General features: G+C 37.0%; 1 protein-coding gene and 1 non-coding gene across 2 annotated transcripts; both read left to right on the top strand.

Annotated features, from left to right (window-relative positions):
- Positions 1-16625: 16625 nt before the first annotated feature.
- On the top strand, positions 16626-16732 carry LOC127077736 (small nucleolar RNA R71). Its single transcript, XR_007787513.1, has one exon. It is a non-coding gene; the product is annotated as a small nucleolar RNA R71 (small nucleolar RNA).
- Positions 16733-71040: 54308 nt separating this feature from the next.
- Positions 71041-71790, top strand: LOC127073243 (ABA-responsive protein ABR18-like). The gene has a single exon (XM_051014386.1). It carries the CDS (start codon positions 71111-71113, stop codon positions 71585-71587), a length of 477 nt encoding a protein of 158 aa, XP_050870343.1. The 5' UTR covers positions 71041-71110; the 3' UTR covers positions 71588-71790.
- The last annotated feature ends 299 nt before the right edge of the window (positions 71791-72089 follow it).

Raw genomic sequence — 72089 nt, forward strand, 5'->3', positions numbered from 1 at the left:
CAATTCAACGGTCTATCACTACCCATTACATGCTAACCCATAATCCCCATTAAACGACGATAAACCCCCCTTACCTGATTAATCCGGCAAATCTTTGAGCTCCAAGCTCTTCTCTTCTCCAACCTTTGCTCTCTGGTTCTTCCTCTTGCTCTGCCTCTTTCAGCCGCTTCTCTGAGTTTCACGTGAAAACCTTATTTTCCAAATGAACTCTTTTTACTTATTCCAGCTTATATATTTTCAAATAATTATTATTCCAATAATAATAATAACTCAATAATTCCAAAATAATAATAATAATAATCCAATTATCTAATTAAATTAATAAATATATTATTAACTTAATTTAAATAATTACCATATTATTATCGGGGTGTTACAACTCTCCCCCACTAAAAGAGTTTTCGTCCTCGAAAACATACCTCAAGCGAACAACTCTGGGTAAGACTCCTTCATCTTACTTTCCAGTTCCCAAGTCACATTGCCACCTGCTGGTCCTCCCCAAGCTACCTTCACCAAGGCAATCTCTTTACCCCGCAATTGCTTCAACTCTCGATCCTCTATCCTCATAGGTGATGTTTCAACAGTCAGGTTATCTCTCACTTGTACATCATCTACTTGGACTACATGCGACGGATCATGAATGTACCTCCTCAACTGAGACACATGAAAAACCTCATGCAAATTCGCAAGCGACGACGGTAAAGCGATACGATAGGCTACCTCCTCTATCCTCTCCAAAATCTGATAAGGACCAATAAATCGAGGTGTCAACTTCTTCGACTTCAAAGCTCGACCAACCCCAGTTATCGGAGTAACACGAAGAAACACATGATCTCCCTCTTGGAACTCAAGTGACTTCCTCCTCTTGTCATGATAACTCTTCTGACGACTCTGAGCAATTCTCATCTTCTCCTGAATCATCTTAATCTTTTCCGTAGTTTGTTGAACAATCTCCGGTCCAACCACAACACTCTCACCGGACTCATACCAACATAAAGGTGTCCGACATCTCCTACCATACAAAGCTTCAAACGGTGCCATACCAATACTCGAATGAAAACTATTGTTGTAGGTAAACTCAATCAAAGGCAAATAACAATCCCAAGCACCTCCCTTTTCCAAAACACAAGCCCTCAAAAGATCCTCTAGTGACTGAATCGTCCTCTCAGTCTGACCATCGGTCTGCGGATGATATGCAAAACTCAATCTCAGCTTAGTTCCCAAAGCCTTCTGCAAACCTTCCCAGAACTTCGATGTAAATCTAGGATCTCTGTCTGAAACAATACTCGACGGAATACCATGCAAACTTACAATCTTCTCAATATACAACTCGGCTAGCCTCTCTAACGAATAATCCATTCTGATCGGAATGAAATGAGCCGATTTCGTCAATCTATCTACAATCACCCAAATAGCTTCACAATTCTTACTTGTCCTCGGTAAACCCGAAACAAAATCCATACTGATACTATCCCACTTCCACTCTGGAATAGCCAACGGTTGCATTAGCCCAGACGGCTTCTGATGCTCACTCTTTGACTTCTGACAAGTCAAACAGGAATAAACAAAACTCGCAATTTCTTTCTTCATTCCCGGCCACCAAAATAACTTTTTCAAATCATGATACATCTTCGTAGCTCCAGGATGAATACTCAGGCCACTACGATGTCCTTCTTCAAGAATACTCTTCTTAAGTTCGATCACATCCGGAATACACACCCGATTACCAAATTTCAAAACATCATTCTCATCAACTCTGAATTCGCCACCTTGACCTTGATTCACTAAAGTCAACTTGTCAACCAAAAGCACATCGGATTTCTGACCCTCTCTGATCTCATCCAGAATACCACTTGTTAACTTCAACATTCCCAATTTAACACTATTGTGAGTACTCTCACACACCAAACTCAAGTCTCTAAACTGCTCAATTAAATCCCATTCTCTAACCATTAACATAGACATATGCAATGATTTCCGACTCAATGCATCAGCCACTACGTTTGCTTTACCCGGATGGTAATTCAAACCAAAGTCATAATCCTTCAGAAATTCTAACCATCTCCTCTGTCTCATATTCAGCTCTTTCTGATCAAACAAATACTTTAAACTTTTATGGTCACTGAAAACCTCAAATCTTGACCCATACAAGTAATGCCTCCATAATTTCAGAACAAATACCACAGCTGCCAACTCTAAATCATGTGTCGGATAGTTCCTCTCATGAACCCTCAGTTGTCTCGAAGCATAAGCTATAACCTGCTTATTCTGCATCAACACACCACCCAAACCCAACAATGAAGCATCACAGTAAACCTCAAATGGTTCCGACGGACTTGGTAATATCAGAATAGGAGCAGTAGTCAACCTTCTCTTTAACTCTTGGAAACCTTCTTCACATTTTGAGTCCCAAACAAATGCTTGCCCCTTTCTAGTCAACATCGTCAACGGTAACGCCAACTTCGAAAATCCCTCAATGAACTTCCTATAATAACCAGCCAATCCAAGGAAACTTCGAATCTCAGCAACAGACTTCGGAGCTTCCCACTTAGACACCGCTTCTATCTTAGAAGGATCAACAGCAACACCACCTCTTGAAATTACATGACCAAGAAAACTAACCTCTTCTAACCAAAATGCACATTTAGAGAGTTTAGCAAATAACTTCTTTTCTCGTAGAACTCCTAAAACCACTCTCAAATGCTCAGCATGCTCTTCTTCAGATTTCGAATACACCAAAATGTCATCAATAAACACCACAACAAACTTATCTAGGTACGGATGGAAAATCCTATTCATATACTCCATAAATACTCCAGGCGCATTAGTCACACCAAAAGGCATTACAGAATACTCATAATGTCCATACCTCGTTCTGAAAGCAGTCTTCTGAATATCCTCAGTTTTCACACGTATCTGATGATACCCAGATCTCAAATCTATCTTGCTGAACACACTCGCACCAACCAATTGATCCATCAAATCATCAATCCTCGGCAAAGGATACCGATTCTTGATCGTCACTTTATTCAGTTGCCTGTAGTCCACACACAACCTCATAGTACCTTCTTTCTTCTTAACCAATAACACTGGTGCACCCCACGGTGACACACTCGGACGAATAAATTTCTTATCCAACAGATCTTCCAACTGGCTCTTCAATTCAGTTAACTCAACAGCAGACATACGGTACGGAGCCATCGATATCGGTCTAGTACCAGGTACCAAATCAATCGAGAACTCAACTTCACGCTCTGGCGGTAATTCATTCACTTCTTCTGGAAACACATCAGGAAAATCACACACCACAGCTAGATCGCCAATCACCAGTCTATCTTTAGCCTCCAAAGTCGCTAACAGCATAAACAGCTCTGCCCCATCTACTACTGCCTCATTCACCTGCCTCGCTGATAGAAACAAACTTTTTCCTTCCTCAACCTCAGGAAATATCACAGTCTTATCAAAACAATTAATAGAAACTCGGTTAAACACCAACCAGTTCATACCCAAGATAACATCAATCTGCACTAACGGAAGACACACAAGGTCTATCCCAAAGTCTCTACCAAAAATACTCAAAGGACAACTCAAACAAACTGAAGTAGTAGTCACTGAACCCTTTGCAGGAGTATCAATCACCATACTACCATACATCTCAGATATCTCTAACTTAAGTTTCACAGCACAATCCAACGATATAAAGGAATGAGTAGCACCGGTGTCAATAATAGCTACAAGAGGAAAGCCATTAATATAACACGTACCTCGGATCAAACGATCATCTGCAGAAGTCTCAGAACCCGATAAAGCAAAGACCTTGCCTCCTGACTGATTCTCCTTCTTTGGCTTAGGACACTGTGGACTGATATGACCCACCTCTCCACAGTTGAAACAAGTTACAGCCTTCAACCGGCACTCTGCAGCCAAATGACCACCTTTGCCACACTTGAAACACTTCATCTCAGCACTGGTACACTCATGGACGCGATGTCCAGCCCGACCACATCTGTAACACTTAGCAGGAGCACTAGAGTCTCCCCCACTAGGCCTCTTTATCCCACTCTGCCTCTGAAAACCTTTGCCAGCTGCATACGGTTTTCCACGATCATTCTGATTCTTGCCTTTCCTATCAACCCTTTGCTGATAGCTCTCTGCTCTGGCTTTGGAATCCTGTTCAAAAATCCTGCAACAGTCAACCAAATCAGAAAACACTCTGATCGGCTGATATCCAATAGCCTGCTTGATCTCGGGACGTAACCCGTTCTCAAACTTCACACATTTCGAAAATTCTCCAGCAGCCTCATTATAGGGAGTGTAATATTTCGACAGCTCTGTGAACTTAGCAGCATACTCAGTAACAGACCGATTGCCCTGCTTCAATTCCAAAAACTCTATCTCTTTCTTTCCTCTGACATCCTCTGGAAAGTACTTCCTCAGGAATCTCTCTCTGAACACAGCCCAAGTGATTTCAGCATTCCCAGCAGTTTCCAACTCAGTGCGGGTAGCAACCCACCAATCATCAGCTTTTTCTGACAGCATATGCGTACCGAACCTGACCTTCTGGTTATCAGCACACTCAGTCACTCGGAAGATTCTCTCGATCTCCTTCAACCACTTCTGAGCGCCATCTGGATCGTATGCTCCCTTGAACATCGGAGGATTGTTCTTCTGGAACTCACTCAGTTGACGAGCAGCTCCTATTCCCACAACATTCGGGTTCCCTCCAAGTACTCCAGCTAGCATACCCAGAGCCTCAGCAATCGCAGCATCATCTCTACCTCTTCCAGCCATCTCTATTCTGAAAACCCAACAAGCTAAAACAATAAGTACTGATAGGGTTACACAACACCTATCCCGTACAGGGAAAACAGAATAATTACGACTCGACTCGACCGACTATGCTCTGATACCACTAATGTAACACCCTTCTAAAATACCCCAAATATTTAACTAAAACAACATATAAAACTCAGAGTAATTATGCAGTTAAGGGTGTCACACACAAACACCGCACACCATTCAACAATATAACGGTCATGCTCTTTTATTAATTCAAAACATAAGCATTTGCATAAATCGCAGCGGATAGAAATCTCATCAATCATGTAAAACATTACATGTAAAATGGTTCATAACCAACAATAAAACATTTAAAACAAGTTAAAACATCTCATCCCGATGTTACATCTATCAGAGCACGACCCACTAAGGAGACTACACTAGACTCCAAGCATTAGCTTCTACTCAACTCATTGCTCGTTACCTGAAAAATAGTTGTAAGGGTGAGTTCCTCAATCGATATAATAAGCATTATAAATTATCATGTCATGTTAAGTAAATAACACATTTCATCACCCAAATCAGATTACACATTTAGTAACAGCAATATCGACTCAATCATACTCAACATCAACACAACACACAACACACAACACACGTATAATACTGGAATACATCCACTCATATTATACGCCATACATCAATTATGCAATGAGACTCCACACATGCGGTACCGACTATTCTTGAACATATAGTTCAAGCTCACCGATCAAATCCAGATACGGCTACTAAGCTCACTAGTCCCACTCATTTGAGACCTAGTGACTCACTCACTAATTCCTCACCATGGGAATTAGCTACAGCCCCAAAGGCTATGCTATGCACACTAATCATCTAGCATGCAAACATCAACAACAAATCCACAATGATTCACTCACTAATTCCTCACCATGGGAATTAGCTACAGCCCCAAGGCTATGCTATGCACACTAATCATCTAGCAATGCAACATCAACAACAATCCACCATGGACACATGCTCACACTCTAAGCCATACAACAGCCCATTCACAAATACATGCATAATATATACATTCACAACCTTATGCATATCATCATACATCATCAACACATTTGTCCAAAACATCATATCATCTCAACTACTTGAACACAGTATTAGCACACTCTACTAATACCTATACTGCTCAAAACAGCGGGAAATAATCCCTACCATATCACACACTGATATAGGCAACCACCCATTAGGCACACAACATTTAAATAACAATTTTTCCATACTGCAACAGTGTTAACCGGTTAACTCCCTGGGTTAACCGGTTAACGCAGGCAAAACACGCTTACTGCCCAAAACTTATCAGTGTTAACCGGTTAACGCCCTGGGTTAACCGGTTAACGCAGGCAAAACAACACTAATTCTCAATTCGTAACAGTGTTAACCGGTTAACACCCTGGGTTAACCGGTTAACGCAGACAAAACAGCAGTTCCTGCGCTAACACAAAGCAGAATGCAGAGTTCTCCGCATTTTCCGCCGTTGGAGGACTTCCGGACCTCCGATTCCAATTCCGTAAAAAGCTATACGTTAGGGAAATTACAACACACTCAATTATAGGTTCAATTTCAGTTTTTACACAACATATCCATCACAGTTTTCAGCATTCAACAACTCCCAATTAGGGTCAATTCAACGGTCTATCACTACCCATTACATGCTAACCCATAATCCCCATTAAACGACGATAAACCCCCCTTACCTGATTAATCCGGCAAATCTTTGAGCTCCAAGCTCTTCTCTTCTCCAACCTTTGCTCTCTGGTTCTTCCTCTTGCTCTGCCTCTTTCAGCCGCTTCTCTGAGTTTCACGTGAAAACCTTATTTTCCAAATGAACTCTTTTTACTTATTCCAGCTTATATATTTTCAAATAATTATTATTCCAATAATAATAATAACTCAATAATTCCAAAATAATAATAATAATAATCCAATTATCTAATTAAATTAATAAATATATTATTAACTTAATTTAAATAATTACCATATTATTATCGGGGTGTTACATCCGTCACACCTTGTGTTACGGTCGTAACACTAAGTAGAGGGGTGTGACGCTCGTCACATGCCTGTGGCGGTCGTCACAGCCATTTTCCTTGTAGTTGGCGTGGGCTGGGCTTTAGTGAGATGCTTTCCTACAAAGTCTTTTTTTTTGCACCCCTCTTCTTTCTTTTTCACCCATGCTTTAAATAATGACACCTGAAATAAATAAAAAGAAAATACTGAGTAATATCGAATAATATAAAATAAATCGAATCAAATAACAATATAATTTAATTAAATCAAGTCCAAAAATGTGATATTATTTCATGTTATCAAACTCCCTCACACTTAGACTTTTGCTTGTCCTCAAGCAAGATACAATGTGGAAATCGATTTAAAATATTAGCCAGATGAAATTTCCAAACACACATCAATTCGTAATAGGTTGAAAGTAAATCTTATTTAGAAATAACCTGAGCTTAATCTTGACATCAAAAGTTACTGTAACAACACTAGATAACCACACCTTATGCAAACCAGTTCGAGTCATGTTATTATAGCTAGCCTAGTTCTTTTACTCTTATTTCACCCGTTTTCATTCTAGCGAAATCACATTAAGCCCTTTATCTTTTCGCGCACATAGTGGAGTAACCGGTTAGCGATTCTGATCCCCTTTTTAGCTGGAAGTTTTGGTACATAAGTTGGATAACTTCGTTATTTAGTCCATTGCAAATTGCGGGGGATCGGACCGTAGTCCGCCCTACCAAGTTCAGCACCATAAACCGCTGAACCAACTCATAATGGATCGTTCATACTATGTTTTTGTAGGGTCCGCAACCTTTGGATTAAATGATCGGGTAAGGATCACCTAACTTAATTAGTGCATTTCCTGATTTTTAATATGTTGTTTTGGGAATCATTCACTTATATTCATCGGCTCTCCACGTAGTTTGCTATTAAGATGGTGCCGACTTCTCGTATAAACTACTCGGGGTTACTATAAAACTAAAAGTTCGAGGAATTGGTATAATAGGTACTTAGCCTGATCTAATATGTTGAGGTTTTTAGAGCGTTGGGGCGGTAATAATTTTGTCTTGATTTCACTCAAGTTTTATAAAATAAGCAACCTTTATACTTATCGAGTGTGTTGAATTTTGTTATGGCTTAAGAAAATTGAGGGGAGTAGATAATAAAAAAATTTCACACTAGGGACTCGACTTAAAATAAATATATATATATATATATATATATATATATATATATATATATATATATATATATATATATATATATATATATATATATATATATATATTTGTATATGAATGAAAGGGAAATAACATACTTAAAAGGGAAATGTTGAAAGAGAAATAATCATAACTGAAACAAAGTTTTCCCCCCTACACTTAAATGAAACATTGTCCCCAATGTTTTAAAAAAAACGAAAGAAAAGGAAAAAAAAATTGGAAACCAAACTCAATTCTGCCTGCGTCCTCTTGTTCTCGGACCCGGTGATCGTTGACGTACTTCCAAGTCATCAAACCTATTAAGCAAGTCGGGGAACCGCTGGTCGGTTATTGCATTCCTCTCTTCTTGTTGTTGTTGCATCTGGCGCATCAGTTGCATTACTTCGTTATTCTGCGCATACATGGCATCAAGCCGTTGGGCTTGATGTTCAATAGCGTCCATGATGTCATCATTTGTTGCGGCCCTTCTTCTTCGACGACGTCGGGAGGATGGACCAGCCACATTATCGGAGGGATTATGTGGGACCGAATGTTGTTCAGGACCTTGATCACCTTGCTCCATTTCATCAAACTCGTCTGGGGGCGGGTTTGCTTGTGTAGGCTCGGTAGCTTCGGGAGCATTCAGATCGTAGATGAATCGGTTGGGGTTGGTGACATCGGTGAGGGCAATGTTGGGCAAAACAACGCTTGGGACCTCTTGGTTATTCACCATAAGATAATACTTCCCACCTACCCTATTTTTGATTAAGCGGCTGGAGCGACAATAACTTATATCCATAAACAGGGGTGGCAAAGATTGCAAATTCTGAAGTCGGTCCCCTAGATTTAGACCGAGTGCGATGGTGGTTATTAATCCTCCAATCACAAAAGGTTGGCGGCCTCGAGCACAAAGGGTACGAATATGGTGAAGTAAGAAAGTCGTGGCGTTTACCTTTGTGTCGGCTGAAAAGATGCAGTGGAGGAAGAATAATTCTTTTGCGTTGACTTTGCTGTTGTTGGGTCTTCCAAAAATTGTGTTTTGCAAAATACGGATAAAATACCGGATAGTGGGGTTGTGTATGTGTGAAGCAAGTAGCGCATCCCAATTAGTGGTTTCCACACCGGATATTTTTCCAAAAAGGTCGAATGCGTTCGTGTTCCATTCTGAGTTTGGAGGGATTCTTGGGTGGACTTGGTCTCCTACAGGAAAGCGTAGCATGACACTCAACTGTTCCTGAGATAGTGAGTACTCGGTGTTGAACATGCGGAAATTTGCGGTACCGGTTAAGTATTCGTCCTCACCGGCTGAAGTGGTGTAGGAATAAGAACTTAAAAACTCTAAGGTGAGTGATGGGTAAGTAGGGTGATTTTGTGTGCAAAGAAAGGTTAAATCAGAAAGCCTAAGTAGCCATTGCACACCTTGAAGTAATCCTAATTCTTGTAAGCAATTTAAATCTGGATACCTGGTAGATATGACACCGCGTTGTTGGAACCGAACGAACTGCTCCCGTTGATAGTTATCATCTTCAGCTCGGAAAATAATATTTCCGAATTGTGCTTCTTGATGTTGGTTCTCCGCCATATTGATAGGTAGGTAGAAAGAAGGAAAAAAGGATGAAATATATTTGTATATAATGGTTTGTTGGAATGATGTGGTGTAGGAAGAAATGGATTGTAGGTATTTATAGGAAAAGTTTTGGAATTGGGAGGAGGAGTGGGTGAGAGAAAAATAAATGTGGATGAATGTGAGTGGAATGGAGTAAAGAGGTGAGATGAATGGGGAGATGGAGTAACGGTCATGACCTTAACGGTCAACAACGTTTACGAGGAAACACACTGTCACGCTCGTGACAGAGTGTGTTACGGGCGTCATGGGTTGCGTGGCGACCGTGACAGCTTGTGTGGCGCTCGTCACGCTGATGGGCATGCAACGGTCACTACGCTCGTGACAGCATGCTGGTGCTTCATTAATTCTTTTTATTATTTATTTAATTTTTTAGTTTTGTTTATTATATTTGCTATTGTTTTATTTTTGATTTGCCATGAATGCTACTCTACTACACCATAATGTATATATTTTTTTTCTAATAAGCCATGTAAGTAGTAACATACAATATATATTATCATTGGGAATTTTAGATAGTGCATAAATCAAAATAAAATAAAATTTAATTTAACCAATAATGCCAATAGCTTCATAAAAATAAACATAATGTAATATTTAAAAATAAAATAAAACATGCGAAAAGTAAATACTAAGATAAAAATAATGTCAAACGAAACTATAAATTTCCTAAAACTAAAACTAGTTAACTGCAATTCTTCTAGCCACTTGTAGAATCTCTCGCCGGAGGAGCAAAGGAATTGACACGGTGTAGCAACTAGTGAAATTGATTTGTCATTCTACTCATGTATGCCATAAATTCATGTGCCATATTAGTTAACTCTTCTCTAATGGCATCTTGTTCTGACATCAAGGCTTGAATAGCGGTATTATAATCAATTCCGGGCATATGCTGTCTAAGATCAGGTATTGCCGATTCTGCGGACGGGATAGGATGAGGTGGAGAGGCAACATCATGGTAACCAGTTGGTGTCTGTGGATCAGACTCAGCATAAGGAATCTGGTTGCCAAAAATCTCATAATCTTGGATGGTTTCAACAGATCTAACAGGAGAAGGTATTCCATCCAGGTTGTAAAGCCAATTATTTCGGTTATGGACACTAGTCATCGGGCTAGGCATGGTGAATAGGTAAAAAGCTTGGTTATTAATTAATAGTTCAAACTCTTCAGGTCCAAGGTTTCCGATAAACATATTGTTGAAGAGGAAAAGTATATTCATAGGCTCAATGCCACAAAAAGGGTTCAAATCAAGCATGGGTTGGCGTAATCCAATAGCATTAGCAATCATAGTTATCAATCCTCCTATGTGAATCGGTGCACGGTCATCTTGAATAAGGAGGTCAAAACTCGCCAACATATAAGTGGCACCATTCACTGGACGATTCTGGGAAGCACAAAATATTATGAAGAGTTCATCACGTGATACTGTGGTAATGTTTGATCTTTTCCCAAAAAGAGTGTGTGCTAGGATCTTGTGGAAATAACGAAAAGCCGGGTTATGTATGTTTCCAGAAAGAAACTCATGTTCCTCAGGGTCGTTATTTCCCGTCAAACTTCCCCAAAAATGCTCAAGCTCTCTATATTCCAAAAGGTCTTCTTGGCTCATGGTGAATGTGTCAAAAGAAGTAGGGAACCCTAAGAGGTTAGTAAATTCTTGAATGTTATACTGATACTCCATATTGAACATCCTGAACTGAATGAAACCTCAGTTTATTCATTTTCCATGGTTTGGTAAATAAATCAGGGAGCTAAGGAATTCTAGAGTTAGCCTCCGGTAAGTAACAAATTGTCTCCGAATAGGAGTGGTTTCCCACCCTATTTGACTCAGCAGATATAGGACACTATCTCTTAGCCCAAGAACGGTCATTGCACAATCATCAGCATAAAAACTTGGGTGCATCTCTCTCTCAGCTAGTTCTTCAAATTTTTGTCTCTGAGCTCTCCCTCGGAATTTGATACCCATGCGATCAATATGTCCCATCAGGTTAGTGTTAACTAAAGAAAAGAAAAACAAGAATTTAGTCAGGATTTGGCCAGATGCCGAAAGAAGAAAAGAAGAAAAATTTAATTAAAATAAAGAATATGAAGAATGAAAACTGAATAAACTTCAAAAAGAATAATCAAAGAAAAAAATAAAAATTTGTGGGTTGTCTCCTACGAAGCGCTTTGTTTAATGTCGCAAGCTCGACACAAAACTATTAAATGTTAGTCTAGTAATTTTGGAGACAATACGTCTAAGTGCAGGACTTGCGAGTCTTCATTATTTTCATCATAGTGATAATGTTTTAGACGCTGCCCATTTACGATAAATGATTCAATAGATTTTCCTTTAATTTCTACAGCCCCACTAGGAAAAGCATTAGTGACTTGGAAAGGGCCTGACCATCTAGATCGTAGCTTTCCTGGAAATAACTTAAGTCTAGAGTTAAACAATAGGACTACATCGCCTTGTTTGAAAGTTTTCCTTGATATACGTTTATCATGCCATTTTTTCGTTCGTTCCTTGTAGATTCTGGCATTTTCGTATGCGTCTTGTCTAAGTTCCTCTAATTTGTTTATATCAAGAATTCGCTTTTCACCGGCGGCCTTATAGTTCAAATTTAAATTTTTAATAGCCCAATAGGCCTTATGTTCTAACTCCACCGGGAGGTGGCAAGATTTACCATAAATAAGCTTAAATGGGGTTGTTCCTATGAGAGTTTTGTAAGCGGTTCGATATGTCCATAAAGCTTCGGGTAATTTTGATGACCAGTCTTTCCTCGATGTAGCGACTGTTTTTTCCAATATCTGTTTAATTTCTCTGTTAGACACTTCCACTTGTCCACTGGTTTGAGGATGGTAAGGTGTTGCTACTCAATGTTTTACACCATACTTAAACAATAATTTTTCGAGTATCTTAGATATGAAATGAGATCCACCGTCACTGACTACTATTCTTGGGACACCAAATCTTGGAAAGATTATATTCTTAAAGAGTCTAATTACTACTCGTGTGTCGTTTGTTGGAGAAGCTATAGCCTCAATCCATTTTGATACGTAATCAACCGCTACGAGCATGTACTTGTTACCGAAAGAAGGTGGAAAAGGTCCCATGAAATCTATCCCCCACCCATCGAAAATTTCTACTTCCAAAATGCCTTTTTGTGGCATCTCGTCACGTCTAGATATGTTTCCTGTGCGTTGACACCTATCGCATATCTTGACAGCGGCATGCACATCCTTCCATATGTTTGGCCAATAAAGACCGAATTGTAGGATTTTGAAGCAGGTTTTGGATGTACTTGCGTGTCCACCGTAAGGAGCGGAATGACAATGTTGGATTATACTTTCTACCTCTTCTTCAGGTATGCAGCGAAGGAAAATACCATCGGGGCCTCTTTTGAAAAGTAAAGGGTCGTCCCAGTAATAATGTTTTATGTCATGGAAGAATCGTTTCTTTTGTTGGTATGATAAATCAAGTGGAACCACTCCGGCGGCTAAATAATTGACAAAATCGGTGTACCATGGTGTAACGCATACCTCCAAGGTGGTCTCTACCTGTTCATCAGCTCTATTTTCTTCCAAATTAGCTATAAGTTTATCGTACGAGAAATCATCGTTGATCGATGTTCTTTCCGGTTCCAGGTTCTCAAGTCTAGAAAGGTGATCTGCTACTACGTTTTCAGTTCCTTTTTTATCTTTGATTTCCAAATCAAATTCTTGTAGCAACAAGATCCACCTTAGAAGTCTAGGTTTAGCATCCTTTTTTGTTAAGAGGTACTTAATGGCAGCATGATCAGTGTAAACGATTATTTTAGCTCCGACCAAGTAGGAACGAAATTTATCTAGTGCAAATACTACTGCTAAAAGTTCTTTCTCGGTCGTGGCGTAATTCATTTGGGCTTCATCTAGATTTCTACTCGCATAATATATGACGTGGAGTTTTTTATCCTTTCATTGTCCTAAAACAGCGCCTACGGCGTAGTCACTTGCATCACACATTATTTCGAAAGGTTCATTCCAATCCGGGGTCTGCATTATGGGCGCGGAGGTCAATGCTTGTTTAAGTGTTTGAAATGCTTCTAAACATTTATTGTCGAAGATGAATTCATCGTCTTTCATTAATAATCCGGTTAAAGGTTTAGTTATTTTAGAGAAATCTTTAATGAATCATCGGTAAAAACCGGCATGTCCTAAGAAGCTTCGTATTTCTCTCACAATTTTCGGAGGTTGAAGGTTTTCGATTACTTCTATTTTGGCTTTGTCTACTTCAATTCCTCTATTTGATATGATGTGTCCTAACACAATTCCTTCTTGTACCATAAAGTGACATTTTCCCAATTAAGTACTAGGTTTACTTTTACACATCGTTCTAAAACTTTCTCTAGGTTTTCAAGACATTCTTCGAAACTTTGCCCGCATACGGAAAAGTCATCCATAAAGACTTCCATGATGTTTTCGAGAAAATCAGCGAATATTGCCATCATGCACCTTTGGCAGGTTGCAGGAGCATTGCACAAGCCAAACGGCATTCGTCGATAAGCGAGGGTACCAAAAGGACATGTGAACGTTGTCTTTTCTTGGTCATCAGGATGAATTGGTATTTGGAAGAAGCCTGAGTAACCGTCTAGATAGCATAAATGAGAATGCTTGGCTAGTCATTCTAACATCTGGTCTATGAATGGTAAAGGAAAATGATCTTTTCGGGTTGCTTTGTTTAGCTTCCTATAGTCAATGCATATTCTCCATCCCGATTCAATTCGTTTGGTTATAGTTTCTCCTTTTTCATTTTCGATCACTGTTATACCTCCTTTCTTTGGTACTATGTGTACAAGACTAACCCATTTGCTATCGGATATAGGATATATGATACCTGCCTCTAATAACTTCATTACTTCCTTCTTCACTACCTCACTCAGGATCGGGTTTAGTCTCCTCTGATGTTCCCTAGAAGTCTTACAGTCTTCTTCTAGCATGATGCGGTGCATACAAGTAGAAGGACTTATCCCTTTAAGATCGGTGATGTTGTATCCTAATGCGGTTGGATATTTTCTTAAGATATGTAGGAGTTTTTCGGTTTCAAGTTCTCCTAGTTCTGCATTGACTATCACTGGTCGTTCAAGTTCTAAGTCTAGGAACTCATATCTCAGATTTTTGGGAAGTGTTTTCAGGTCGAGGGTTTGTTTCTTAAGGCATTGCGTAGGATCCGATGTTATTGCTAAACATTGGTTCAGTCTGTCTTCTACACGATAGTCGGATAAATCGTCATTTTCTAATTCTGTTTCTTTTATGCATTCATCGATGATATCCATGAAGTAACATGTGTCTTCTATTGCAGGTGCTTTCAAGAATTTGGAAAGAATAAACTCAATTTTATCTTCTCCTACTTCGAAAGTGAGTCGTCCTCGTTTTACGTCTATGATAGCACCGGCGGTTGCTAAGAATGGTCTTCCCAATATAATCATCTTCTCTTATGTCCATAATTATAAAATCGGTGGGAATGTAGAATTGACCTATACGCACAGGAACGTTTTCAAGAATTCCTACGCGATATCTAACGGAACGATCTGCTAATTGCACAGACATTTTAGTTGGTCTTAATTCTCCCATTTCAAGTTTCTTGCATATGGACAAGGGCATAACACTAATACCGGCTCCTAAATCGCATAAAGCTTTATCTATGAAAAATTTTCCTATATGACAGGGTATAGAGAAACTACCAGGATCTTTAAGTTTAGGAGGCATATTCTGGATTATTGCGCTACACTCAGCAGTGAGTGTAACGGTTTCGCTGCCTTCAAGTTTCCTTTTATTAGATAAAATTTCTTTTAAGAACTTAGCATATGAGGGAATCTGTGTAATAGCTTCTGTAAAAGGAATGGTGACGTTTAATTGTTTCAGTAGGTCAACAAATTTCTTAAATTGGCCCGCATCTTTGGTTTTAATTAGCCTTTGAGGGTAAGGGATAGGTGGTTTGTAAGGTGGCGGAGGTACATAAGGTTCTTTGTTTTCTACGGTTTCCTTATTACATTCTTCCTTTTCCTTAGGTTTACTTTCTTCCTCAGTTGACTTTTTAGAGTTTTGGTTCTCAATCCTTGGGTCAGACGGTCCTTCTACCTCTGTTCCACTTTGTAATATAATTGCATGAGCGTGGCCTTTCGAGTTAGGTTGGGGCTGTCCAGGAAAGGTACCAGTTGGGGCAGCAGTAGGCGCTTGTTGTTGAGCTACTTACGAGATTTGTGTTTCCAGCATTTTGTTATGGGTAGCCAGGGCATCCACTTTACTTGCTAGTTGTTTAATCTGTTCGTTAGTGTGTACATTCTGGTTTAAGAACTCTTTATTGGTTTGCTGCTGAGAAGCTATGAAGTTCTCCATCATGATTTCCAAATTGGATTTCCTAGGAACGTTATTGTTAGGTGTAGATGGGGTCGGCTTTTGATATCCAGGAGGTATAGCTGGAGCTTGACTGGGAGCTTGTCCTGGTGCGTATAAGGCGTTTACTTTTATATGAAAAATTAGGATGGTTCTTCCAGTTTGAGTTATAGGTATGCGAGTAAGGATTTCCTTGAGCATAGTTCACCTGCTCTGCTTGGATTCCTGTTAGGAGTTGATAATCTGTAGGCGTGTGACCTTGAATTCCACAGACTTCGCAATTTTGAGTTACGGCAACCACGGTGGCTGGAGGTGATACATTTAAACTTTTAATTTTCTGGGCAAGAGCATCCACTTTTGCATTAACATGATCAAGACTACTTATCTCGTACATGCCCCCTTTTGTTTGAGGTTTCTCTACCATTGTTCGGTCGCTTCCCCACTGATAATGATTTTGGGCCATGCTCTCGATAAGTTGATAAGCGTCAGCGTAAGGTTTATCCATAAGCGTACCACCGGCGACGGCGTGTATTGTTAACCTTGTGTTGTACAAGAGACCATTATAGAAGGTATGAATTACTAACCAGTCCTCTAAACCATGGTGTGGACAAAGTCTCATCATGTCTTTGTATCTTTCCCATGCTTCGAAAAGAGACTCATTGTCTTTTTGCTTAAATCCATTTATCTGGGCTCTCAGCATAGCTGTTTTGCTTGGAGGAAAATATCGGGCAAGAAAGACTTTCTTCAACTCATTCCATGTGGTGACTGAGTTGGAAGGAAGAGACTGAAGCCATCTTCTAGCTTTATCTCTTAATGAGAAAGGAAAGAGACGAAGTCGAATTGCCTCTGAAGTGACACCATTAGCTTTAACAGTATCAGCGTATTGGACAAATACGGATAAATGAAGGTTTGGATCCTCGGTAGGATTTCCAGAAAATTGGTTCTGTTGCACTGCCTGCAACAACGAAGGTTTAAGTTCGAAGTTGTTTGCTTCGATTGCGGGTGGAGCAATACTCGAATGCGGCTCATCTTGCGATGGAGCAGCGTAATCTCGAAGAGCACGAGCTGGTCCTTCCATTTCTGGTATCGTCGAAGGAAGGAGATTTTTGAGATCAGGAATTTCGATTGGAGGAAGATTGTTTGCAGCACGATACTCCCGAATTCGGCGTAAGACTCGGAGATATCGTTCAACGTCGTTGATTCGTAAGTAGTACGGTTCGCCTTGTGAGCGAGTGTGTGGCATACAAATCAACGAAAGACAAGGGAAAAATAAAAATTGCCTTAGTCTCTACAGCGTAACAGAAGAGTTACGATATCGACTAAATAAAAGTCCCCGGCAACGGCGCCAAAAACTTGATCGCGACTTTGTGAGTCTATCGGGGTATTAACTGCAAGTGCACAGTCTAATCGCGTAGTTTTAAAAGATATCGATCCCATAGGGATATAATGAATCGATATACCGTTTTTCTAGGGTTACTGCGTAAAGCTAAGGCGGATGATACTTTGATGATTAAGGGGAAAGGTAAAACTAAAATTGGATCTAGATTAAATATCAAATAACACGGATATCGGTATGTAGTTCGTCGTAATTAGGGAATCAAATCTTCGTTGGTCTTTTTCTTAATTTTAAAATAAGTCCTTTCAGTAGACACTATCAATTAAAAGTCTTTTCCTCAAACTCTCGCTCTGTTGAATCAGACTATGACTTTATATTAACGTACGCTCTCACTATTTAGTTAAATCTAAAATCACTTTTTGAAAGCAATAAAGTCTATAGAAACTCTTTTTAAGAAAACACTAACCGTTTAAACGCCCTCGTCTCAAACTCTCGCTTTGTTGACTTATACTATATGATTAAACCTAAATGCTTAACTCTCGTCCTCACATTTAACCTTTAAAAATAATTTTTGAAAATGATTAGGATTTAATTAACTTTAAAAATTGCTTTCGCCCTGATTTAAAGTTAATGTTCAATTTACACTGTCCAGTTAAAAGCTCAAACCGTCGTTCTATTGATTTTAACTTCTTTATGTCTTTTACTCTCGTACAAAAACTTTGGTATTAACTCTGTAAATTGAGACCAGAAAAAGAGTGACTATATTTTTAAATAAATTTAAACCAACTCAGTTTTGATTCCTTTATTCCGCTTACTTTACATACCGATATCTAAATTAATTAGCCGGACATGCTAAACATGCCTAAACAATAATTATGCATAAATACGGCCATATCAAACAGACAGTATATATAAACAGCAACACACAGCATATGCAAATTAAAACAATAAATCAATTAATTAATGAGCCTGGAAAATTACTAGAAATCTTGGTTTTGTTCCTAGCTTCGATGCTCGAACACTCCACCACAAGTCGGTTGGATTTGTTCTTCACAATTCTTGATCAGACAGGTAAATAAAAACAAGGAAATAAAATACTATGATCTAACGTAAGGTTAGATCCAGTAAAAATTACACAATAGTTTCCGGTGTAGAAACTATTGTGAGAAAATAAATTGAATACTTAGTAAATTAAGCTAGCAAAGAAAAGAAAATAAAATGCTAAGAAAATAGAATGCTGGAAAATTAGAAAGCAGGGAAAATATTGCACGGCGTAGAGAGCTCTCTCAATTGGATCCTTTGAGGTCTATTTATATTCATCCATAAAGTAACCGTTTTCTCCAAGGTATCTTCAGTAGGGTTTCTAAAGCGTCAACGAGTCAAGAGGAAAAATAGGGGAGAACGTCCTTCTGTTACGCACGTCAAAGCAAAAAAATAGGAGTGGGGTGTGTGACGTCCGTCACACCTTGTGTTACGGTCGTAACACTAAGTAGAGGGGTGTGACGCTCGTCACATGCCTGTGGCGGTCGTCACAGCCATTTTCCTTGTAGTTGGCGTGGGCTGGGCTTTAGTGAGATGCTTTCCTACAAAGTCTTCTTTTTTGCACCCCTTTTCTTTCTTTTTCACCCATGCTTTAAATAATGACACCTAAAATAAAAAAAAAGAAAGTACCGAGTAATATCGAATAATATAAAATAAATCGAATCAAATAACAATATAATTTAATTAAATCAAGTCCAAAAATGTGATATTATTTCATGTTATCACTGGGTGGAATCACTCCCTTGAGTTATATCCTCATGGGCCGAGTCTTTGTTTGACCATTTCTTTCAAGTTACTACCTAGATGGATATTTTGGTCCCTTGAGAATATGTTACCCAATAACTGGTAATATTCATCTCAATTTTTGATTACATTACTTTTACCTAATACCTGGTAAATGTAATTCACTTCCTTTGTTTTCCCCAGCGGATTCATTTTCACGTTTCCCCAGGCAGTTTATCCTTGATATGTCCATCCTAACCAATGACGGATATTCTCCCTTTATGGTTTTCTGCCCAGTAAAAAGGTAGTTGTAATCCCTATTTCATTCCCCGAAGAATTAATCCTTGATATGTTCATCTTAACCGATGACAAATTTTCTCCTCTTTGTGGTCTTCTGCCCAGTAACCGCTAGTTGTAAATCCTATTTTCCCCCTGCTGAGTCTATCCTTGATATGTTCATCCTAACCGGTGACGAATATTCTCTCTTCGGTATTCTATTCAGTAACTGATAGATATAATTCCTATTTTCCCCGAAAATCTATCCTTGATATTTTCATCCTAACCGATGACGAATATTATTCCTTTGAGTTTATCCTTGATATGTTCACTGTAACCAGTGACAAATATTCTCTCTTCGATATTCTGCCCAGTAACAGGTAGTTGTAAATCCTATTTTCCCCAGCAGGTTTCAAGTCGTAGCATGGCCTATGCACAACTGTTTATCCCTCAGAGTCTCTGTGTCCGTAGTGAGTTTTCCTTGTGGAATGCACTATGCTCCTGTGGACTTTCAGTCTCTCCGGATTCTTTTCCTTTGTGGCAATATTTTCCCCACAAAGATTGTTTTTAACACTTCATATCATATGCATCATGAGGTCTCTTACGGGCCAAAATTTGTTTCTATGTTGTTATTTAAGTCCATTTTGCTGAGTTGATACGAAGATTTTAACCTTCACATCCTCAGTCAGAATGTCCTTAAATAGGGGCAGCTGTAATACCCCAATTTTGACCCTAATATCCCTCATGATATCTCATCATATGCATTGGCTTTGGGATCACACATTGGAATCCTCCTTACCCCTCATTCATTGGGTCTGCATTGGGAGAGATCACCAAGCACATTTGATTGTATCATACTTTATTTTTCATTATTTACTAACCAAAATACCAAAAATATGTCAATGTATAGTTTGTTTCTTTTGTAGGTAGTGTGTGTGTGTTCACCCATGCTCCATCAAGCTCATATATAGGGTTTAAGACCCTTAATTCAAGGATATCAATCAAGATATGGTTTACATTGACTCTAGACATCATATATGGACCCTAATGGTCTTCACATATGATCAAGAATTCATCAAGAGTTTGAAGCTTGTTTGTCTTGGAAGCCCTAATTCATCTGGGTATCTTATGTGACTTCCTCAACAAGTTTCTTCAACATTTGATCAAATATTTCAAGGTATAATTCATATTACATCATCTTACACATATATAATCCTCCATGAGTCCCAAATATACAGATAATGTCAAGTTTGCAAGATGGTTCATGGTGATTAACCAGAGAAAGTCAACTGGTCAAAACTGGGGTTCCCTAGACCCTATCTCCTACATTTTGTATCATATTAAAATTATTTCAAGATAAAAGTTACTCCTTATGAAATTCCAAACAACTTTCATGTTTAAGTCAAGAGATAGTTTTGCTTGGAAAGTCATTTTTTATGGTGAAAGATTATAGGTTATTCTGTCTGAACCCTAGTTAGAAGGTCAACTTCCAAGGACCATAACTTACTCAATTTTTATGAGATGAAATCCCTTCAAGTTACATGATAAATTTAAAGATGTAATTTTCAACTTTTATGTTTGGAATAAGTTCAAATTCAACTTGAAAATGCATGTGCCAAGAGGAAACATTATAGGTCACTTTGGGCCATTACCATTGAACAAGTGATTTTCCTCAACTTCTAAAATGCATAACTCCTTCATGACAAATCCAAATGAGGTCAAATTTGTAAGAAAATTTAAGACCTTTGAAAGATATAACTTTTATGAAGGAACTTTTTCCATCTGAAGTCCATAGCAAAAGTTATTCAAGGTGGAAGAAGTGAACATTTGACTTGGTACTTAGAAAACTTTCAAATATGTTTGATTTTCCAAACTTCCACCTCAAAATTCATCATGATGCAAGCTTCAAATGGAAAAGTGTTCAACATTAAAGTTATTCCCCTTGATCTCATCTTTCCAAAAAGACCAAGATAACCTCATTTGGACCAAAACTAAGGGACTTGCGCATGGCTCCTTTATGGGATTTGTTTTGGTATGTTTTAGATTCAAATGACCATTCCTCTTTGCATGATTCCATGTGATGACCTCAATACTCTTTGTGAATGAATTGAAGTTGGATTGCATCATTCTTTAGGCCCAAATCATTGCCCATGCATCCATGCACTATGGTTTCCAATTTTAGCAAATTTTCAAGTGGTGCAAAAATCAATTCCCTTGCCTATTTAAACAAGCTCATGGCCTCAGAAATCACACACACACACCTTACCCAAGCTTTGCCAAGAGAACTGAGAACCTCACACCATATAATTCCTTGACGATTTCTTTGAAATCGAGTTTGAATTTCACCTTCTGTTTTGAAGTTCAAACTCCAAGGATTCATTGCCTTTTTCATCTCAATTAATTACTGCAAGAAAGAGGACGAAGAATCCAGCAAATTCAGATCAAGATCAAGCTGAATTGAAGCTACTTGAAGGTGAAATTTTAGAAACTTATCTTCTTTAATTCTCCCTCATTTCTCATTTATTTTGATTGATTTTTGGTTGGCTGAAGTCCTACTAATATAGGCAACAAGATTGAGTTGCTTTGAGGTCAAATCGAAGCAACTCAGTTCATGATCCTCAAAATTCAAATCCCTGTATCTCTTGATATACTTGGAATTGGAGAAAATTGAGGCTAGATTCGAGCTCCTGAGCATTTTTTTCTTTAAATACATGTCCTTATTTTTCATTTCCACGGTGGTTGGTGGTGGACCAGTCCGGTGAGGTCCACCGGAGAAGACAACCGGAGCTAGGGCTCCGGTGGTGTGGTGGCTTGCTCCTATCCATCAAATCTTCCCTTCACGTTCTAATCCTGATCCTCCATTGTGATTACCACTTTTGTCACGCGGTTGACTTGAGCGTATCATACACCTTAGCATGTGGCCATCAGATCTGCCACCTCAATTAATGAGGGAGATCTGATGGCCCTTGTTTTTTTGAATTTCTTTTTATTTTCTGATTTTCTGATTAATCAGTTTATTTTGTTTAATTCATATTAATTTCATTTTTAATCCAAAAAATATGGGACTTTTACCAAAAATCTTTAAATATTTTTCTCTTTTATTTTCTGAATTAAAACTATTTTTTGGATTAATTTTGATATTTTTCATGAATTAAATGTTTTTGTGCATATTTTTAATTGTTTAAAAATACTTCTGACTTTTCAAAAATGATGAATTTTTTGTGTAAGGTCCTTTGACCTTGTTTGACCTTGTTTGACCTAGGATAAATCTCTTGGTCATTTATTTGGTGTTTTGAAGAGATTTTAGGTTTTAACCAAATTAAATTATATTTTAATGCATTTTTAAATTGATTTTTAATTGATTAAATGCGTAAAAATTATGTTGAGCCATTTTTATGGTCTTGTGATGTTTGACTATTTGTTTGGGCCTTGGTCAAGGTTGATTTGACTATTAAAACCATTGGATTTAGGGGATTGATGAAATGTACATTTCATCTCCCAAAATGAATGAATGATTTTAATTTGATAAAATTCCTTCCATGACCAATTTGTATTTCTCTTACTCCACCTCCTCTTTATCTTCATCGCTATTCTTTCCCATTTCTTTCATTGACCAATGAAATCTCAAATGTCCTAAGGCTAATTGGTTCATCAATGACCTTGTGTCAGATGAACCAATACTAGTATGGATGAGATATGTTCATCCCTCTTGATCTTTTATTTTAGTGTGTGGCATGTTTTAGGAGTTTGGTTCATTATACCAAATCTCTAACATGCATTAACACCTAAATTTTTATTGCTCGGCCTCAGACAGTTGTGACTTCTATATAAGTCCAATTACGATTACTTAACATAGAGCTAAATTTGACCCTAAAGGCATAACATTCTAGTAAGTGAGATTGTAAGTCTCCCATCCTTCATGGTATTGTGTGGAAACTTGACCTTTTATTCTTCCTATGGAAGATGTCTTGGTTTAAGGATCCATGCTTGTGAATGGATGGTTGAGTGTTCTCCAAAAAATGACTTAATCAATTAAAAAGCAAAACACCACTAACACTTGACTAACATTTGACTAACTCTTATTAATATTGCTTTACTTTCAAGTCATTTACTTTACGCAATTTAATTTTCAGTGATTTATCATTCATTGCCATTTACATTTTATTTAACTTGTTTATGTTTATGTCATTTTTACTTTGCTCATTTGAGCCATATCTTGTGATTGTATATATTTGTTTGTGCATTTTTATTTTGTTTGTGGTATTAGGACCTTAAAACACTTAATAAACAACAAAAACCCTAAAAAATATTTTGGTGGACTGTTGATCTTGATCTGAACTTTTGGACTTAGGATTAGGCAACATTCCCTGTACAAAAAGGACTTGGTCAATGCCAACATTTTAAAACAAGTGATTGTAAACTAAGCCTTCATCTGATGCAAGCCTTGTGAATCTGTCTGTATTCATCTGTTACTTTGTCTTGGTGCTAATTGTTATTTTGATCTTGTGTCTGATACTTTCTTCTGAGTGAATCAAAGGAACATTTCATCTGATACATGAGAAGACAGAGGAGACTGCTAGCTGTGGGATTTGCTTGCTTGGATATGGCTATCTTTATTTGTTGCCTTGATCTTCTTGATGTCTGATATTGCTATTTTCTTGTTGATTATTGCTGATTCAAAGTCTAAAGGGAAAGTGGGTTTTCTATATGACATTCTTGTCTGTTGGATTGCATCCCATTGGTCAGATCTTTTCAACTCTTAACTTTTAATTTTATGCTTAAGATAGCCTCTTCATCTCCTCCCACTTCTTAAATTTCAAAATCTCTCCCCCTTTTCAAAAACTTTCTTTGCTTGTGTTTTCAAACTTAGACCTTGTTTTAAGTAGAAACTTTGGCCTTATGCCATTGAATTTTTGAACTTATTTTTCTTAAATCAAACTTGTAAATAAATCTAATCATATTGACTTAAAATTTCAAAGGACAAAAAGAACTAACAACTTCATTCGAAATTTTGGCCCTTTGGGCCCTTTTCACTTAAACTTTTGATTAAAAGCAATTCACTCATTTTGAAATTGTTACCACGAACTACGAGGTTTTGATCCCTCATTTTTATGTTGGTACGTAGGCACAAGTCCAAAGGTCTTGTCAAACACAAAAATATAATTAATGAATTCTTTTCTCATCCCCACATTCTATTTTTTTTTCAAACATCATTTATACCAAAAACACATACACACATAAAAAAAGGGCTCTCTATGAGTACCTAGGATACTTTGGATGCTAACACCTTCCCTCTGTGTAACCAACCCCCTTACCTGTAATCTCTGGTATTTTATTAGTTTTGATTTAAAAACTTCTTATCTTTGGGTTTTGTTCGTACTTTTCCCTTTTCCTTTGGAAACAATAAAAGCGCGGTGGCGACTCTGGTTTTATTGACGTCAAGTTTATCCATAGCTTGATGGTCATGAATTTACCGCTACACATACCTGTGATGTTCACAAAACTTTGGCACCACATGCATTTAGGTGATGAAGTTGTTGAACATTAGTCTTGCATATGTTGAAGTGTCTTGTGATTAATGGTTGTTTCAATGTTGTATTTTGTGTTTGTGATTGTGTGATTATCATTCATGTTTTGAGTGAATTATCGTTTCTCGATTATCATACTATTTGCTGAAAGTTTCACCATTACTATATGTAAGTATATTCTTACGCCTTTCTTGTTTGCTTGGTTTTGTGGTGTGTCTTGCACAGGTGATTAACATGACTGAGGTTCGTTGTTGTAGTAAGATGGTTGTTGTCTCTCCGCAGACTTTTATCTTCCGTATATTCTAGTTTTTGAATAAGAATGCTCTGATTTGTAACACTTGAGATAACATCGTTCATTTATTTGCATTACTTTGATTTTTTTGTAATAAACTATTATGAGATTTTGATTATGATGTAGTTATTCAGTTTTATTTAGACATGTTTTATGGTGTTTCTAAATAAATTTCCGCTTTACAACATCTATTATTTTATGATTTATGAAGTATTTATGATGAAGTGACATCCTTTTCCTGTTATTTTTATTTTAAATCTATTATCCGGAGTTTAGGGTGTTACATAGATGGCTTACACCAACAATCTCCCATTAGCACTAAAGCCAATTAGGCATACCCCTAATACCCATATATCTAGTATGACCATCATGCTTTTGCCGCGCAAGAGGCTTTGTCAGTGGGTCAGTGATATTGTCAGGTGTTGGTACTCTGTATATCTTCACATCTCCTCAATCTATTATCTCTCGAATAAGATGATATCGTCTAATTATGTGTTTGGATCGTTGGTAAGATCTAGGCTCCTTAGCTTGTGTGATAACACCATTGTTATCATAGTAGAAATCAATGGGATCCACAATGCTAGGGACTATGCCAACTTCACTAATGAACCTATTGATCCAAACAAATTCCCTTTTTAATTTGATGCAACAATATACTCGACATTGGTTGTAGAATCATCAACCGTATCCTGCTTTGAACTTTTCCAAGTCACAACGCCACCATTTAAGTAAAACACATTACCAGATTGTGATCTAAAGTCATCCTTATCTGTATAGAAGTTGGCATAGTTGTATCCAATTATAATAAGCTATTCCTGACCTCCACATATAAATAATGAGTCCTTAGTCATTCTCAAGTATTTAAGGATATTCTTGACAACAACCCAATGAGCATCACCATGATCAGATTAGTACATACTCGTTGCACTTAAAGTATACGAGACATCTGGTCGTGTACAAAACATGGCATACATGATAAATCCTATTGCAAATGCATATGAAATCTTATTCATGCGATCCCTTTATTCCTTAGTTGAAGGGGATTGTGTTTTTGATAGAAACAAGCCATGTTGCATAAGTATGAATCCCTTATTGGAATCATGCATATTAAATCGTCTCAACATTTTGTCTATGTATGTACTCTGACTTAGGCCAAGCAGTCTTTGTGATATATATCTATAGATCTTGATTCCTAATATATAGGCTGCTTTGCCCATGTCCTTCATAGAAAAACATTTCCTTAACCAAGTTTTCACTTGCTGCAAGGTAGAGACATCGTTTCCAATGAGTAATATGTCATCCACATATAATATTAGGAAGAAAACTATGCTCCCACTAACCTTCTTGTATACACAAGGATCATCTTCATTTTTTATGAATCCATATTGTTTTACCATTTTGTCAAAACAAAGTAGCTGAGATCTTGCTTTAATCCATAGATTGATCGATGTAACTTTCATATCTTTTGGGCTTATTCTGGTATGTCAAATCCTTCAGTTATGTCAAGTACACATCCTCAATAAGATTCCCATTAAGTAAAGTAATCTCGACATCCATCTGCCATATTTCATAATTATGATATGCAGCAATAACAAGTAAAATTCGAACAAATTTAAGCATTATCATTGGTGAAAAGGTTTCATCATAGTCTACACCATGAATCTGCTTATAGACCTTAGTAACTAGCCTTGCCTTATAGGTATGTACCTTACCATTCATGTCAGTCTTCTTGTTGAATACCCACATGCATCTTATAGGATTAACTTCTACATGAGGCTCTACCAAGGTTCAAATTTGGTTTGTGTACATGGAATCCATTTCAGATTTCATGACTTCTAGCCACTTCTCAAACTCGAGACCAGTGATGGCCTATTGGTAGGTCACATGCTCATCTTGATCCATGAGTAATACATCACCTTAATCAGTTACAAGATAACCATTTCTCTCAGGTTGGTGACATATCTTGTTTGACCTACATTGGTCTTATTCTACTTGAGCATCTTGCTCTTCCACAACTACTTGTGTTTCCTGCTCTAGTTTCTTCATAGGTGTATCAATGCTTTATGATTCTTGAACTTATTCAAAGTCTACTTATCTCCCACTGATTCCTTTTGAAATAAATTCCTTTTCAAGGAATACTCCAGTACAAGCAGCAAACACTTTGCTCTCAAAAGGATTGTAGAAGTAATACCCTCTTGTTTCTTTAGGATACTCCACAAATAAGTATTTGTCAGATTTGGGCTCAAACTTAGTTGAAAACTTTCGTTTCACATAAACTTCACACCCCCAAATATTCATGTAAGACATATATGGTTTCTTACCACTCCATATCTCATATGGTATCTTCTTAACCTTTTCGGATGAAACATAATTAAGTGTGTAAGATGCTATTAATATAGCATGTCCCCAAAGAGAGTTTGAAAGATCAGTGTGAATCATCATGGATCGAACCATAACTAACAAGGTTTAATTTCTTCTATCAGATATACCATTCCATTATGGTGTTCTAGGAGGAGTTAGCTGGGATAAAGTCCTAGACTCTTTCAGATGGTCATCAAACTCTAAGCTTAAATACTCACCACATCGATCTGATTGAAGGGTTTTAATATTATAGCCTAATTGGTTTTGCACTTCATTTTTGATCTCTTTTAACTTTTCAAAGAATTCAGATTTGTGTTTCATTAGATACACATAACCATGTCAACTATAATAATAAGTAAATATGATGAAGTACTTAAAACTTCCTCTAGATGGTGTCTCCAATGGTCCACATACATCTGTATGTATGAGGTTTAAAAGATCATTAGCCCTTTCACCTTTTCTTGTGAATGTGTACTTTGTCATCTTTTCAATTAAACAAGATCTACATGTACCATATGATTCGTAATCAAAAGAGTCCAAAAGTCTATCTTTATGGAGTTTAGTAATGTGTTTCTCATTTATGTGGCCTAAGCGACAATGTCAAAGGTAAGTTGGATTTAACTCATTAGATTTCATCCTTTTATTATTAATGTTATAAATTGACATTTCAAGATCAAGGACATATAGTCCATTGTTCATCTGTGTAGAAGCATATAATACATCATTCAAATAAATAGAGCAAAAATTATTCTTTATCATGAATGAAAAATCAAACTTATTCAAACAAGAAATGAAAATAATATTCTTGCTAATTTCAAGTACATAATAACAGTTCTCTACCTTAATTATTAAACAACTAGGTAATGTCAATATACAAGTTCCAACGACTAAAGCATCAACCTTTGCTCCATTACGAACTCGTAGATAAACTTCACCTTTTGCCAATTCTCTACTCCTTTTTAGCTCATGCATATTAGTACAAATGTGGTAAGTACATCTAGTATCCAATACCCATGATACTGAAGTAGATAAATTTATTTATATAACAAAAATATCTGAAGTCGAAGTCTCCACTCCATTCTTCTTATCTTTCAGGTACTTAGGGCACTTTCTCCTCCAATGTCCGGTCTTACCGCAATGGAAGAAAATGCTCGCCTTTGTTATACCTCTGATAGGTTTCAAAGAATGATCAATAGGTTTGGCTATAGAAACTTCATGCCATTCCCTTTGTCACCCTGCTTGGTGGAATTTTTATTATGTTTGAGGATAATCCTCAAGTTTCTGTGCCAATTCAGAAACTTTGTCTCCTACAATTTTTCATTGTCAATGATTTATTGCAAAATATTATTAGAGGTGTTTGTTGTCATGGTAATCTTTATAAAATATTATGAAGATATCATATTAGTATCATGAAAACATAATCAATTAGACATTTAATTAAATATGCTCCCTCTATTTTACTCAAACCAAATGACCCTCACAATTTGATTCGGAAAATCTCGTTGGAAGATTTTCTAGTGTATCGAGATCCATATGTTCCTTTGTTTTAAGTCAACGTTGGGATGATTACATAAAACTCAGTTATTTAGGTATGAACTCCTTCCTATTGTATCTAATTTAATTCTCGAATATTTTAGTTGAGTGAATAACTCCTTATTTTAATCCATCATATGGATTTTACCAACTCTTTCTTATAAACGTATATAATATCTTATTATAATTAGTTTAGTTAAGGTCGACTCAATGTTTTAGCAATTGGATATTACATTTATCTCATCACACCTTATTAATATAGAACATGCACTTAGTGTTAGGTGAAATCTACCTTATTCGATATTAACTTTGGAGAGTGCTAAAATTTAGAAAGCTTAAACTTAATATTTAATTTGAGGAAATTTAATTAGTTTGATCTCATTAACTTATTTATCATATAAATCGTCTCTCACATGCATCAACAATAAGTCACATGCATTAACATACCTAAACAAAATGAAACAGTTATGACCCCTAATTATTATAATATTTAATAACTATGAAAAAATAAATAATAATAATAATAATAATAACTATTATTATTATATTACTACGGTCTAAACAAACTTATGTGTCCATTTATCTATTTTTTTTAGTGCACACGTGTTAAAATATAAACGATTTTTTTAATTTAATTTTAATTATTTATATTATAAATTTTGTGACATATATTCTCTAGTATGTATATGTCCTTTTTCTTTATCATGCATTATGTAAAGGGTAAAATTATTTAAAACTTGGGTCTTAAGTTTTAATAAAAATAGGTAAAGGTAATATTAAAAGTAAGAAAACTACACAAAAATTGTATTTTGTTTTTGTTTATTGGTATACATAAATTATAGAAATGTAATAATAATTGAATAACTTTTTAGATTTGTTACATATAAATAATCGATAACTATCATATCTAATAGCAATTAGAAATTATCCACGTTTTAACTCTCTATTTTTATGGACACCTTTAACCATCTTAGTTGTCTCACAGTTTTAACAACACAAAAAATAAGATCTTAGTTGTCTCACAGTTTTAACAACACAAAAAATAAGATATTTATGATGAAAATACATGTTTAGTTATTAGTAAATAAAAAGGAAAAAAAATTAGAGAGACAGAAAAAAGACAGATATAAAAAAAAATTAATAGAAGGTCCGTACGTCTACACGAATATGAGAAAATGTATGAAATATAATATTAGACATATTAATAGTTAAATTATATTCAAATGCACATTAAGAATAATATGTATACATATTCTTTTGTTTGGATATAACTGATTGTATCTCGTATCACTTTATGAAGTATATCAATCACATTTGAAACATTATAATGAAAAAGTTGAAATACATAATAATCAAGAATTTAGATTTTTATTATTGAAGGCAATATTTATGCATGATTTCTTGTTTGAATCTAATTGAGTGTGTCCCTTGTCACTTCATAAATCTTTTTATATATGTAACAAGGCAAAAATGGAATTTAACTGATTGTCTTTCGTGTCACGTCATTGAAACTTGAAATCAAAATATATGCTTGTTTTTCTGGAGGAATCTAACAGGTTGTGACCTGTGTGATTTTATGAACTATTTCAATCACATTTTAAAGTTAAAAATTATTTAAATATTATATAAAAATAATTAGAAATAAATTTAAATTTAATTTATTAAGTTTTACAACATATAAATTTGCATATTAAACATGAAAGTTAATTAAAAACATATATGTTTTTATTTATATTTGTTTTCACAATTTTCAATTCAGAGGTGAGCCCTTAACACAATTATCATAATTTTAACTTATATTAAAATTGACAATTTCCAATCAAGTGTAATAGGTCTCTAATAAAAGTGAGAACAAAAAATAGTTTTGATAACAATCACAGCACTATTTGTATTCATGGTGAAAACCCTAATTTTAAACCACGATGATCTATTTTCGTTAGGATTGTGTCACAATATACATTATATTATGCATCGATCAACGGCAATAAAGACAACAAAGAAAGTATTTCATTTTATTCCCATTTCAATCTTTCCCCGGTTGTCAAAACTAATATAAATTATAGGAATGCATGAGTTAAGTTCCACATAAACAAAACTAATAATCAATTGAATCTTTTAAATTTATACCCATACAAACAAATTGGATTTTTTTTTTAAATATCCAGATTTTTCAAAAAAAATTCAAAAATACACAATTTTTCTAAAAAATTACAAAAATGGCTAATTTTGGCCCTAAAATACACCTAGGCGCCACCCTAGTTGGCGCCTACCCTTAAAGGATAGGGCAAGTCGCCACTAGGAGTGGCGCCTACCCATACATTTTTTTATTTTTTATTTTAAATTTTTTTTTAATTTATTAATTTAGATTTATTAAAAATTATATTAATTTATATTAATACATATATATAAATAAAATTATTTATAAGATATATATATATATATATATTAATTTATATATATATGAATTTAATTTATAAGTAATTAATATTATTTATAAATTTTTGGAAAAAAAATTAATTTATATACATGTAAATAAATATTTATACACATGTAAATTAATATATATATATATATATATATATATATATATATATATATATATATATATATATATATATATATATATATATATATATATATATATATATATATATATATATATATATATATATATAAAGATATGATAGACAATATCTTTAAAGATAAAGATAAAGATATATAGATATAAAGATAATAAACACAAAATATTTTTGTTTAAATAATACACATGACAAATATTATAAAGATAGAATTAAAATGCATTATTAATTTGGGATTTATCACATATGATGCGGTCCCTGGTACGATCCGCACGGGGGAGGTCTAATTACTCGCCTAGACGGTTCACGTGGTGGTGGTGCTTCCCTATTACCACCCCTAGTCCTAACGCGTCCCCTTGCCGTTTGCCGTTGTGGTTGGGTCGAAGTCCCTTCAGTGCTGTAGGAAAGACGGGTCCCCTCTGCGCCCTCAAAGCTTTGTCTCGGTGGGACAAACTGACTACTGTTGGGTGCGCCCTCGAAATGTGGTATTTGGTAGTTTAGGGTTGAATCGGGTTGGCCAAAGAACAATGTTTGTTGTGGTGTGTAGTAGTCTTGTTGGTAATCCTCTTGTATACTCGTGTCGGGGCTAGGTGGAGGACTGGAAGAGCTCGGGACATTGTCGTGATGGAAGTGTTGGGATTGGTGGATGTGGGGGGATTGATATTGTGGTAGGTGTTGGGACTGTTGATGGTGGTGAGAATGTTGAGGTTGGTGTTGGTAATCTTCATGGTATTGGGGTTGAGTTTGTGGTATGTATTGTTGATTTGGTTGGGGGGTGGACATGTGTTGAGGTGGTTGTTGTTGGTAATACGGTGGTGGTGGCTGTTGTTGGTAATAAGGTGGTGGTGGTTGTTGTTGGTAATACTGTGGTGGTTGTTGTTGTTGGGAATATTGTGGTGGTTGTTGTTGTTGGAAGTATGGTTGTTGCATCCGGGGATCGTCCAAATAGAACGGGTCAGACACAATCATTTCTGGATTTGTATTTGCTCTATACCAATCCACATATTCCCTTGTCGGCTTCATTTCGTTGGGCGCCACCGGAAATTGTAGAACATAGTGGGCACGGTCTTTCCACATTTTACGAAACTCCTTAGCAAATTCCTTCCAATGTTGGGCATACCACTGGTGGCTGACTTTTTTTTAGATGCCAAGGTTCCAAAGACATAGGGGGGCCTGGGATTTCTTGATGCATTCCGAATTGCAGCTTGACACGATCACTTTGGTGCATCTCCACAGTGGTGAACCGCATTATGGCCGTTTTTGCTGTCCAAACAGCTGCATCTTCGGGGTTGGGTTGATGTTCCAATCCCAAATATGGCCTCCAAATAAACTGCAAAGAAAAAAGCAAATATGTTATTTATTGAGAATGCATGATATAATAAATCAGTTAGAAGATGAGTGATTTAGTGGTAATACATCTTGTACTCGGAGACGATCCAAGAGTTGGCGATAAAATATAATTTTATTTTTGGGGGTAAGACTGTAATCCAGTCCGGTTGTAATGAACCTAAACAAAAAAAGATAAATAATATTATTTATAAATAGTTATAGAATAAATATACAAAATGAAATAACATCATAAATTTACCTAGTTGCGTAGGGGAAGGAGTAGACGTTAGGATTTTCTGGGGCTAGCCTCGACAATCTCCACCACCCCCATGTTTGGAGCAAAAAAGCACATCCAGAAAATGTACAGTGCTCATTTTGTGCATTTTTACACAAAGAGCTATATAGGAATGCCAGTACAGCAGAACCCCAACTATACGTGCTTATTCTATCAATGTCCTCGAGCAAACTCAAGTACATAAAGTTTATGCTATTTCCCGTCCCTTCGGGAAATAGCAAGTTCCCAAACAATAACATAATGTAAACCCGGGTTTTTATGACTTTTTCTTGTTCGGACGAATCCTCAGTCAAAGTTATGGAGTCGTGGTACAATTGGAGGCTGGATAGTTTAATACCCTGACCCCTAGCTTTTACAGACCCCTCACCCTCGACCAAATCTACCCCCAACATTTGAACACATATTTGGTTGGGTTGTTGAACATTTCCAGTCACAGGCTTACCATCTATTCTAAGACCCAAAAGCATGTATACGTCCTCTAGTGTGACGGTACATTCACCAGTTGCTAGGTGAAAAGTGTGTGTTTCTGGTCTCCAACGTTCACACAGAGCAAGAATAAATTTGACATCAATTGTGGCATTTACGACATGCATAACATGACCGAAACCCGCACGCTCTATGTAAGGTACGCACCATGGGTCTGGATAAGGCATAGAGTGTGAACGTTGACGAAATTTCTTGGGATCCTTTAAAAACAAACAATATAAACAATCATTAGATTGGACTTTTAAAAAACAAATTACAAACATACAAAAGAGGCAATGTTCAAGAAAAACTTACAAATGAGGCAATGTTTGCCCTAGTGCCTCTGTGTTCTTGGCCCATGGTAAGAAGAGACATGACTGCAATGTAGAACGAAGCTTGGTGGATGAGAAGTTTCGCCGGAGTTCTCTGAATAAAAGTGTTAGTGGTTGATGAAAACTTGCAAGAATGACCTTCTATTTATACTCGTTTTCAAGTAGATTGAATATGCAAAAATGTGACAAGTGTAAGGTATGCGTGGGAATGTTGTAGCTAGGTGGGAATCTGATGATGCAAAGGTGTGACACGTGTGAGGCATGTGTGGGAATCTTGCAGAATAGGTGCAGGCTAGGTGGTAGTGTTGGCATGCATTGGTGCAGATTAGGTTGCACTTGTCTTGTCTTGGGGAAGACTAGTGGGAATCTGATGATGCAAAGGTGTGACACGTGTGAGGCATGCGTGGGAATCTTGTAGAATAGGTGCAGGCTAGGTGGTAGTGTTGGCATGCATTGGTGCAGATTTGCTTGCACTTGTCTTGTCTTGGGGAAGACTAGTGGGAATCTGATGATGCAAAGGTGTGACACGTGTGAGGCATGCGTGGGAATCTTGCAGAATAGGTGCAGGCTAGGTGGTAGTGTTGGCATGCATTGGTGCAGATTTGCTTGCACTTGTCTTGTCTTGGGGAAGACTAGTGGGAATCTGATGATGCAAAGGTGTGACACGTGTGAGGCATGCGTGGGAATCTTGCAGAATAGATGCAGGCTAGGTGGTAGTGTTGGCATGCATTGGTGCAGATTTGCTTGCACTTGTCTTGTCTTGGGGAAGACTAGTGGGAATCTGATGATGCAAATGTGTGACACGTGTGAGGCATGCGTGGGAATCTTGCAGAATAAGTGCAGGCTAGGTGGTAGTGTTGGCATGCATTGGTGCAGATTAGGTTGCACTTGTCTTGTCTTGGGGAAGACTAGTGGGAATCTGATGATGCAAAGGTGTGACACGTGTGAGGCATGCGTGGGAATCTTGCAGAGAATATTATTTTAGTACAACAGTTTTAGAAAGTTTAAATTGGTTTTTAATTCAATTTAGTTAATCAGGTTGTTTAAAATAAATAATTAAGCTTAAATAAGATTGAATATTATTTTAAACACATAGCGGAAAAAAGAGGTAGTTTAGTATTGGAAGTGTGATATTCAGTATTGGTGCAAGCAAAGCTATAGCCGAGAGAATAGGTGCAGGCTAGGTTCAGGCTAGGTGGTAGTGTTGCATGCAAAAATGGTGAATCTTGCAGACTAGGTTCAGGCTAGGTGGTAGTGTTGCATGCAAAGGTGTGACACGTGTGAGGCATGCGTGGGAATCTTGCAGACTTGGTGGTGAATACTTTTGATGGATAGGCATGCGTGGGAATCTCTGAGACTAAGTTCAGGCTAGGTGGAGAATACATTTGATGGATAGGCAGTAGACGTGTCAAAATTATTACATGCATGCAACTCCTACCCAAATTTTTGCATGCTTTACACGTGTCCAAGTTTTGCATGCGTTGCTCTTGGGGAAGGCTTGGTTGAAGACATGCATGCAAAGATGTGTCGGAATCTTGCAGTATAAATATTCACACACATTTTCACAAAGGTATTCACAATATCTTCACAACAATCTTCAAAAAATCTTCACATATATCTTCACAATATCTTCACAAAACCTTCACATAACATGGCATCTTCATCACAATACAAAATCAAAGCTCACGTCAATGGTGAGACTTATGAATGTGATATGTCTGGCTTCCTATTTAGAAACACCGAATGCACTCGTTTTTGTCTAAATAGAGGAGCTGACTTCTCTTATCTGAAAAGGAAGATTGAGTCCAAACTAAGACAACCCGTGTCCCAAATTTTTTATCAACAACCTTTTTTTTCAGAAAATAACTCTGTCAAGTTTTATAAGTCATTGATTCAAAATGACATGGAGACACAATACATGTTTCGTAACCATGAGTATTCTGGTTACGAATACATAGTGTTGTACATTGTGTTGGAACAATTTCAACAAGCTCAGAATATTCAGTCACAGGTTATTGATCCGGTGATTGATGACGAACAAGATGTTGAGCACCACGTTGAAGACGATGTGGTTGATGATGCAGAAGACGTGGTTGATGACTTGGTGAACCGTGACTCTGAAGACGAAGACCAAGTTCAAATACCTATAGCGCAACGCTACTCACCGCCTGCTCACTTCACAACCCTTAACTTGGGCGAGGATGAGCCCTCATCAGATATGTTCTACAACCCATATATGAGGTCTGATGAGGAGTTAAAGAAGGGTGACCAATTTCGGACCAAGGTGAAGGTGAGAAAAACAAGAAAAGGGGGGTTTGAATTGTTTGGAAAAATAAGCGCTTTTTCAAAATGAAAAACACACAAGGATTTTATACTGGTTCGCTTATAACACAAAGCTACTCCGGTCCACCCGGCCAAGGTGATTTCGCCTTCAACAAGGACTTAATCCACTAATCTTGAAAGATTACAAACAACGTCTAAGAGAAAAATCTCTTAGTCCTCTCAAGTATACAGACTACACAGAGTCACTTGAGGAAATCAACAAACAGATAAATGAAAGATTTATGTAATCTAGAATGCTTCTAAGAAAGCAAATATTACAGTATTAAGAACAAGAGTTTTTCACGTAATAAGCAAAAGCTTCGTGAAGATTTAAGAGAGCAAGAGTGTTTTTCTTGAGTGTTGATGTTTTTGTATAATTTTGGCTTGTTGGCTTGCTAAATACTTGTATTTTTGAATGTTGATTTGCAGTCCTTTATATAGAGAAGTGAGGTAGTAATTGAAACTGGTGGATATTAAAATGAATTTACGCCATCACTTAAATAGCTTCTGCAGGATAACTTTCTCTCCTTGAAATGACTACTTACCACAAGTAGTATCTTCTTTATTGAAATTGGAGATTAACGTCTCTTTCTTAATTTAGGAAAACCATTTGCAAATCTTTACTTGACTTTAACGTTACTCTTTCATGATTAGCAATTCCATGATCAGAGTCTTCAAGTATCTGAGAATCTCGGAATCTTGCTTCTGATGTAGATCTCTTTTGAGTTCAGATAGTTTCTTCAGATAGCGCTGAGAACTTCTGGAGCTTAGACAACGTTGTTTAGAGTCAGAACTTCTAGAGCGTATTCTTGTTCAGATGCTTCTGATGTATTGCTCAGAGTTAGACTTTCTTGAACGTGTTTCCACTTCAGACGCTTCTGATCATTTGATAATTTGTATCTGATCTGGTTCTGTATCTGATGACATCATCAAATTTCTTCCTTCTTTCTTTAGAACCCTGCACACTTAGAAACTTTTCGTTAGGGTGCCATTTTTGGTTTCATCCTTTGTTATCATCAAAATCAAGGAATCTGTTGTAGAACAATTTTTGTTCTTACAATCTCCCCCTTTTTGATGATGACAAAACAAACTTAATTAGCAGATGAAACATGAATAATATCAGATCAGATAGACAGAAGCTCCCCCTGAGATAATGCTAGGGAGTTCAGAAGTTCTTACCAGAGTTTCTTAAATAAAGAGGTTTCTGAAACTTTCTGCAATTTCTTAAGTCCAGGTTAGACAAATTTATTTTTAAGAAAAATATGTTGCAGAATGCTTAAGGTTTTAGACAATGTTTTCATCAGAGCTATTAATGACTTCTCCCCCTTTTTGTCAGAATCAAAAAGACATAAAAAATAAAAAAGTAAAGAGAAAAACTTGTATTCAGATAAAAGCACAAAGGCAACAAGAAAACATCAGATTCAGAGAAAAGCAAAAAGAAACAAAACAACAGTCGAGCAAAATAAATCCTAAGTGCCTAAGGGTTCGGAGGCGGAGGCATTCTCTGAAGCAACATTGCAAGCATGTTCTGGATGTTGTCGTTGACAGTATCTTGCTTGTCCATTCTGGCCCGGAGTTCATTCTGATCTTGCTTAAGTTCTTTCAGAGTCTGAAGAACCATAGGGATCACAGAAGAGGACTCCCCCAGAGTCAGAGCCTGCTGAGCTTCAGCTTCAGCAGCGGCTTGTGCTTCTGCATCCGCCAGAGCCTTAGCTTCAGCTTCCTTTTCCCTTAGGATTTCAGCTTGACGAGCTTTTTCTTCTTCTTCCAGTCTTCTTGCTTCTTCTTCAGCTTCCTTTGCCAATCTCTCTTCCTCTAGCCTTCTAGCTTCAGCTTCTCTAGCTAATATCTCTTGGAGTCTTGCCTCAGCATCTCTGATGTAGCCATTTCTGACTTGTTCAGAGATACTCTTCAGCCTAAAAGCCTCAGAGGTCATCCAGCCAATGACTCTGTTCCAGTGTGTCCTTACAGATTCAGGATCATCACTGACTTCAGAGTTAGAGGTCAGAGACTTGACCTTTTGTACTGAAGCCCCTGCTACCAGCATGATGGATTCCTCAAGGGTAGGTACAGAAAGGTCAGGTTCAGAGGTAAGAGGTGGAGATGTTGGAGGGCTGAGATTTAGAGTTAGAGGTTCTGGTTCAGTTTCTGATTCAGGATGAGGTTCAGATGTTTGGGGTGAAGCGTAAAGAGGATTTAAATCTAAAGGTTCAGTTTCAGTTTCAGATTCAGGTGCAGCAGAGGTGTTAGGTGGGTTGATATCAGAAGTGGGATGGTCAGAGGGTTGGTCTCCAGAAGGTTGTATTTCAGAAATAAGGGTAGTTGTTTGTTGTGGTGATGAAGTTATTTCAGGTTCTGTTGGTTGTTGTGAAGCGAGTTTTTGAGCAAAAATTTGAGCTATGGTTGGGGAGTCAGGGTCAGAGAATTCTGGGTCAGAGGAGATAGAAACATATGGGGGTGATTCTAGTTCTGAGGAAGATGAAGAGGAAGTGTTTTGGTTTAATTGGTCAGGTTTAGAGGGAGGTATGAAAGTACGGGCGATATTTAAAACTGGTGTAGGCTGAGAGGTTCTGATAGTTGAAGGTGGGATTTCAGAGGTTGTATAGATGGGATTAGAGGGAGGAGTAGAGGAAACCATCGAAGGTACAGAGGTAAGGGGAGGAACAGACATACCAGAAGAACTTGTCAGAGGAGCTGAAGATCTGCTTCCAGAAGTTTCTCCAATTCTTGCCTTCTTTGCCTGTGATGTTATCTTCTTCTCAGAGAGACCTCTCTTGTATCTGACGAAGTCTTCTTCTGAATCTAGACAATCGTCGAGGCTGAAGTCAGAGATGTCAACACCTTCATCCAGCAGACGATTAAGATAGATAGCAACCGCATCTCTGGGTTCGTTCTTGAAGAACCTGGAAAGGCCATGAGGCATCTTCCTCTGATCTTTCAAACAATCCCAGGATGTGTCCAGAGTGGGTCTGACTTGAATCTTCTTAATTATCCCCATACTCTTGAGATTTCTGGCATTCAGAGGCTTCCCAACATCTATTGCCAGATCATCCATCAGTTTGGTCTTCTCCAGATGATCTACCAGTCCATTTTCAATGAAGACATCAGATAGCAATCTTCCCAGAGGGATGTAGGATCTGGGCTTCATGTTGTTTCTGGTTTCTCTGACAGAATCTCTCAGATATCTGAAAAGGAGAGCAGGGAGGCAGATCTTCACACCCTTCTGAATGCAATACAGAATGCATTTCTGGTCTGCATTGATGTAGTCAGAGGAGTTAGAGGCTGGACGGTGGTGAATAGTTCCCAGAATGATCTTCAGCCACACTCTGAGGTTCTGATGCAGCTCTTTGTTCTTTGAAGGATTTCCTTCAGTGTTGGGTTTGAAGATTGTTGGATTGATTACATCAGTAATGCGCTTTGACCTAGGAGGGATGTTGTAAATCCTTTTTCCTCCAGCTCTCTCCATGTTCAGTAAGGAGGCAATTGATCCTTCAGTAATAACAATCTTTACCCCCAGAACATAGGAGACGATGAAGTGGTCATCTGCATCTGCAAATCTCCAGAACTCCTTGATGAGAAGAGGGTAAACAGGACCATAAAGCCTTTGGAAGTAGTTTTCCCATCCTTGTTTGCGAAGCTCTTCAGTAAGATCAACACCATTTCTCTTCAAGTTGTCGAAATCAATTAGTGATTCACACAACACGTCCAGTCCTTCAAAAGGGGTTGAAAGGTTAATATGTTGTTCACGGTCAAGAACATGGGGTTCTTTGTAAACAGGGGTGATGGTGACGCCTGTAACCGTTGGTGTTGGAATGCTTGAGGTTTGAGCAGTAGAGCTTGATTCCATTTCTTGAGAGAAGTTAAAGACTTGTTGTTGTTGAGTGTCCATGGTGAAGGAGAAGAAGATTGATGAAGATGAAGAGCTTTCAGAGAATGCTTGAGAGAGGTTTAGGGTTTTAGAGTGAGTGAGAGTGATAAGTGTGTGAAATGTGAGAAAAGTGTTTATATACTCTAAGTAAAACACATGCAAAACGACACATTAAATTGCGTTAGCACAACGCTCAAGTAAGCACGCTTGGGGGGAAAAATGATTACAGCTAATTAATGAATGTCTAATCCCACAGTACGCACACTGCTCGAGGAGAACTCAAACGTCTGCCTTTTGAATTTCTTTTGACAGCTGTCTAGAAGTTCTAAGGTTAGACGCTCAGAGCTCCACGTGTTGATGTATCTGATCTTCAGGAATACCAAGGGGTTTGTTCCTGGAGATTTCTAACTCAGATATCTTCTTAACTGGTAGAAGTATCAGAGTCAGAGGCAGAAGTGCATTTGTTTTTATCAGAGTCTCATTTTACATTTTCAGATGCCATACTTTACTCAGGGCAATTTTTAATGTTCAGATGTTCTAAGATAAAAAGAAATCTATCTTCAGCTAGAGGCTTAGTAAAGATATCTGCCCATTGATGTTCAGTATCAATGAACTTCAATGTTACTATCCCTTTCTGAACATAGTCTCTGATAAAATGATGTTTTATTTCAATGTGTTTGGCTCTGGAATGTAGAATGGGATTCTTACTTAAACAAATAGCAGCAGTATTATCACAAAAGATAGGAATGTTACTCTCAAAGATTTGCAGATCTTCTAACTGATGCTTCATCCAGAGCATCTGAGTTGTGCATAGTGACGCTGAGATATATTCTGCTTCTGCAGTTGATAGAGCAATTGTTGATTGTCTTTTGCTAGCCCAGGATATTAGATTGTTTCCCAGAAGCTGGCAATTTCCAGAAGTGTTTTTTCGTTCTATTCTATCTCCTGCATAATCTGCATCACAATAACCCGAGAGTCTATACTCTGATGTTTTCTCATACATCAGGCCCAGGTTAGGAGTTCCTTTCAGATACTTAAGAATTCTCTTAACTGCTGTTAAATGAGATTCTCTAGGATCTGATTGGAATCTGGCACAAAGACAGACACTAAAGAGAATATCAGGACGAGTAGCAGTCAGATAGAGAAGAGAGCCTATCATACCTCGATAGAGCTTCTGACAAACCTTGTTGCTTACCTCTTCCTTTTCAAGAATGCAAGTTGGGTGCATGGGAGTTTTTGCAGAGTTGCATTCAGTCATGTCAAACTTCTTCAGAACGTCTTTAATATATTTACTTTGATGGACGTACGTGACTTCTGGAGTTTGATTAATTTGAATTCCCAGAAAGAACTTTAGTTCTTGCATTAAACTCATCTCAAATTCTGCCTGCATTAACTTAGAAAATTCTTGGCAAACAGAGATATTAGCAGAACCAAAAATAATATCATCAACATAAATCTGGCATATCATGAGATCATTATTAAGGTTTTTACAGAAGAGTGTAGAATCAACTTTCCCTCTGATAAAATTTTGTTCCAGAAGAAAATTGCTTAATCGTTCATACCAAGCTCTGGGAGCTTGTTTAAGTCCATATAAGGATTTCTTAAGTTTAAAAACATGTTCTGGAAAATTTGAATTTTCAAAACCTGGAGGTTGATTGACATACACTTCTTCTGAAATATAACCATTAAGAAATGCACTCTTGACATCCATTTGATATAATTTGATAGAGTGATTAATAGCAAAAGATACAAGAAGACGAATAGGTTCTAACCTCGCGACTGGAGCAAAGGTTTCATTATAGTCAATACCTTCTTGTTGACTGTAACCTTGAGCTACAAGTCGAGCTTTGTTTCTGACAACTTCTCCTTTCTCGTTCAGCTTGTTTCTGAAAACCCATCTGGTTCCAATGACATGAGTGCCTCTGGGTTTAGAAACGAGATCCCAGACATCATTCTTTGAGAATTGATCCAATTCTTCTTGCATAGCTGCCACCCAGTCGTTATCTTGAAGTGCTTCATCACAAGACGTAGGCTCAATCAGAGACACTAGTCCCAGAGGAGTATCTTCAGAAGTCCTGAAGGTAGATCTGGTTCTGACAGGTTCGTCCTTGTTTCCCAGAATCAAATCTTCAGATACATTGATACGACTTTTGACTTTCTTTGGGATTTCTGGAGATTTAATTTCTTCAGAGTTCTGAGTGACAGTTGCTTCTGGAGTTTTATCAGATTCTACAAGAGTGATTTCCAAATCTGCAAACTTTTCAACTAGCTTTGACTTTTCAGGGTCAAGCTTATCATCAAATCTGACATGAATTGATTCTTCCACAATTTTGGTTTCTGTGTTGTATACTCTGTAGCCTTTAGAGCGTTCTGAGTATCCTAAGATAATACCTTTCTGTGCTTTGGAATCAAACTTGTTCAGATGTTCTTTAGTATTTAATATAAAGCAAGAACATCCAAAAGGATGAAAATATGAAATGTTTGGTTTTCTTCCTTTACACAGTTCATAGGGAGTCTTTTCTAGAATAGGTCTTATAGAGATTCTATTCTGAATGTAACACGCTGTATTTACAGCTTCTGCCCAAAAGTGCTTTGCTACATTAGTTTCATTTGATCATGGTTCTGGCCATCTCTTGGAGTGTCCTATTCTTCCTCTCTACAACTCCATTTTGTTGTGGAGTTCTAGGGCAGGAGAAATCATGGGATATTCCATTAGAATCAAATAATTCCTCAAAATCTTTGTTTTCAAATTCTCCACCATGATCACTTTTGACTCTAATAATTTTAGAGTCAAATTCTTTTTGCACTTTGGAACAGAAACTGGTGAATACAGAGTGAGACTCACTCTTGTGCTTTAGGAATTTTACCCATGTCCAGCGACTGTAATCATCAACAATGACTAGTCCATACTTCTTTCCATTAACTGATGTTGTTTTCACAGGACCAAATAAGTCAATGTGAAGAAGTTCCAGAGGCTTAGAGGTAGAAACAACATTTTTCTTTTTAAAAGATGTTTTTGAAAATTTTCCTTTCTGACAAGCTTCACACAGAGCATCTGAAGAAAACTTCAGTTTAGGTAGGCCTCTGACTAACTCGAGTTTAGTTAGCTGAGAAAGTTTCCTCATGCTAATGTGGCCCAAGCGTCTATGCCATACCCATTGCTCTTCGTGAACTGACATTAGACATTTAACATTTTGATCTTTTAAATCAGAAAGATTTATTTTGTAAATGTTGTTTTTCCTCTTGCCTGTGAAAATGACAGAGCCATCGTTCTGATTAATGGCTTTACATGTTTTTTGATTGAAGATTACATCATAATCGTTATCACTTAATTGACTTATGGATAACAAGTTATGCATTAATCCTTCTACATAAAGAACATCAGATATAGAGGGAAGAGTACCATTACCAATAGTTCCGGAGCCTCTGATCCTTCCTTTCTGATCTCCTCCGAAGCCTACAAATCCAGCATCTTTAAGTTCCAGACTTTGGAACATAGACTTTCTTCCCGTCATGTGTCGCGAGCATCCAGAGTCCAGGTACCATGACTGGTGTCTGAACTTTGCTGCATAGGATATCTGCAACATACACAATCTTATCTTTTGGTACCCAGAATCTCTTGGGTCCTTTCAGATTAGTTTTCCCAGAGTTTCTTATAACTTTGGGTTTTCTAGCATTTTTAAATTTTTGTTCTTGTGTGTGTGTGTAATGATATGAAAAGGGAGACTTAAGTTGGTTACTGGTAGAAGTTTTATCTTCCTTAGAATCATACCCAATTCCCTTTTTATTGTTCTGACTAACTCCATAAATCATGGATGCCATAATACTCCTATCTATCCCATTTTTCAGAAATTCTTGAAAGGCTTCTTCGTATTTATAAATTATTGCATTTGAAGTTTGTGGAGTTTGAGATAACGCTTCTTCTAATTCTAAGCTTTTTCTTTTTGCTCCATCTCTTTCTAATGTTAACAATTTAATTGTATCTTCTTGTGCTAGAATTGTCATCTCAAGCTCGCCACAATCTTCAAATTTTGCTTTAAGACAGCCTTTAATGTTTTTAAACTTTTGTTTTAATTTCTGATATGAGCTAAGAGTTTCTGACAAACAAGATTCTAGATCAGATCGGGAAAGTTCAGAAAATACCTCTTCAGATTCTTCATCTGAGCTACTCCTGGATGTGGTAGCCATAAGTGCCACATTGGCCTGTTCATCAGAGTCAGATTCTGATGATCCAGATTCACTATCCTCCCAGGTAGCCATCAGTCCTTTCTTTGTCCTGAAGGTATTCTTCTTGAAGCTTTCTTTTCTAGGGTTGTCTTTCTTTAGCTTGGGGCATTCATTTCTGTAATGACCTGTTTCTTTACATTCATAACAGGTAATATCTTTGTTAGATTTACCTTTTGAAGTTGATTCAGATCGATCCCCTCTGGGTCTTGGCCTTCTGAAGTTGTTGTTCCTCTTTTTCCAGAGTTGCTTAACTCTTCTGGTTAGTAGGGACAACTCTTCTTCATCATCAGAGTCTTCTGGTTCAGAGTCGTCAGCATCTTCAGTTTCTGCCTGGAGAGCTTTGGTTCTGTCAGGTTTCCGTCTTTCAGATCTGGACTTTAGCGCTACGGACTTGTTCCTTTTCTGAGGCTCATCTTCCTCTAGTTCTATCTCATGGCTTCTGAGAGAACTGACAAGTTCTTCAAGGCTAATATTGTTCAGATCCTTTGACAGCTTCAGAGCAGTAACCATAGGTCTCCATTTCTTTGGCAGACTTCTGACTATCTTCTTAACATGATCTGCAGTTGTGTATCCTTTGTCTAGCACCTTGAGACCTGCAATAAGAGTTTGGAATCTAGAAAACATAGCCTCTATAGCTTCGTCATCTTCCATCTTGAAGGCTTCATATTTCTGGATAAGCGCCAGAGCCTTCGTCTCTTTGACTTGGGAGTTTCCTTCATGAGTCATCTTCAGAGAGTCAAGTATACCTTTGGCTGTCTCTCTGTTGGTGATCTTTTCATATTCGTTGTATGATATAGCATTTAGAAGTATTGTTCTGGCCTTGTGGTGATTTTTGAAGATACGTTTCTGATCTTCTGACATCTTATTTCTGGGAACTTCAGCTCCATTTTCTGAGACTGGAGGTGTGTATCCATCTGTGACAATGTCCCAGAGGTCAGCGTCATAACCAAGAAAGAAACTTTCGATTCTATCTTTCCAGTAATCAAATTTCTCTCCATCAAAAACAGGAGGCTTAGCATTGTAACTATCTCTTTCATTTGAGTGGGCCATGGTTTTTCTCGTACTGGATCTCTCTACACTGTTAAGTGTTTGATTAGAAAATCAATAACAGAGCCGGAGCTCTGATACCAATTGAAGGTGAGAAAAACAAGAAAGGGGGGGTTTGAATTGTTTGGAAAAATAAGCGCTTTTTCAAAATGAAAAACACACAAGGATTTTATACTGGTTCGCTTATAACACAAAGCTACTCCAGTCCACCCGGCCAAGGTGATTTCGCCTTCAACAAGGACTTAATCCACTAATCTTGAAAGATTACAAACAACGTCTAAGAGAAAAATCTCTTAGTCCTCTCAAGTATACAGACTACACAGAGTCACTTGAGGAAATCAACAAACAGATAAATGAAAGATTTATGTAATCTAGAATGCTTCTAAGAAAGCAAATATTACAGTATTAAGAACAAGAGTTTTTCACGTAATAAGCAAAAGCTTCGTGAAGATTTAAGAGAGCAAGAGTGTTTTTCTTGAGTGTTGATGTTTTTGTATAATTTTGGCTTGTTGGCTTGCTAAATACTTGTATTTTTGAATGTTGATTTGCAGTCCTTTATATAGAGAAGTGAGGTAGTAATTGAAACTGGTGGATATTAAAATGAATTTACGCCATCACTTAAATAGCTTCTGCAGGATAACTTTCTCTCCTTGAAATGACTACTTACCACAAGTAGTATCTTCTTTATTGAAATTGGAGATTAACGTCTCTTTCTTAATTTAGGAAAACCATTTGCAAATCTTTACTTGACTTTAACGTTACTCTTTCATGATTAGCAATTCCATGATCAGAGTCTTCAAGTATCTGAGAATCTCGGAATCTTGCTTCTGATGTAGATCTCTTTTGAGTTCAGATAGTTTCTTCAGATAGCGCTGAGAACTTCTGGAGCTTAGACAACGTTGTTTAGAGTCAGAACTTCTAGAGCGTATTCTTGTTCAGATGCTTCTGATGTATTGCTCAGAGTTAGACTTTCTTGAACGTGTTTCCACTTCAGACGCTTCTGATCATTTGATAATTTGTATCTGATCTGGTTCTGTATCTGATGACATCATCAGATTTCTTCCTTCTTTCTTTAGAACCCTGCACACTTAGAAACTTTTCGTTAGGGTGCCATTTTTGGTTTCATCCTTTGTTATCATCAAAATCAAGGAATCTGTTGTAGAACAATTTTTGTTCTTACACAAGGAAGAGTGTCTGTTAGCAATAAAGAACTGGCACTTGAAAAACTGTGTTGACTACGATGTTATCAAATCAAATCCGGAAAGATATATTATTGTATGCAAAAATACGGAGTGTGGGTATAGGTTGATGGCATCGTACAAGAAGAAACATAATGCGTGGGTGATAGGGTCCATTTCTCAAGCTCACACTTGCGTCAACACCAACATGGCACAGGATCATCGCAAACTTAGCCATGATATGATCTGCCATTCCATATTACCTCTAGTTGAGGCTGACCCGTCACTGAAGGTCAAAACTATTATCTCCCATTGTGTGGCTGTTTTCAAATATACACCGTCATACAGAAAGGCTTGGTTAGCGAAAACCAAGGCAATTGAACTGGTATACGGTAATTGGGAGGAATCATACAAACAACTTCCGCGCTACCTGGCTGCACTACGATTGTATTCACCTGAGACGGTTTCTATAATGGAGACCTTGCCGGCACAATCCCCTGACGGAAATCGTCTAGAAGGTAATGGAATATTCCATAGACTTTTCTGGGCATTTCGTCCCTGCATCATCGGTTTCACATTCTGCAAACCACTTGTTCAAGTCGATGGAACTTGGCTGTATGGGAAATACAAAGGATCGTTACTGATGGCGGTCGCACAAGATGGAAATTCTAATATTTTCCCAATAGCCTTTGCATTGGTTGAAGGAGAAACGGCTGCTGCTTGGAGTTTCTTCCTTAAGAATCTCCGAACGCACGTGACTCCACAAGCTGGCATATGTGTGATTTCTGACAGGCACGCTTCTATAGACAGTGCATACAATAATCCAGCAAATGGTTGACATGACCCCCCGTCTACGCATGTCTACTGCATCAGGCATATTGCTCAAAATTTTGTGCGGGAGTTCAAAGATAATTTCTTGAAGCAACATTTGATAAACGCGGGGTATGCATTAAACCAACCTGGATTCCAATACTACCGCCGGGAAATAGTGTTGGCAAATTCTGATGCAGGGAGGTGGATCGATAATATCGACAGAGCGAAGTGGACTAGATCATATGATGATGGGGTGAGGTGGGGCCACATGACAACAAATCTTGTGGAATCAATGAATGGCGTCTTTAAGGGCATACGTAACCTCCCGGTAACCGCTTTGGTGAGTGCGACCTATTTTCGGATGGCAACATTGTTCGTAACAAGAGGGAAGCACTGACATGAAGTGTTACAGACGAGTCAAGTATATAGTGATGCCTGCATAAAGTTTATGAGGCAGGAATCTGCCAAAGCCATCAGCCATCAGCCATCAGCCATCGGGTTACGGAATTCGACCGCCATGGCCACACTTTTAGTGTCAAGGAAACAATTGACCACAACCAGGGGCTGCCCAGACAAGAGTATAGGGTCCTAATACCAGACCGTTGGTGCGACTGTGGTCAATTTCAGGCCTATCGAATGCCTTGTTCCCATGTCATTGCAGCATGTTCACACAGCCACTTCGATGCATTGTCGGTAGTGTCTCCCATCTACAAAGTTGCAACATTGCTAAATGTATACGACAATCCCTTTCCGGTGGTAGCATTGGAGGCATATTGGCCAGAGTATGACAGGGAAATTGTTTGGCACAACGAATCGATGCGGCGGAATAAAAGTGGTCGCCCAAATAGCAGGCGCATTAGAACTGAAATGGACGTCGCAGAAAAAATGCAGAGGAAGTGTAGCATATGTAGACAACTAGGGCATAATAAGAACAAATGTCCATATCGTGGATCTAGTTCCACAACTTAGTTTTCATATTCATAAATCTGTGTACCAATGCTATTTATCATTAAAGTTTACTCTTTATTCCAAATAGAAGATGACACTTGAACAACAAACACAAACATCTAACATTACAACACCAATTACTAAAACAAAAACAAATACTGGAACAAAAACAAGTACTAAAACAAGAACAAGTACTAGAACAATAACAAATACAACAACAACATGACAAACAACCATTAAAATCTAAGAAATTACAACAGTTAACACTATGTCGTCTGATCCATGCATCATTTGGATGCAATCAATGTCACTTTCAACTTCAACCCACCAACGTATCGTTTCTCCAGTTTCAAATGAGAACCTTGTTCTAAGCCTCTGAATCCTTCTAATGACTTCACCAGGTTGGTAATCTCCCTCTAACCAAGACATCAAGGACCTTTTTAGTTGGTCTAACGAACAGATGTTCCAAAATTTCATCTCCATTGGGGGTTTCAAAGGCGAGAAAATAACACGCCCATCCCTTTTTAAGATTACTGGTTCAGGATCCGGGCGCCTTGATGATGTTCGCTGCCATGACGACGGTCTTGGGGATGCCATGAACTCAACTTGATAGAGAAAGTGATAGGAAATAATGGTGAAGAAAATGCAAGGAAATAACACTTTATTTATAGGAAAAGATCTCGGTTGTACACCAATCTACTTAACCCTAATTAGTGTCGCACTTGATTAATTAGTCTTATGGGGAATTAGGGTTTGAATTAGGTCATAACTACCAAACTCTAATTATAACCGATCAATAAACCCTAATTATAATTGATAAATTAACCTTAACATGATTAACCCTAATTCTCCCAAAAATTTATAAATAATATTAATTACTTATAAATTAAATTAATATATATATATAATTAATATATATATATATATATATATATATATATATATATATATATATATATATATATATATATATATCTTGTAAATAATTTTATTTATATATATGTATTAATATAAATTAATATAATTTATAATAAATCTAAATTAATAAATTAAAAAAAAATTAAAAAAAAAAACATATTAAAAAAAAAATAAAAAATTTAAGGGTAGGCGCCACTCCTAGTGGCGACTTGCCCTACCCTTTAAGGGTAGGCGCCAACTAGGGTGGCGCCCAAGTACAAAAATAGGGCAAAAAATGCCCATTTTTATAATTTTTTTGAAAAAATGTGTATTTTTGAATTTTTTTTTTAAAATCTGGATATTAAAAAAAAACTCAACAAATTGATTGAGTAGACGTACACCATAATTAACATTAAGAACATAATTGTTAGCATTAAGAACAAATTGGTCATCATGATGGATATATATTATTATATTTAAAAACCATGATCACCTAACAGCTTAAACTTTTCAAATAATTGATTCATGACATTTAATTTATTCACCTAACAGCTTAGACTAAACATAAAAATATACTTATTTGTAGACTTGATTGAACATAAACAATAATATTTAAAGTAGGGAGAACAATAGCAAACACACATTTAAAGTAGAGAGGAACAAAAAACAGCAGAGAGATACATAAGCTAGTAAATAAAATTTAAAAAAGAATGAAAGTGTGAAGGTTGGGAGTTCACTAGCATGGCATATAAAGGTTGCAAAAACACAGGAAACTCATATACAAACAAACATCTTCAGATCAAGAACTTGCAAAAATAATATCATTTTCACCAAATGTTATTCGACAACATTTGATCATCAATGAAAGAGTCTTTTATACTTGAAGAAAGTAGTTACTATCTTATGGTACATCCATTGATATGACAGGTTAGAATCACATGATTAATTGTGTTTAATACATTAGTTCCCATTGACCATGCTTTATGATTTGACAGATATAGCAAAATCAAACATTAAACTTCTGTCAGTAAAAGCAAATATCTAATAGCTTGCAAATGATTGGACTTATTATTGATAAGTATGGTCACTAATACTTACTCCCTCCGTCCCATAATAAATGATTCAGTTGACAATTTTACACAGATTAAGAAAAAGGAATAATTGAAAGAGAGATAATGATATTTTTACAAAAGTATCTTTATCATGTATTGAGAATGATAAAAATAATATTAATTAGAGGGTAAAATTGGAAAAAATGCATTAAAAATTGAAATTGGTCATTCATTTTGGGACACTCTTTTATTTCAAATATGTCACTCATTGTGGGATGAAGAGAGTAATAATTAATACTTTAAAGAATTTGACAAGAAATTACAATGAGACCCAATAAAAAGAAAGATAGTTGAGATGAGACTAAGTGTTTGACACCCATTTAATTGTGATTGATGTGATATGTACTTCTACGACATATGTTATAGCTAGCTGCACAAGCATTACTATATTTAGTGATCTTTGTTTGTACTTTCCAAAATCATGATAGCTGAAGGGTGAAAATGTAATAGTTTTTCTAGAAAAAAAAGAAAAGTTGAGACTTTTTCATTGCCTTGCCCTATTTCTGAAATTATATTCCCAATATACCAAACTCTGAATTTTTTTCCATAGTGCTCTATTTTTCAGTATCCACTCGTCCAATGGATGAACGAGTTCGTGAAAGATATTTCTGGATAGTAGGGACTCGGCCAATGGATGGCCGAGTTGATGGAGTCATTTTAAAAAAAAATATTTTAATAGATTTAATTAATTAATATTACTTTTAAATAATATTATTATCACCCATGACATTCATTGACCGAAGAATTTCTTTGTGATTGTAGAGTCTCGGCCAATGAATGACTGAGTATTCACGTCTTAATTTTCTATAAATAGCTTGAATTTACAGAAGTGTAATTCAGATCACATAGCAAATTTTTTTGGTAAGAATGTCTGTTTGGGGTCTTGTGTTTTATGGGCAAGACAAAAAAATCAGTGTCTGTCTAGATCCACAATAGAATTTCAGAACACTAATTGCAACCATCTACACTGGTTCGACAATTGGATGAACGTCGTATGAAGGTGAGAAAAGTAGAGTATCGTTGTCCATACATAACATTGATTGATACAAACCCTGAGGGTACGTACATGTATTACCTGGATCGTATATAAAATGATGTAGATGTTCAGTGTATGTTTTCAGCACATAATGGTGAAATTAATAGAAGAGTTGAAGGTCCACTTGTGTTGGTTGTTGTTGTTGATTAGTTAGTTAATAAGCTCTATGAATTTAAGTTGTTGTGATTGTACTTTGTAACCGGAAGCCTTTAATATCAAATATATTCCATAATGTTTGTTTCCGAAAGACATTATAAATACACAAAGGTTGAAAACATAATACGTGCATAATAGTTGATAATAAAAAAAACAGCATAATCATCTAGAGGATCCTGCAACGTTTGGACATTTTCTACGCATGTGTCCTATTTCGCAGAAAATCACACACCTTCTCTTTTCCTTTTCAACATTGTCCATTTAGGTTCTAATCCGGGTGCTAGTTGGGCGCCCTTTCTTCCTCCTTCTCATAGAGTCCTCGTGGTAAAGAGTAAATCCTTCATATCATGGCAAATTCTCCTCATGGGGAAGTCCTAGGAAACTCTCCTTGTAGACCTTGAAGACGTTAAGAATTTTGAACACGTTTGGTATGTGAATGAAGTAGTCCTGGCGTATACTCGAACATGCTGCGATTACATGGGAGCAAGGTAAGTGAAATGCCTAAAAATTTCCCACAATCGCAGTGTTGTTTCCTAAGATCAATGCTAAAAGTACTGATTGGTCGACCATCATTATGAATAATCTTTTCATGGACCATGAAATAGAATCTCTCGCGATAAAATTGTATGACGTTATGTGTGTTAGCTTTACTGGCTTCTTCAACCATCCCCTTGTTGCAATTATCAGTGAAAACTTGGTCAGAGGCCAACATTTTTGTCCACTGATGGCCTCTTTTACCAAAGAGCGATCATAATCGATAGTACTGAGACTTGACCAATGCGGTAATTGGAAGGTTTCGGGTTTCTTTGAGTACCGAGTTCATTGCTTCTACCAGATTAGTTGTCATGTGACCCCAACGCTGCCCTCCGTCATATGCCCTTGCCCACTTCTCCTGATGGATGTTGTCTATCCATGATAAAGAGTCATTATTTGTTCTTCAGATTTTCCCGCGATAGTAGTTAAATGTCGCCTCTATCAATGCATAACCCATGTTAACAACTTTTTTGCGTATTTCCTTGTCTTTAATCTCATGCATGAAGTTTTATGCAATGTGTCTAATGCAATAGAAGTGTGAAGATGGAGGATCTTGCCATCCATTTTTCAGGATTGTTATATGCACTATTTGTTGATTCATATCTGTCTGATATAAGACACATATTTTCTTGTGGAGTAACGTGTATTCTCAAATTCCTAAGAAAGAAACTCCAAACATCCTTTGTCTCACCTTCAACTAATGAGAAAATTATTGGGAAAATGCTCCCATTCCTATCCTATGCCATACAACCATGTTCCATTAACTTGCACAATAGGTTTACAATAGGCGAAACCACATATACATGGTCGAAACGCCTAAAATAGACGATGGAAGATCCTTTTGTCACCCAATTGGGATCCATCGTATGAAATCACAAGTAAGGATTGCAATTCTATAATAGTACCTGGAAGATATGTTTTCATTACTAGTATCCACTTCGGCAGATTGTTGTAAGATGTCTCCCAATTTCCATACATCGATTCAATTGCCTTACACTTTGCAATCCATGCCTTTTTGTACGATATTATGTACCTGTATTTTTCTACAACATGTGCGATGATCACCTTCACCTTAAGAGAAGCGTTGCGATTAACAAGCTCAATTATGCTCTTACTAATCATTTCTGAATTGAGTTTTATGTGGTCTTGTGACATAGAAGTGGTTGTGCATGTATAAGGCCCACCAAACTTACCAATCTTCCACTTTGAGTTCCCCTTACGCAAAGAAACCCTGCATTTTAATTTGCATGCATAATTTTTACATTTGATGACGTATCGTACATTGTCAGATTTAGTTATTGAATAATCTAAACTACATTTTATATGCCATTGTTTCAACGTGACAACACACGCTTCCTTGTTTTCAAACTCCATGCCCTCCTCTATGTCGTCAGCATTGTGGATTGGTGTGAAACTTCCAAAAACAGAGATCGGTTCAGCATCATCCAAACTTATACTTTGCATGTGAACAGGTGGGTTATACAAACTAATCAGCTGAGCTCTTACTGCTATAGTAGGTGTGTCGATGAGGTCTTCATCTTCATCATCATTTCTAGCACCAAATAGATCTTTAAATCAGACCGCTTCTTGATCATCCTCACTGTCTTCGCCAACCTCTTCATTCGGTATGAAAGGTTCATTATTTTGAGTCGGTTCATCGTTAGTGGTTTGACTCATTCCGTACTGGTGTGATTGTATGGATTGCGTCGGATATGTTTCAAGATGTTCAAGTAGACGAACATATATCTCAATGGTGGGTAATTGAGAAAATGTTATGTGACACTGAAACATTGACATGACTTCTTCGTCATTCTCAATAGGTGTCATTACGTAAAAGACGGTATCATCGTCTCCATTAATTAATGGATGGCGATAACTAATTTCTTCAACATAACTTTGTAACTTTTTTTCAATTCGATCTTTTAGATGATGGAAATCAGAATTGGTGTCGACTTTGTAACTTTCAGGAAGACACTAGGTTCCGAGTCCATTCCCATACTCATATTCAACAAAGTGTTGTTATAGTACCATATTTATAACAAGCCGGTTTTGCTGAAGTAGCAAAAATATCAAATTTAAAAGTAGACTCCAAACTAGTTGTTGCATTGTTAGAGAGATGGAGACCCGAGACACATACTTTTCATTTACCAACTGGTGAATGTACTATTACACTGGAGGATGTGAGTATGTTACCCGGTCTCCGAATTAACGGTAAACCTGTTAATGACCCAACTAATGTAACTAACAATGTTTACATGGAGAATTTAGGCGTAGAACCGACAACTTCATATAAAAATGGGGCTTTTGTGAAAATTGTTTGATTAGAAGGTCTATTAACACATTTAAAAAATAATTCTTCCCCACGGCAGCAGAAAATACTCTTCATGCAAAAGTTTATATTTTACTACTAATTTCTACATTCTTAATGCCAGATAAAAGTCACAATTTATTGCATTTATCTTAGTTACCTTTAGTAGAAGATCTGGAAAAAAGTAACACATACAGTTGGGGTTCTGCTTGTCTGAAAACATTATATAGACATATGTGTAAGGCAACCTAGAAAGGAGTGAAGAGCATAAGAGGTTGTGTTGTATTACTCAGTGTCTGGGCATTTGATAACACTAAAATTTACGTATTTTCGACTCCGATTTCACATGCATTCTAGTTGTTTTATTGTCATTTTGTTGTGTTATTACTGTGTTTTCCTTTGTTTTCAGGTTTTTACTTTAATCGGAGCCCCGATCGAGAAAAGGAGTGAAAAAGGGCTAAAAACCCTAAAATTCAGCATTTTGTGCTTATGGCCTACCCAGTGGCGGGCGCCACAGGCCAAGCCATGACGTGTCAAATTCAACTTCCATCAACTCCCACGTTTTCCCACTACTTCCACTAAGGCGCCCCATATTGTGCTTGTGGCGGGCGCCACAAGAGGAAAAACGGTTCCCTCCTATTTTCAAGTTGAAGGGCATCCAAGTCATTTCCATCTTTTTACTTGCTTATAAATAGAAACGCGAATTCACTTTTACAATCATCCAAACTTAGAGCAGAGGCAAACTCAGAAGCAACTTTGTTTCACTTAGGCATATATTTAGTATTTTATAGTGGTAAGCGCTTCGCATTGGAGTGTTACCACAATTGTGTCATCAAGTCTGTGATAGAGTCTGTAATCGAGTTTGGAGCACTTTGGAAGGAAGTTAATCCTGCCGCCATTTTCTTTTCCGCATTGCAATTTACTCAGCCCTCCGATTGGAGCAGGTTTTTATTTCTTGTCTTTACTTTATTTATTTCCCGCACTCGCTTTTACTTTATTTATTTCCCGCACTCGCTTTTACTTTATTTATTTCCCGCACTCGCTTTTACTTTATTTATTTCCTCGCACTCGCTTTTACTTTATTTATTTCCTCACACTCGCTTTTACTTTATTTATTTCCTCGCACTCGCTTTAAATTATTTACTTTCCGCACTCGCACTACTTTTATTTACTTTCCGCACTCGCACTACTTTTATTTAAATTAATGCACTTTTATTTTACCATGTCTAACTAAATCTAAAAGGTTAGAATGTAAGGATCGTAATTGAACCGATAATCCGTACAATTGTTCGTAGAAACACTTAAGGGCTATTTTAACTTTCAAATTAAGTTTTCCCGCACTTCAATTCCGTTGGGTAAGATCGAAAGCCGTCCAACGTCTTTATAAACTTAATTGTTTTTAACTATTTCAAAAACATCGAAAGCGCTTTGTTTAGTTCATTAGGAGTTTTTGACATTAAGAAGAAAAGAGATTTTAAAACTATTTTCGGACGCGTTTATAAGCTTAGAGTCTGGTTCGTAAGAACCTCTTTTGGTTAAGAAGTCCAGGTTATAATACTTTTCAACTTAGTTAAGATACTATATTTCTTAAAAATAGGTTTACTACTCTAACGCAATGCGCGCCTTTTTATAAGTGACAATAAGAGGGTTTGATTAAGGAGTACAACTCGGTTCTGAATACGCGAAAGCGACAGTTCCTGTTAAATTAGTTCTTTTCAAAGTAGGAAACATTGCCCATAAGTAGTTCTATTAGCAAGTACTTGGATCATCAATTGATTACGTGAATTACATTCGACCCTGTCTTTATTAATTAAATCTATTTAAATACTTTACTTTTCATTGCACACTACGAAAAACACCTATTTTGACTACCTTTGATAAACCCCATAACAACAGATAACGATAGCTTGACACTTGGTCTCTATGGATTCGAAAATCTTTTATATTACTCTGACGCGTTCGTATACTTGCGAAAAGCACGCATCAGCATTCACACGTATACCATTGTTTGCCCTTGTTAGTACCGAGGTTCCATCATATTTGTATGCATTAACGTACTCAATTTTATTGAATGCACTTTATTGTTCTCACAGTAAATTATACATAAGATTAATACTTTTTTTTTGTAAATGCAAGATGGTGCAAACGAGGTATGCATTACGAAAATAATCTTCGTCATCATCTACGTGGGTACCGAGTTGCAATTGAACACATGGAAGAAAATAATGTAAGTATCGTACATTACAATCTTCAACTTATCTAAACTTCTTATTTACATTATAACAATTATATTACTTATGACAGTTTATATGGAGGTCGTACATACAATATCCAGTGCATGATTATAGTGACAATTGAGTCTAGAGTGCGACAACATATATAATATGTTTCTTTACGGTTGAAATGCATCATACAGATATGGTCAAACTCCAATTTGAACTTGAACAACACATCCCGTCTCAGCCAAGATGTCTAAGGGAACACCATAATATTACTAAGGTCCAAGCTTGGGATACACATTGGTAAGACTTGAACAAAAAAGAGGTCAAAGAATGGAAAAAGAGAAGGTATTTGGTATTACAAGGGAACTCAGTACTTTGTGAGTCAAAGCCGGATAGAGAATATATGAATTGGTTTTTGGCAATTCCTTTTATGCACGTTGCTCTGACACAATTTTTGAACGATTCTCGTCAACGTGTCTCTTCTTCAACCCAACAAACTACCTCGCCCCTACATCATGACATTCCCCCAACGTACACATCCCAATTAGGGTCCCCATCATCTTCATCCGCCCAACAAACATACCATCACACCCAGACCACACAACAACACACCTTTTATGCCACCTCATCCTAACACCAAATCCCCATACTTCATTCCCTCAAACAAACTACTTTTACAACCAACAATATTAACAACAAACCAACCTACGTCCACCCATACAATACACTTCAATTTCTCAACCAATCATTGATAACTCAAACCCCCAATCTCAACCCCAAACATTTAACCCTACATTCGCACAACCCACTTCTACATTCAACCCTGATGATGCCTACTATCCTCCAATTCAACACACCCAACCCAACACCTTCACACAACCAACACATCCACTACCCGACTTTGATCTTACGGATGAGCAACTACTGAATATCCCTAGTTTTTCCATTCAAGATTTCGACTATATGGAAATGCGTCCCAATACATCACAGCAACATCAAGATCTGTCTTCCGACTCATCTCCATCTCCCCCAAGACAAAGAGCTGAAGACTTAGACAAGGGAAAACGCAAAAAAGTAGGCACAAGATGTGGGGCAGACGGTCACTATAACAAATAAAATGTATTTTTTCCATGTAGATCAATAAAATGTATTATTTCTTACAATTATTTATATGTTTAACTAATATAATTATAATTTTATTATAAAAACAAAATTTAATTTATAAACAAATTATTCAAAAAAATATAATTTATATTATTTAAATAATATAATTATCATAAAAGTATTTATTATTAATACTAAAATGTATTTAAATTAAAAAAAACAATTTCTTCATTAACTCGACCATTGGTTGACCGAGTCATTTCTACATAAAAATGGGCTTCACGAACTCGTCCCTTCAATGGGCGAGTCTATTCTAAAAAGAGAGCATTCTAGGATTTTTTTTCTTTTAGAATGGGGTAGATTGGGAATAAATTTTCAGAAATGAAGCAAAACAGTAAAAAAAAGTCAAAAGTTAGCGCATAAAGCTGCAAGAAAAAAGAGGACATAACACGGGTATCCATGAAAAAGTTTGTTGACGGAGACATGGTCTTATGCTGTCGTATGGCAGGGTTCAGGTCAGTAGAAATCTGTTGAAGCATGCATATTTCAAAAGATTAATGTAGGCCCGGCACATGATGCTTTACCCATAAGTGAGTTCCAAATGCATATAAGATAATGAAGACCAGCGATTTACAGAATTGTGTGGTACAATTGGCTGTGTTGAAGCAAGCAATATGCAGAAGAGTAATTTGGAACCTGCATTACTGTAAAATCTTAATCAGTCAGTTCCAAATACATATAACATATTATAGACTTAATAGATAAGTAATGATGAAGCAGTATGTGGTGGTTAGAAGCTAGCAATAAAATAGGCATTTACATATAACATTTTGTGGCAAATTTACCGAGATAACCCACTTTTTCGAAGAAATTCCCAAAATAACCCAGTTTTCAAAAAATTTCCCAATGTACCCCACTTTTAGGAGGAGGCGCCAATTGGATTGGCGACCCCTCTTAAAAATTACAAGGAGGCGACAATTGGATTGGCTAGGGCACCTGCCCTAGCCAATCCAATTGGCGCCTATGTGTATTTTTTAAGAGGAGGCGCCAATCCAATTGGCAACTCCCTTAAAAAAGCCTCAAATGAAAAAACCTTCAACATGAAAGTTGTAGATATTTTCAAGACAATGAATTTGGATATAAATTTTGCATCATTTGGATTTTTTATGAGAAAGTTATGGGCAGTTGAAGTTGGACTTCTGAGTTTTTCAACTGTAATCTGACCTATAATGTCTTGCATTATTTCATGTGTTTCTTTTAGAGTTATGAAATTTTGTCCAACATAACATTTGAAGTAGACATATTAAATTTTCCAATGCACTTGGTCCCACCTCAAAATAATTAAAAATGAGTGGGTTAGGTTCCTGCGAAGTTGACCTAAAATTAGGGTTTCAACTGTAATCTGACCTATAATGTCTTGCATTATTTGATGTGTTTCTTTTAGAGTTATGAAATTTTGTCCAACATAACATTTGAAGTAGACATCTTAAATTTTCTAATGCACTTGGTCCCACCTCAAAATAATTAAAAATGAGTGAGTTAGGTCCCTGCGAAGTTGACCTAAAATTAGGGTTTCTGTCAAAATGATCTATAATGTTTTGAAATGAATGATGAGCTTCCAAGTTTCAAATGGATTTTTGATGAACATGAAAGTTGTTCATATGGCGACTGTTGTTAAAACTTGAATGGAGACGCCAGTTGGATTGGCTAGGGCAGGTGCCCTAGGCTAGGGAAGGTGCCCTAGGCTAGGGTAGGTGCCCTAGCCAATCCAATTGGCGCCTATGTGTATGTTTTAAAAGGAGGCGCCAACTCAATTGGCGAGTCCCTCATAAAATGCCTTTTTTGTCTTATAAATAGATGCGTTGTGTGACCTATTATTCCACAACTCATATAATCATTTGGCTATCATGTTTGGTGTTTGTCGCCGATACGGTAAGGTGATTTATGCGAGAGACAAACCTCAATTGCTGATGCTGTTTTGGAACATCACCACGTTAGATCAACTGAAGAGGGAGCTGGTTCGATGGTTAGACGGGAAAATACCAGAAGGGGAAAAAATCAGAAGTATTGAGAGACTTGACAGTATCTTTGGTTGGGTGCGAATGAAGACTGATAAGAATGCTAGGGAAATGATGTTTGGTCGAGACGACATAAATTTGATTGTTGTAATCAGTTAGAATTATTTATGTTTTTAGATGTTTTGTACTGATGTTGGTTATGAAACTCGTTGTAACAAGAACTTAATGATATATATTGATTGATTGTTACAGAAATACAATGTTACAAAAAGCATAAGATCAAGATAAAATGTTACAAAAAGCTTAAGGTCTAGATAAAATGTTACAAAAATCTTAAGATCTAGATGATGCTCCTTGATTGGGACAGTTATTTTTGTTGTGTCCTGGTTGACGACAGATACTACATAATCTTATCATTTTATTTGTGGAATCCATCTCTGTTCTGATACGTGTGCTGTTTGGCCTTCCTTTCTTCTTTCTACGCATCTCTTCATTGTGCCAAACAATATCTCCTTCATATGGAGGCCAGTAATCCTCCATTGGTAGTACTGAAAAGCTTTGACTATATACATTCATGATGGTGTTTGCCTTGTACACATCAGATAAATGGGTGTAAGCGTCTTGACGAGTATAAGCGCATGCTGCAATGACATGGGAGCAAGGTATGCGGAAGGCCTGAAATTTTCCACAATCGCACCAACTTCTGTGTAGTTTAACCGCGTAGGCTAAGTTTGGTCTCCCGTCGCTGTTGCCCATTGTTTCCTGGACGCTGAAATTTTGTCTTTGACGGTCAAACACTGTTACAGCGTGTGTCGTAGCTTTGATGCTCTCCTCTTTCATGACCTTCATGCAACACTCACTGAATACTTGTCCAGACATTAACACTGCACTCCATCTTTCACCTCTGGTTGCGAACATAGAAGCCAACCTATAATAGGTTGATCTTACCAAGGCGGTTATCGGCAGGTTTCGAATTCCTTTGAAAACCCCGTTCATGCATTCCACAATGTTTGTTGTCATGTGGCCCCATCGACGACCACCGTCAAATGCTCTTGTCCACTGCTCAACTGGGATGTTATTTATCCATCTCCCCACGTCTTCATTAGACAGACGAATCTCATCACGATAATATTGAAAGGACGGTTGAGTTAAAGCATACCCAGCATTCACCACCTTCTTGCGAAGATTCTTATCTTTTATAGCATGCATGAAGTTTTGTGCAATGTGTCTGATACAATAGACATGTGTAGAAGGAGGATCATGCCATCCGTTGTCATGGTTGTTGTAGGCACTTTCGATGGCAGCATGTCTATCAGAAATCAAACATAGATTGGCTTGTGGAGCGACATGCGTTCTGAGATGTCGAAGAAAGAAACCCCATCCACCAGCCGTTTCACCTTCAACAAGAGCAAAGGCAATGGGAAATACATTGTTGTTACCGTCTTGTGCAACTGCCATGAGCAACGTACCCTTGTATTTTCCGTATAACCAAGTGCCATCAATTTGTAGGAGAGGTTTGCAGAAAGCGAAACCTCTGATGCACGGGTCAAATGCCCAAAAGACACGGTGAAATATTCTATTACCTGTAGCACAGGTTCCGTCTGGCATCATTGCTGGCACTGTCTCCAGAATTGCCACAGTTCCTGGGACATAAGTTTTTAGTGCCCATAGAAACCGTGGTAATTCCTCGAATGAGTCCTCCCAGTTTCCGAAAACCTGCTCAACAGCCTTTGTCCTCGCAATCCATGCTTTCTTGTAAGATGGAGTATAATTATATGTTGTTCGGATATGGGATATAATTATACTCACCTTCACTGATGGGTCTTTATTTACCAATGGCAGAATGTCTCGACATATCAAAGCTGTGCTCAGTTTACGGTGATCTTGTTCAACGGTTGTTGCGACGCAACTGTGTGGTGGGTCTATTGAAGCGATCTCCCAAGAGTCATTTTTCTTCTTGTAAGATGCAGCCAAACGAAATTTATAAAGCATGTTACGACATTCGATAACATACCTTCTAGAATCAGTGCGTTTCACCGTAAAGTCAGCAAAGTTGTTCATGTGGTATTTTTTGATTGCCAAGACACATTCCTCTTTGGTACGAAACATGTCTCCCACCTTTAATTCGCCTACTGGTCTCGGATACGGATTATAGAAGACACTGTCGGACATTTCATCGTCGTTAAGAGCCATATTTGTCATATGTTGAGGAGGAATATATGCATGAGTAGGAGGTATTGGTGGTGGTTGAGCCTCATCTTCATCGTCGTTATTCAGGATGTGATCAACCTGTATCTCAGTCTCCTCTTCTTCTTCATCAATAACGTCGACCTCTACTTCTGCTTCTGGGTTGAGTTCATCTGACCATTGTGCATCATCTGCAGCATCTCCACCAGCTGGATCCTGATCTGTTAGTTGAGACTGTTGAGACGGTATACATGGCTGTAGAGTAATGTACAACTCGATACAATCCATGCCTGAATGTTCATGACTAAGAAACATGCTTTCAACGTCTTCATCGTCTCGTATCTTTAGGGGGAAAAACTTGCATTGACCATTCTCAAAAAATATAGGATTCTGATATGTCATCTTTGACACATTACCTGATGCTATGAAGGATTGTATTCTTTTTTTGAAATGCAAAAAGGTTGCATTTCTCTTCATCGTGACTCTAATGGTATCAGTGTTTTTAAAACAAAAACCATGAATCTCAGACTCAAAAGTTTCACCGTTGCAGTGAACGTTGATACTGTATAATGATGAAGATGACATTTTGGAGATGAAAACTATTTTGCAAGTGCAGATGAATGTGAGTGAAGATGCTAAGTATTTTGCAGATGATAAGTATTAATGTGAGTGAAGATGAATGTGAGTGAAGATGAAAAGGATTTTGCAAGTGCAGATGAATGTGATAGTAAGACACTTAAATATATGGTATCAGTGTCTCACATTGAAGCTAGTCTGAGATACCGTGTCAAGCATGCAAGTAATTTCAGAGATGAGGTGTCTGTCATGCAAGACAGTGTGACCTGATGTGTCAAGCATGCTAGCTAGTCAAGAGTTGATGTGTCTGTCATGCAAGACAGTGTGAGTTGATGTGTCAAGCATGCTAGCTAGTCAAGACTTGATGTGTCTGTCATGCAAGACAGAAGTGAGTATTCAGCATGCAGGATACTAGAGAGCCACGTCTCTGAGATGATGTGTCAATCCTGCAAGACAGTGTGAGTTGATGTGTCAGCCAGGCAAGCTATCAAGAAGGTAGTCATCAGCATACAGGAGACAAGACAGACACGTGTCGGACACCTAAGCATGCTAGCTAGTCAAGACTTGATGTGTCTGTCATGCAAGACAGAAGTGAGTATTCAGCATGCAGGATACTAGAGAGCCACGTCTCTGAGATGATGTGTCAATCCTGCAAGACAGTGTGAGTTGATGTGTCAGCCAGGCAAGCTATCAAGAAGGTAGTCATCAGCATACAGGAGACAAGACAGACACGTGTCGGACACCTAAGATGGTCAGAGATGAAGTGTCAATCATGCAAGCCATCCATAAGTGTTTTGTTCAGCATGCAGGAGACAACAATGCCACGTGTCAGACATGCAGAAGGTGGCGCCAATTGGTTTGGCGCCTACCTTTAAGGCTTGTACATGGTCGCCAATTTGAATGGCGCCCCCATGTAGTCAGTCCTCGAAACCAAGCATTCAGAACTAGCCTTGCATGCATGTACCCTATGGTGTCGCCAATTTGAATGGCGCCACCTCCTTAATGTTGTACATGGTCGCCAAATGAGGTGGAGACACCATGCAAACACAATTTTCCATGCAGTCCTCCATTTGCCTATAAATTGATCCACTCCTTCAACAATTCTTCCACACCAACATTCTCACTATCTCATCTACATTTCTCACTACTTCATCTACATTACTTCTTTTACAATTTCATCTTCAACAAAATCTTCCATTTTCATCTACACCAACTCCCCAACAATATGTCTTTACTCACAATGGGCGAAGCACACAGAGGAACAGTTGCAAACATCGCGACATACGTAAGTTTTTTCTTATACTTCTTTTTTATGTTTCATCTCCACCAACCCCATTTTATTTTGAAATACCGACTTAGTCAAGTGTTACATTATTTCTATTATAGGATGTCTCAAGGTTTCGCACTCGAGTCCATGAATTTGTCCCAATGGACCCGATGATTCAACCTTATGTTGAACTCACCGGTTTTGGTCACCTTAGCAAAATTATGTCTTGGTCTATAGATAACAAGTTCATTCTAGCCTTATGCGAAAGATGGAGGCCAGAGACACACACATTTTGGTTTCCAACCGGTGAGTGTACCGTGACGTTAGAAGACGTCTACATGCTTTTAGGACTACGAATTGAAGGCAAAGCTGTTAATGGTAAGACCAACTTTCCAAATTCAATTTGCATGGAGCTTTTAAACACTGATTTGTTAGATGATAATGCTAGGGGACAAGGTATACTACTTTCACGCCTAAAGTCATATTATAATAGTTTTTATTTAGATGAGCATTCTACCGAAGATGCTCGAATCATCAAAACTAGGTGTTACATTATGTTGTTAATAGGATCCTTTTTATTTCCCGAAGGTAGTGGTTCTAGCATGCATATTATGTACTTACCTTTACTTAGACATATAGATAGAATAGGTAGTTATAGTTGGGGATCCGCATGTCTAGCCTATCTCTATAGTTCTTTGTGCAAAAGCTCCCACAAAGATACTTCTACATTTTCTGGATGTGCTGTTTTGCTACAAGCATGGGGATGGTCAAGACTACCGTCTCTAGCACCGGTCAATAACAACCCCTTCACTTTTCCATATGCAAAAAAGTAAGTTGTTTAAATTGCTATATCTTTACTTCCTTCCTTACAGTTTATTACCCATAACTAATTTATTTTAACTTTTTGGTGTAGATGGTCGGCACGCGGTATGAATTACAAAAGATGTCCGAGACACTGTATTACTCAATATCGCAACCTGTTGGATCACCTTCGACCGGCAGACGTAAGCAAAATAATTACATTATTTCTTCATATTATGTTGACTTTTTCTACATTCATTTAAATCCTATTGTCTTTAACATTTCAGTTCATTTGGCGTCCATACCTTAATATGGATCATGAGCATCCGATCAACCCTGAAGACGCAGCCGTATGGACAACATGCACACCGATAATACGGTTCACAACAGTGGAGCTGCACAACACCGATCGTGTGAAGCTGCAGTTTGGTATGGTCCAGAACATCCCAGATCCCCCAGCTAGCCTAGGAGAATGGCATATGCGTAAAGTGAACGACCAATGGAACTACAACCCTTGGCAAACCTTCGCAAGATCAGAGTGTCGCAAGTGGAAGCACCGTCATGACCATGTCTTAACTGACGCAGTCATGCCAAATGAGGTAAAACCAAGTCGTACTTATATGGCTTGGTATAGATCAGTTGGATTTCAATTCATCGCCGATGATATGTACCTCTACGACCCACGCCAGACAAGTTACACACAAGAAGGCTCAACATCTAACCCCCAACAACATTCTCAGCCCGGTTACTCACAACCACCTATCCGACAAACTTTCCGTTCCACAAACACACAAACATACAACCAAAACATGCCATTCACCCAACCCCAAAACCAAGAACATCCCCCATACCACCACCAACAAATGGACCATCAACCTTCGACCGAACATCGCTTCGCACCCACACCATCACCCTACCAAAGTCGCCTTACCCAAAACACTAACCGCCCCATCACCTACCGTAGCCAAGAACCCCAAACATCACAATACCAAAACATCCCACAACCATATCTCTTCCAAACACCCCAACAACCTTTCCAACCTTTCCTAGACCCATCATTGTCACCCATGTCCCCCTTCAACCGTCCTGGTCGCCCATCCATGAGTCAACCACACCGCAACTTCTCTGGCATAGGTCATGAGCTCAGCTACGCCGGTACACCATCATTGAATACTGAAGACTATGCTGAGTTGGCTGAATACATCAACGGATCTTCTCTTGTAGGAGGTAATGACGCTCCTGGACCATCAGATGAACAACCACCGGTGCAGAATCGTCAACGTGGGTTAGGGCCAAGGGTTAGGGTAGCTAGGGGATGTGGGACCGGAGGTCGGTTAGGTGATCCCGGTCATCACCATTAGGATTCATTGTGTAAAATCCAAATTTTATTAATATCAATTCGTATTATGTCTAATTTATCTTTGTGTAAACTCCAAACATTAGGTTTCTTTCATAATTCTAAAATAAACACATATCATAATACAAAAATTTATAGGTCAGAAACCCTAATTCAAGGACTTGTTATTGTTATGTTGAAGGGCTTGAAGTTGGTCCCTTTTGGCAAAATTCACATACACTTGTTTTGACAGAAACCCTAATTTTAGGTCAAGTTCGCAGGGACATAACTCACTCATTTTTAATTATTTTGAGGTGGGACCAAGTGCAATGGAAAATTTAATATGTCTACTTCACTTGTTATGTTGGACAAAAATTCATAACTCTAACACAAACACATGAAATAATACAAAACATTATAGGTCAGATAACAGATAAAATGTCAAAGAGTCGAAGTTCAGGTGCCCATACCTTTCTCATAAAAATTGCAAACGATGCAAAACTTTAGTCCAAATTCATTATCTTGAAAAGATCTACAACTTTTATGTTGAAGGTTTTGTCATTTGAGGCTTTTATCATTCAAACTAAAGGGCTTGAAGTTGGTCCCTTTTGGCAAAATTCACATACACTTGTTTTGACAGAAACCCTAATTTTGGGTCAAGTTCGCAGGGACCTAACTCAGTCATTTTTAATTATTTTGAGGTGGGACCAAGTGCAATGGAAAATTTAAGATGTCTACTTCAAATGTTATGTTGGACAAAAATTCATATTCCTAAAAGAAACACATGCAATAATACAAAACATTATGACTCAGATAACAGTTAAAAAACTCAGAAGTCCAACTTCAACTGCCCATAACTTTCTCATAAAAAATCCAAATGATGCAAAATTTATATTCAAATTCATTATCTTGAAAAGATCTACAACTTTCATGTTGGAAGTTTTTTCATTTGAGGCTTTTTTAAGGGAGGCGCCAATTGAATTGGCGCCCCCTCTTAAAAATTACACATAGGCGCCAATTGGATTGGCTAGGGCAGGTGCCCTAGCCAATCCAATTGGCGCCTCCTTGCAATTTTTAAGAGGGGGCGCCAATCCAATTGGCGCCTCCCTCTAAAAGTGGGGTATATTGGGAAATTTTTTGAAAACTGGGTTATTTTGGGAATTTATTTGAAAAAGTGGGGTATATTGGTAAAAAATCCACATTTTGTTGCTTAAAAAGTTGATGAAAAAAGTGCTTAGAAGATACTAGTAATCCTTGTATAGGATATAGGAATATGCATTAAACTTAAAAATTAATATCATAAGCTATATCATAGAGAAATTATAATGAGACATATTACAATGGTAACATTAAAAGTCTCAATTGTCCTAGAAAATGTCAAAATAGAAGACAGGAAGCACGACATAACATTATTATTAACATTCATCAAGACAGTTAGATAATAGAGTGATAATACTCTATTATAAAGAAGATTAAAAAATATAAGGCTTCAAAGAGTGATGATACTATGCCATAATATGGATGGTGAACTAATTAGAAGTATCAATACATACTATAGTTTGGAATTAAAATGAGATATGATAAAGCATTTTTTGATATATGTAAAGTTGGACATTAATATGAAGTTTGGCACTGAATTTAGAAGTAGTTGTAGAGGTTTGTTGATGCATAAGTTAATAAAGGTTGATGATATTCAGTTGGAAAATCAGATGAAACACTACAATGTTATAGAAACAACTGTTGAATTAAGATTCCCATTGTCAAAGACAATAGAAAAATCTGAAGTGGATGAAAGTTAGTATAAATGGCTTATTGAATCATTGACAGAGGTGTTAATATCCAGGTGTAATATTATAACAAAAAAAAATAATTAAAGGTGATATGTTGTTTAAAAGAATATGTCATTTAGGATAAAACGGAGAATAGAAAATACCATATAAACAATCAACTTTGAAATCTCCATTTAAAAAATATCGAAAAGGCTTGAACTTCGACATGGATTTGGTCACCCTAGTACAAATGACAAGTATTCATAATTTTATAATTGTAATAGTAATCATAATTTTATAATTGTAAAAACAATAGACAAAATGGCAAATACAAATTCAAAACCTTAGCATCTCGTATAATAACTTCAAGATGTTGTTGTCCGTTGCATTCTTTTATGATCAATGCGAATAGTAAGTTTCTAAATATTTTGATCAGGCTTCAAGTCAGATTGGAGGTCTTGACACCTTTAACCATCTTAGTTGTCTCACGGTTTTAACAACACAAAATATAAGATAAGATATTTATGATGAAAATACAAGTTTATCTCGTATAAAAGAGTAGAAAAAGAAGAGTTATATATCTTTTTCATAATTAGTAAATAAAAAGGAAAAAAAAAAGATCAGAGAGACAGAAAAAAGACAAATATAAAAAAGAAAATTTCCTATTATAACAAATGCACACACCATTGATTTAGTATATTTTAGCTGTCTATACACTCAGACCAAAAGTTTAATTAGAGTGAATGTAGTTGTTAAAAAACGTAAGTAACACTGCAAAGTTATAGAAAATATTCAACTAGAGACTACCACTAGACGTCTCCATCCTTAGGTACGAAACTAGGGTCTTTACAAAATCAGAGAATTATAAATTGGGAAACAAGTGGAGGAACTAGATGGGATCACTCTTGCTCTTTATATATTTTTTCTTGATCCATCATTTCAAAATATTGAAAAGTGAACGATAGAGCGGAGAATGAAATAAGGATGACAAATATATTATCCTATTTTCATAAGATAGAAAATAGGGGCGTCTTCAAGGTTGTGTTATATTTATGAGAGTCTCAGTCTCTAGGATCTTTGCCTACCAAGGCAGCGTTTAGGCGCTACGTTTATGGAGTACGGGGTCTCGCCCTTAGGGATAGGTGATGTGTATAATACTGTTATTTTCTCACTAATTCATATCAGAATGAGTCGTGCCACTACTCTCTTAATAATAGGTGGTCAACAATCTCCCCCAGTCAAGGAGGAGCAGTTACACTTTGTTAGAGTTTCATAAACCCTAGGGCCCTGAGTCCCTATAAATACTTCTCCCTTAATAGGAGAAATGACAAATCATACATAAGCATCAGACACTACTACAAGTAAAACATCTTACCTCGGTCGCGAAATGACTTTTATCTCGGTTATTCAGGCGAGGTAACGATGCGTTACATGAAAAGTTTCCATTTTCCCCTCGTTTTTTTAAAACCGAGGTTAGAAAGTAAACAGTTAGTGATTTGATCCCTAGCAACAACATATTTTTATTTTCAAAATTTTGTTGCGTGCGCCATGTACCTCTATTTTATTTTAAAACCGAGGTAATAAGATATATTTTTACCTTGGTTTTAAGTAATAACTGAGGGGTTAAATCTTATTTATTGACATATATAATTTGTTTTAAATCTCATTTTCACTTACCTGTATCATATTATTATAAATCTTATAAACACATAATATCAAATTTAAATTATTTTAAATCTTATTTTCACTTGAATGTATCATATTTTACATAGAAACTACAAAATATATGACATGATTGAAATATATCATATCATTTTAAATTTTGTAAACACAGACTAACAAATTATTATTGTTTTCAAAATCAAATATACAAATTTACATTGTTCTCATCAAGACAGAATACACACATTTACATATTTTCATATAAAAATGACAAAATTTATGTACATATACAAATTAAGATTATAACAACCAATTGAAAAACTATTGTTGTCGAGACTCAAAACAAGATAAGAAGGCACCAGCCTAACGTGATCGAATGCCATATATATATATATATATATATATATATATATATATATATATATATATATATATATTCTTTTGAGTATGATGTTTTGTCGTTAAACTCCTATAATTAAAACAAAATTCAAATTATGATAAGCTAACAACAACAATATTAACTTAACAAATATAAATTTAGAGCATGTATGACAGTATTTTCTGATTGAATTCAAATAAAGTGATGAGCAATCGCAACAAGCATCTAAATTCCCGAGTGTAAGTGTCATTCGAAAAGCTTCTATAATCAGATCAATCAATTGAACATAACTAAAATTTCAAATTATTCTTAATAAATGTAACTTTGTTCATACTTATAATAGAGATGATAGTAATTATCAAAAGTCTGTAAAAGTCTTGAATCCGTCAATACTAGTCCTCAACCAGCATAAAAGTCAAATTAATCATTCAAATTGCATAAGTGCTATAAAAATGATTAAATAACAGTTATCCCGCTATACGCTATCCTACTATGTCATTTTTCACATATTCTAGAAAATATTCTAAGTCCTCACCTTCAGTTTTCACATGTATATTTCGACGTCCTTGGTCAAATATCCAACATGTCAAAACGTTATCAACCATCACAATTTTTCCAAATAATTTCTAAGTCCTTTCTCCTCATGTAAAGTCCATCATATCGAAATTTCATGCCATTTGTAGGCTGGATCATAGGTTACATTTTGGTAAACCCTACTTACAACCTATAAATGTATTTTTGTCCATCGTTTTCGGCAAGAACTTGAACCTAGTAAAAAATAATAACATATTTAAAATCTTAAAATAAAAACAAAATAAAAAAATAAAAAGTCCTTTTCTAGAAAGGAATCATTAGTTTTACTACAAAATCGTTTTTCTAGAAGGGCATCATTAGTTTTAGTCCACATTAAACAGCATGAATTTATAAGTCTGTTTCATCATTTAATTCGCAACATTCGATGTAAACAAACAGTACACAATTTTTGAAAATGATCCATATTATAATCTAGAAGCACGAATGCTGATAAAATAAAAGTGTGTCGTGTGTATACAGTGAGACGGTGAGTCAACAAAGTCACACTATTAGCAGCCGGGGAATAAATTGAGGTCGGCAAAGAAGGCAGTGTGGCTATAAATAGAAACCTTTCATATGCCAACATACATATCTTCTTCTCAAACTTGTTTTTTTTACAACTTCATCATCACCATATTATCAATAATCATGGGTGTTTTCACATATGAGAATGATACCACCTCTACCGTCCCTCCTGCCAAGCTCTTCAAAGCTGTTGTGCATGATGCTGATCTCATCGTTCCAAAGGTTGTTGATTCAATCAAAACTGTTGAGATCGTTGAAGGAAATGGTGGCCCTGGCACTGTCAAGAAGCTCACTTTTGTTGAAGGAGGACAGACCTTGTACGTGTTGCACAAAGTTGAAGCCATTGATGATGCAAAGTTGGAATATAATTACAGTATAGTTGGAGGAGTCGGTATATCAGACATAGTTGAGAAGATATCATTTGAGGCCAAATTGTTTGAAGGTCCAAATGGAGGATCTGTTGGAAAGATGATTGTTAAATATCATACAAAAGGAGATGCTAAGCCGATTGAAAAGGAAGTTGAGGAAGGCAAAGCTAAGGGTGATGCTCTTTTCAAAGCCATTGAGGCTTACGTTTTGGCCAATCCTAATTACAATTAATGATACAACCATCACTGTCCTTTCTAGCTTTGCTGCTGTCTTCTTAATACTACATGTTAGCTTCCAATGCAATAAAGTGTTTGTTCCTTTTCACTATGTACTTTGAGGTTTGGTATCTTTTTGTATCCCACCTTATTAATAATCAACAACTTTATACAAAATGAAAGCATATCCAATATAATACTTTTGTTTTCTTTAGTTTAGTAACTTTGAGTGAATATTTAGCTTTCTATATAAATGTTATCGCTAACATTCATAATCTCTCGTTGCTCTCAAATACTCACGTGAGACTGAAGAATGAACACATATCAGAGAACTTACTTCGAACAAGATATCTCTTAATCTTGAAAGAACACAATTTTAAATTTCGAAAAAGCATTGAATCGCCAATTAGAACCCATAAGTTATTTCTTTATCTAATGTGTGGCTCCCATAATTGCTCACAGTATAGACATTTGGTTCAACCATATTCTCCTTTCATGACTTAGCTTCACAAATAGCT

This window comes from Lathyrus oleraceus, chromosome 4 (assembly GCF_024323335.1).
Source record: "Lathyrus oleraceus cultivar Zhongwan6 chromosome 4, CAAS_Psat_ZW6_1.0, whole genome shotgun sequence".
Taxonomy (NCBI): domain Eukaryota; kingdom Viridiplantae; phylum Streptophyta; class Magnoliopsida; order Fabales; family Fabaceae; genus Lathyrus; species Lathyrus oleraceus.

What these genes read in the sequence shown, in the direction of transcription:
- LOC127073243 (XM_051014386.1), top strand. Translation starts at nt 71,111, where the DNA reads ATGGGTGTTTTCACATATGAGAATGATACCACCTCTACCGTCCCTCCT.